The sequence below is a fragment of the Tripterygium wilfordii genome, chromosome 17, assembly GCF_013401445.1.
Source record: "Tripterygium wilfordii isolate XIE 37 chromosome 17, ASM1340144v1, whole genome shotgun sequence".
NCBI classification, from domain to species: Eukaryota; Viridiplantae; Streptophyta; class Magnoliopsida; order Celastrales; family Celastraceae; genus Tripterygium; species Tripterygium wilfordii.
In genome coordinates, this window is record NC_052248.1 from 9,739,717 (window position 1) to 9,811,805 (window position 72,089).

Below are 72,089 nucleotides of genomic sequence, written 5' to 3' on the forward strand. Positions count from 1 at the left end.
ATGCCATACATATTAAGAGCAGCTGCATTAAATGATGAAAATCTCTCTCCCTGGAAACTTAAAAGGGTATCGTCCTGCCCTCAGCAAAATAATGCGTAAGTTAAGTTCAAATTCTGTGTGTAATTGTAGTCCATGTTACATGAGTTAGTTAGGACATTAACATATTTTTTTATAACAGAGGAGATTGTGGCATGTTCACCATCAAGTTCATTGAAGTATTAACTGCAAGCATGCCAGTTAGTCTGATAACTCAAGAGGACATGGTATTCTACAGGAAAAAGTTCACTATGGAGGCATGGGGTGGAGAATTTTTAATGTAAATATGCTTTATATTCATGGTCGAGCAACTTTTTTTTGTCAGTCGAGCATGTATATTTTGCCAGTTTTTGTGAATAGTATATGAAAAAGTCTAATTTTAATGTAGTCGAGCTTATATTTACTTAGTTGAGCATGTATGTTCTGTAGTCGAGCATGTATTGTCTTAGTCGAGCATTTGTTGTCTTTAGTCGAGCATTTGTTTTCTTTAGTCAAGCATGTATTAAAGTAGTCGAGCTTATATTTACTTAGTCGAGCATGTATGTTCTATAGTCGAGCATGTATTGTCTTAGTCGAGCATTTGTTTTCTTTAGTCGATCATTTTTTAAAGTAGTCGAGCTTATATGTTCTGTAGTCAAGCATCTATGATCTTTAGTCGAGCATTTGTTTTCTTTAGTCGAGTATTTTTTAAAGTAGTCGAGCATTTGTTTTCTATAGTCGATCATCTGTTTTCTTTAGTCGAGTATTGATGTTCTGTAGTCGATCATCTGTTTTCTTTAGTCGAGCATTCATGTTCTTTAGTCGAGCATGTATTTTCTTAGTCAAACATCTGTTTTCTTTAGTCAAGCATTTGTTCACACCTGCCCAGTTAACATGCACAAACTTATTCAATAAAAAACATGCACAAACCTGTACAATTACATACTTATACTTATTGAGAAGTGAATAAAATGAAGTCATAAATATGGAGTTATTATTATCAAAGCAAGAAATATAAAATACATTATGTTACACAGAAATTATTAAATTCTTCATGTTGGATGCAACGATATTGGCTCCTTGCAAGTTTGACGATTATGTCCACGTTGCTTACATCGTCCACAAAGTCTAACTGCCACTGTTTCACCAGCTGATGGTATTCTTCGCTCTCTTGGTCTCCCTCCCGATCGTCTTGTATCTGGCGGTAATAAAACTCTATCTTGGCTTGCTATGTGTTGATTTTCAAGAGATACTGTGTATATCGGTTCTGCATAAGCCACCATAATAGCTTCATTGGTGTAATACCGTGAACACAAAGAATGTACAATGACAGTTCTAAATCGACAAGCAGTCAATGCATGAACGCACGGCAATTGTTGCATTTGAAACTTCCTGCACGTGCATGTTTTGTCAATGACAGTTCACCTCGCCATTTCCGAAGCCATCCCGTACATAGAACTCGATGTGACTTATTGGTTCAACCGACATACGTAAAGCCCTTTCATTTCGCTTTGTCATTTTTTTCTCAACCTTCTTGCACAATTGGGACGTTATGGATGCCGCTTTTGTACGACGCTCATGAAACCACCTTTGAATTAAGGATCTCAATTGCTCAACCAACGCTGTTATTGGAAGACCCCGCACATCACGTAGTGCAGCATTCATACTTTCTGCAATGTTGGTAGTGAGTATACTGTACCTATATCCGGGAAAATGTGCACGAGACCACTTATCGAATCCCGCATCCTCTACATATTTATATGCCTTGCCACCTTCAAAAGCACGGATCTATGTCATTAGATGTTCAAAATCTGAAATACAGTAAGTCATTGCTGCCTTAAAATATATGGGAAACACGACATCATCAATTTTTTTGGCCTTCATGTTCTGTTTGATACGGTGCATGCAGTGCCCATGATAAGATTCCGGAAATACAAGCGAAACACCTCTCTCAATACTTTTATGCCTATCCGATATCAATGATAGTTCTGAGAAATCTTCAAGTGCAAGTGCAAGTCGCACTTTCTCGAAAAACCATTCCCAAGATGCATTATTCTCCGAATCTCCAACCCCAAAAGCCACTGGATAAATTTTCTTGTTGCCATCTTAAGCAGCGGCAACAAAGAGCGTGCCCATGTACTTGCCCTTTAGGTGAGTACCATCAACGGCGATGACAGGTCACATAGCACTCCGAAATCCTCGTAACGAAGCACCGAGAGCCATGAAAAAATATTTAAACTTTTTCTCGTGATCGGACTCTATATAAGTTATCGAACCAGGATTATTCTTCTCTAACTCGGCACAATAGTGTGGCAAGTAAGAAAAGGAATCTTCAGGCGTCCCTCGCACTGATTTCAAGGCAGCTTCCCTAGCCCTCCAAGCTTTATCATAGCTAATATTAACACCAAATTCCTGCCGCACATCCTGTATTTTGTCTTTTGGTCGGTAAATACGACCACCACCATTATATTTTGACTTAATGCATTCTCCAATAACCTTTCCTGATGCTTGCATATGACTTCGATTAACGCGGAATTGGAAGTTCTTGCTCATAGCATACATAGCAATATATTTTTGTAACTCTTTTTTGTCTGAATAAATCTGCCCAATCGCAACTTTACCACCCCAATAGCTATTGCTACTATTACTCCCAACAAAGTTTGACGTGCCAAGCGAATTTGAGCTAATGTTATTATTGCTAGGAGGCCTATCCGCTAAGTTACCGCCCGCACATGGAGGCGGGTGTCGATGAAGTATCGAACTTTCAATCCCATTATTATCCATGTGAAAGTCATCAACCTCAATATTTTCTTGATAGTCATCAGCCCCATCATCAATATCTGCATTATCTTTATCGTATTGGCTAAAACCACATTCATTAAAACCCATGCATCCGGCTTGCGGACTAATCGGATCGTCGTCAAAATCAACATGTGAAGGTAATTCATTGCCACACTGTCGCGACTGCTGCGTATTAGGAACAAAGCCCACATCTTGTGAATGAAATTGTTCCCGCTGAGGAGGAACGAAACTTACATCTTGAGAAACAAACTCTCTCTGATGAATTGTTACACAAAGTGGAGTTCCAGGTCTTCGAGGATCATCATTTTGCCTAAGAAAGAATTGCAAGTCACGGTCGTTGCACAGCACCATCGGTTCCATATCAAAATGTGTATTATAAGCAAATTTCATCAACAATTCAACAACACTACGATCCACTTCAATCAACTCATATATCAAATCCACAAATTCTACAAAAGAAATTGTTTCGGACACTATTACACCTTGGCTCTTCCCACTTTTGTATTTGCAAATCCCTCGACAAATTTCCCATTGGCTACCATAGAGGATCACAAAATCAATAGATGTCATTCTTGAAAATAACAAAAAACAACAAAAAAAAAGTATAATAAGTTGCTCGACCATAAAAACTTAAATGCTCGCTCGACCATAAACAACTTTGCTCGACCATAAACAACTTTGCCTCGACCATAAACAACTTTGCTCAACCAAAAAACACAAATGCTCGACCATAAACAACTTTGCTCGACCATAAAAACGCAAATGCTCGACCATAATACAAATTTGCTCGACCATGAAAACATAAATGCTCGACCATAAAAACACAAATGCTCGACTACATATATATTTGTTCGACTACAAACTCAATATGCTTGACTACACAGATGTTATGAGTAGATAATGAGTTCGTTCAGAACTTCATATGCACTTGAGAAACATATGGAACAAAATTACTCGGAATATAGATGTACTCACCTGTCAAAAGTGATATGAAATGTTCACCAACGAACCTCTCTTCAGACTAGCGATAACGAAGATCACAAATAACTCAGAACCTGAACCCGATCTGGATCTGGCTTTTTCGAGCTCTATAGGACAAATAAGATGATGAGAAATAGACGATCAAGTGCAGATAAGATGATGAGAAATAGCCGTTAGGAGGGTTGTGTGTATTCTGGTATTGTGAGTGGAAGAAAAGATATTTCAACATTAGGGGTATTTGGGTAAAAAAAAATACAAGGTAGGTCATTTTTGCGGTTTATAAAAAAGTGGGTCATTTATCTGGTTTGACTTTTTGAGAAGGCCATTTTTACAAAATTCCTAGGAGGCAATCGCAATGGCAATGGCTTTCAAGACCTTTGCCACTGCCAACAATGTTCCCCCAAAGCCCTACAATCATAGTTTTTAAACCCGACCCGTGCATCGACCCGTGTCAGCCGAAGGTTCAAGGGTTTCGAGGTTCAACCGGTTTGATTAAGGTTGAACCGCGGATTTATAATATACTATAAATTAATATATTTTAGATATATAGTATATAAATAAATTTATATTTTTGTATAATTGATTAATACAAATTATTTTATATTTTATATAATCTGTCACTTTCTTCTTTTGTCTCAAGTCCCAATAAATATAATAATCACATATATATATATATATATATATGTATATAGTTAACTTATATATTTAAATATTTAGGTATAATTGATTAATCTTGACCGTTGACTTGTTGAATCAATGGCCAAGATTTAGCCATTTAGTGCAACAAACCTAAATGCCTAGCAAACAGATGTGCCGCCTCCCTCTCATAAGTTCTCTCATTCTCAACTCAAAAGTTCTCTCATCTCTGTCTCACACGGCCTCTTTCTACAATTGCAGTTTTTATCTCTCACCAATCTCACCATGCTACAGATCTTCATCTATCACACAATCTTTGTTATTTTAAATGAGTTCCTCAACTTTTTTCTTCGAATCGTTTCTCTCATTTTCTTTGATTCGTTTGCTGGTTCAAGACTTCAAATACAAATGTGGAAGCCAAGGGAGGTCTCACTATCTTCATCAAGGATATAAAAAGTCGACTTAGCACTTAGACTTCTGTCGGAGAAGGTAAGAAAGAAGAGGGGCAACTAAACCGGGCGGGTCACGGTTTGCACGGTTAACACGGTTCGCACGGTCCAACATACTATTTCTCCGGTTCATTGCGTATACAGTCTAAAAGAAGCAACAAACCGGCTAGGCTACCGGTTCAAGGGTTTGACGGTTCGACCGGCGGACCGATCCGGGTTTAAAAAGTATGCCTACAATAACAGAAATGGTCAAGGGAAAAGAACCTCAAATAATGCTTTTGGAAGGTCACAACAGGGAAACAGGGAAAACAACACTGGCAAAACATAGCAAGCAAGCAAGATAGCCTATTCTGTATTACTATAGAATGACTAATCATACCATTGACAAATGCTTCAAAATACTTGGCTTTCCACAACAACCTCCTAAAAGACTTAGATACAACAATGGTAATCCAACGTATCAGGCTAATCAAACCCCTGCAAAACCTGAAACAAACCCAACAGTGGAGTTTACGCCAGAACAGTGCCAATAATTTATGAGCTTCATTCAATCTAGGACTTCTCAATCAGACAATTCTCAAAGCATGCAAGCACAGGTAGGTTTTGTGGCTTCAGTTTTAGGTACTCTATCTCATAATTCTAAACAAAGTTTAAATAGATAGTTTATAGATAGTGGTGCATCAGACCATATAGTATGTCATGCATCATTATATGAAAACTATCATGAAATGCATCATTCTTTTGTTCACTTACCTAATGGACAGAAACACATAATTTCTCACATTGGCTCAATGAAAATTACCCCAGAAATAACCCTAATAGAAGTTCTATGTGTCCCTACTTTCAATTTTAACCTGATTTTAATAAGCAAATTGACTAAAATCAACAAATATGATGTGATTTTACCAAAGGAAAATGTGAATTGCAGGACATAGTCACTTTGGAGAGGATTGGCTTAGGAATGGTGCTTAAGGATCTCTACATCCTCAATCCCAACCAACTTGTCCATTTTTTATCACTCTTGTCTCTATAAATGCTATATTTAATCCTACTGTTTTGCACAGAAGACTTGGACATCCTTCTGTGAATGTACTTAAGTTGATCCATAATGTACCTAAGATTCTATGTTAGATTGTCAAGACTGTGTTATTAGTAAAATGAAAAGAACACCTTTTGGATTGAGTGATTCTATTACAGAGAATTGTTTTGATTTGATACATATAGACATTTGGAGACCTAACTCCATATCTTCTATAGAAGGTTATAAATATTTCCTAACCATAGTGGATGATCATTCTAGAATGACATGGATTTTTTTGATGAATACCAAATTAGAAACCAGACATTACTTAAAAGGATTTATAGAATTTGTTAGGACACAATTTAATAAAACAATCAGGGTCATTAGATTTGATAATGGCAAAGAATTTCATATGCCAACCTATTTTTTAGAATTAGGTATCCAACATCAAACAAATTGCCCTTATACTCCTCAACGAAATGGAGTAGTTGAGAGGAAACATCAGCACATCCTAAATGTAGCAAGAACTTTAAGATTACATAGTGGTTTATCAGAGAATTATTCGTCTTTTTGTACTCAAACAGCTGTTTTTAATCAACAGAATGCCTACTAGAATTCTAGACAAACAATCCCCATACAACATACTATACAATAAAATTTTTGACTATACAACCATAAAGGTTTTTGGTTGTTACTACTTAGCTAAGGATAACAAATATCCCACTTCCAAATTTCAATCTAAATTTAAGGTTTGTATTTTCTTAGGATATCCTTTAGGCACAAAATGATACAAACTCTAAGACATTGAAACCCAGGATATATTCATATCCAGAGATGTTCATTTTTATGAATAAGACTTTCCTTTTCTTCACAAGTCTCAATCTCCTATTATAGACACAAACCAACAAGTTGTTCCACATAATAACATCAGAGAAAATTTAACATCTGGTTCTTCATCCCTGCCAACTTCTGGCAAATCATAGAGACATACTAAAATGCCTCTTTATCTAAAAGATTACCACTATAACAATACTATGTTACATTCTCATGCATCTCACAAGCATTTCATTGCATCTATTGCTTTACATAAGGAACCTAAGCACTACACTAAAGCAATAAAAGACAACAAATGGTGTGAAGCCATGAATTTAGAGCTACAAACTCTGAGTTCAAATAACACATGGAATTAACAAAACTACCTCCAGAAGAAATGCCATAGGATGTAAATGGATTTATAAAATAAAGTATAATGCTAATGGAACATTAGAAAGGTACAAAGCTAGGTTAGTTGCACAAGATTTTAATTAAACTGAAGGTTTTGATTACAAAGAAAGCTTTGCTCCAGTTGTAAAAATCACAACTGTTAGAATATTCCTAGCTTTGGCTATCATGCACAAATGGAACATACATCACATAGATGTACACAATGCCTTTCTTAATGTAAAAATCACAACTGTTAGAATATTCCTAGCTTTGGCTATCATGCACAAATGGAACATACATCACATAGATGTACACAATGCCTTTCTTAATGGAGATCTAGAAGAGGAAGTCTGCATGAAGACTCCTCCAGGGTACAATAATTCAGATAAAACACTAGTATGTAAACTCAATAAATCAATTTATGGTCTTAAGCAAGCCTCTAGACAATGGAATAACAAGTGTAGTAAAGCCTTGATAGCTTTTGGTTTCACACAATGTAAAACAGATTATTCTCTATTCTTTCTTAATAGAGGCACTAGTACTTTACTTCTCCTTTTATATGTTGATGACATGGCTTTAGGTGGAAATGATATAACTCTTATTCACCAAGTTAAAACATACATAGCTAAGTGTTTTAAAATTAAGGATTTAGGACCTTTACAACACTTCCAAGGCGTTGAAATTTATAATACTAATTAAAGCAAGGCTTCATCTTTGTCAAAGGAAATACACACTTGACTTAATAAATGACACAAATCTTACCAGTGCTAAAACCACCCACACACCTTCTGACACCAATACAAAACTATCCCTAGAAACAGGAATCCCTTTAGAAGATCCTCTACAATATAGAAGGTTGATTGATAGACTAATGTATTTAACAATCACTAGACTTGATATTAGTTACTCTGTCAACAACCTAAGTCAATACATGAAAAATCCTACAGACATACATCTAGCAGTTGCTCACAGAATTGTTAGATATTTAAAAGGCACTACTGTCATAGGGATTTTCTATCCTTCCACTAACCAAATGCAAGTCAAAGCCTATTGTGATGCTGACTGGGCCTCTTGCATCGACAATAGAAGATCTGTTATAGGGTTATGCATCAAATTAGGATAATCTCTCATCTCTTGGAAGTCAAATAAGGGACCTACAATCTCTAAGTCTTCAGCTGAAACAGAATATAGGGCTATAAACTCTACTACAAGTGAGATAACCTGTATTTCTCATCTAATCAATGAAATCAAATTTCAATCCTACTATCCTATGAATCTGTTTTGTGATAATCAAGCAGCTATCTACACAGTCACAATCCAGTTTTTCACGAAAGAAATAAAGCACATAGAGATAGATTTGCACTTCATCAGAGAGAAGATCCAACCAGGAAGAATTAAACTTTCTTACCTAAAATCTGAAGAACAATCCGGAGATCCTCTCACCAAACCACTTTCAACTCCTCATTTGCAACATTTGATCTACAAGTTGACCTCAAACTTGTCCAACTTGAGGGGGGTGACAAAATCTCCGCTGCGATGCTTCCATTTCCTCTGCGATTCCTTTCTCTTTGGCGACGAGCTAATGTGTTTTCTTCATCAGGCTTTGTTTCTTTATTGTTTGGGCCTTCTACTTTTTGGCCAGTATTTGTCTTGTATATTGGGCTCTTTTATTTGTTCTTTATATTGGGCTAGTTCATCTTATTCTTAGGCCCACTTTCCTTTTATATCTCATATCTTTCTTTATGTCTTGTCCCAGTACTGTTGATGTCAGTACTGGTTTATAAGCTCAAATTGAGCCGTTGCTTTGTAAGTTTTTTGAATGAATCAGTTCTTTGAACTTGTCTTCACTAACGTCTCTTTCTTCTTCTCTTCTTATCTGATTTCTGGTTCTTGTTGATTTACATCACCTGCAAACAAACATAAGACTTTGTTATTACAAAGTATATCATTTAGTGACAAAAAGTTGTGTTAACCCGTACATTTGATAATTGTTGTTGATTAGTTCTCATCTATTCCATAATTTCCGCAAGAAAAAAAGCTAAATTTTGGATTGAAGTTTATACTTTATTTAATACAAAAAAAAGAAGAAGTAATAATAAAGTTTTAACCTTTTGATCTAAAAAGATTAAATGAAAATTTGAAAATGATCAGGTACATTAATGCTGTAAAAGTGAATGGACGGTAGAGTTTTATGATTGTTGTTTTTAGTTATATTATATCACTGCAAAATATGGAAAATAAAATAAATTTAAATACAAACATACATACATACATACATATTGTAGTACCCGATTTTCGTCCGGCTAAAATACAAAAAAATACAAAAATGAGAAAAAACACAAAAATGCAAAAAAACACATTTGTTGTACCTATAAGCCCATAAATATTCTCTTTCTTGGATTCTTAAGCCCACAAATACTCATATCTTAGCCCAATTCATACCAACCTATGTTCAACATTTGTTGGCCCATTTCATGAAGAGCTAATTTGCTTGTGTCCACTACCATCTTGACCAATGTCTTGATTATCATTTGAAAGCCCACCACATGATTTGTCAAACCCATTACTATTTCCACCTATACATATATACACATATATGTATATCTCTCTTGACATCATTCCATGCATCACCATCATTTTAGTGCAAATTGATGTGCAACTCCACTTAAATTCAATGGTGGTGACTCCATTTACATTCAATGGTGGTGAATCCATCATTTTAGTGCAAATTCAATGGTGGTGACTCCATTTACATTCAATGGTGGTGAATCCACTTACTTAGTGCAAATTGGTTATTCAATGGTGGTGACTCCACTTAGGTTGCCATGGTTGGTCATTCAATGGATGGGTAGCTCCTAATTTCCTATAAATAGAGAGCTAAAGGAGGAGAGCAAGATAGAGAGCTAGGGGAGAGAGCTAAGGGAGGAGAGCAAGATAGAGAGCTAGGGGAGAGAGCTAAGGGAAGAGAGCAAAATAAGAGAGCTAGGGGGGAAGAAAAAGAAAAAGAGAGAAAGAAAAGGGGAGAAACTTCTTGCTATCAAGTTCATCAATCATCAAGCTTTCCTGTTATTTTTTTTGCTACAACAATCTTCTCCAATGCGAGCCTCTACAATCAAGGACTTCAAATTGCAGGATTTTCAAGACCCTAATCTGTCCGAGATTAGCAGACTGCTTTAAACTTTGAATTTTGCTCTGAAATTTTGATATAGTGTTTATTGAGGTGTTGTGACATTGTATATAAAATTTCGTTGCATTTCGACCTCATTTGATAGGTGAAATCAGAGTTGAAAAATATGTGCGCAGTGTGTGGTTTGAAAATCTGTTTTGTGCAAATCTTGATTCTTTGATATGTTGTCATTTCAATTAAGGAAATCATAAGTTGATTTCATTTATCTGGATTATGGACCATATTTGATTTCATTTATGAATTTGCCATAAGTTGGCAATAATGGATTAAATTGGCAAATGACATTTTTTCCAAATAATCATTTACATCATAAGTTGGTATTTAAAATTAAACCTACCAAAAGTTGGTAGGGCATTTTATCATTTACATCATAAGTTGGTGTTCAAAATTAAACCTACCAAAAGTTGGTAGGGCATTTTATCATTTACATCATAAGTTGGTGTTCAAAATTAAACCTACCAAAAGTTGGTAGGGCATTTTATCATTTACATCATAAGTTGGTATTCAAAATTAAACCTACCAAAAGTTGGTAGGGTATTTTATCATTAACACCATAAGTTGGTGTTTAAAACTAAATCTATCAAAAGTTGGTAGTGTGTCTCCAAATAAAAACTATCATAAGTTTTTAGTAAAATTACAATTTTTTTTAATGCTATCATAAGTTGATAGTATTCTTACAAATCTTTTCCCAAAACTATCATAAGTTGATAGTGTTATTTCAAACCTATTTCCAAATAAAAACTATCATAAGTTGATAGTAATATTCCAAGCTTTTTTCAAACACTATCATAAGTTGATAAGTGTTATTTCAAACCCTTTTTCCAAAGCTATCATGAGTTGATAGTATTTTTCATACCAACCTTTTTCTCAAAATAATTATATCTTGCAAAGAGCAAGTTTCCATAAGATAGCCATTAGATTAATCCGGGTAACCGTTTTCAAACGGGAGTTGTGGGGTGCCTAACACCTTCCCCACACTCAATCGATCCCCGTACCCTTTTCTCTGGTTCGCAGGTTTTTACGGTGTCCAATTGCACCTTAAATCAATTGGTGGCGACTCTAAACATTTTTCATCCTTTCAAAGGTCGGACTGCGTCGTGACCCCGGTTGCGACAACTGGCGACTCTGCTGGGGACACCAGGTTTTTAAACCTAAGAGGGTCAAGCCCATATGATTAAACTGATTGGCTACGGTTACTTCTTTTTGTATGATTAATTGTTTGTTTCCTTTATATGGCAGATATGTTGATTTATTTTGTTGTGGTAAAGTATTTGTCATCTCATACATTTACACTCACTGTAGCCTACCAGCTGGGCTCTACCTTTAGTATTAGAGAGGGTTGACCACTATTCTCGTGAGATTCCGTCTCCGCATGGGTAGTGGAAGATATCCTCACCGGATCGACTTCCCTTAAAAGTTAAGGGAGGAGCTTTTGTCCCAATAGTTGGGATTTTAAAAGCAACATGATCTGGGGCCTCGCGGAATAGTTAGATAAACTTACCCAAGCACTTTATAAAACCCTAGATCCATGTCCGAAACCTCCAGAAATTTAGGTTACCCCATATAATGGCATTTTTATTTTTGTGTGATTTATTCATTTACCGTTGACGTTTTGTTTTACACATTTTTAATTGTAATTTCCATTACTGGTTTCTTCTCTCATGCATTCACGTAGGTATAGTCATTGCATTTTGTCAAACTAAATAAGTTCATAGTCATGCATGAAAAAAAAAAAAAAAAAAAAAGAGAAGAAAAAACACCAATTCACTCATGTCTTTGCCATCCTTATAGTACAATATTACAGTTGTGAATTGCTAAAACAATGAAAATGAACAACAAAAAAAAATACTGGGGCAGTTTTGAGAAAGTTGACTCTTAATTTTCTTGTTGATCGAGTTGGAATGGATCATTTTATATCTGATTATGAGGAGGTTCATGTTTTGGCTATCGATGACAACCTTGTTGATAGAATGGTCATTGAAAGGTTGCTCAAGATTACTTCCTGTAAAGTGATGGCGGTGGATAGTGGAATAAGAGTACTTCAGTTTCTGGGATTAGACGAGGAGAATAATTGTTCTGTTGGGTTTGATAGTTTGAAGGTGGATCTGATTATCACCAACTACTGTATACGAGTTGCTGAAGAAAATCAAGGGATCGTCTGCCTTGAGAGAGATTCCAGTGGTAATCATGTCATCTGAGAACGTAGTGACTCGATCAACAGATGCTTGAGAGAAGGAGCAAAGGATTTTATTGTAAAGCCAGTGAAGTTGTCAGATGTGAAGCGCTTGAAAGGTTACATGACCAGAGATGGAAACCAAGAGAGATGCATCAACAAATAAAAGAAAGCTTCCGGGGACTTGTGATCTATGTTCATCATCATCATCACCGTCACCGTCATCCTCCACTCTTAGCTCTCCGCCCCCATCGCTGTCAGTTTCTCCTTCATTACCACCATCACCATTAGAGTCATGTTCTCCACCTCCGTTGGAATCTCTTATTAGACAGCTTAGAAGGTCCTGCTGGGATTAAATCCTGATCGTCTGTTATGTACCCTGCCTCACTGTGCAAATATTCGTAATTTCTTGGAGAGTGTGAAAGTTTTTTTTTATTATTATTATTCTGTTTTATTTTTATTTAAGTTGAAAAAAAAGAGAAAAGAAAAAAGAGAAAGAAAAAAGTTTGTCCTCAAACGGGAAATGAACAGTTGAGTGTGACAGTTTTGTTTTTTATTATTATCTAGTTGAAAAAAAGAAGGAAGAAAAGAGTTGTCCTCAAGCGGGAAAATAACAGTGGAAGGTGACAGTCAAGTAAGTACTGATGTGACAGGCACCGCAAATGTCTTCGTATATGTAGAGCCATTTCCGTCTTCATCTCCATCTCAATTGCAAAAGTGTGTTTTCTCTCTGAGCTATCTCCATCTCCATCTCCATCTTCATCTCAATCATTCCTGACAAAAGTGTGTTCTCTCACAAAGATCAAGAGCTATGCCGAGACGCTCGCGCACCATCGCCTCAAGATTACAGTCCAGGCTTGCGTTGTTCAACAAAGCTGAAATTATTCCTGAATGTAGAATCGACGAAACGGTACAGCGAGAAGCACTCAACAAATGGGCGATGCGCTACTTGAGGGAGCATTCCTTGCTGTTTCTAGTAGACCCAGATCCAGAAAATGACTTACTGGTGTATCCTCAGATCGTTCGCTCCTTCTATCACACTCTCATCGAGCTACCACGAAGTGAGCAGACTAGGAATCAACTGGTTTATCAGGTCATTCTAGATGGTATAAAAGTTCAATTCACGACAGCAGATCTGTGTTGCTGCTTGGGATATCCACCAGTAGATGATAAGCCCACTGGATCTCGACAACCGATCTGTGCGTCAAAGCAGAAAATTGTTGATGATATGTGTGGAGGAAAAAAGAATAGGCACAGCAACGCTACACGCCGTGCTTACTTGCCTTCAAAGATGTGGTTGCTGGATGATGCTGTCAGGAAAAATCTGTGCCCTATTAGCCATGAGCAAGAACGACGAGGAAAATTCTTGTCAGTCTTATACTCTATGTATAAAGGGCAGTGGTTTGATATTGGGAAGATCTATCTGGCCATTATCTTCAAAGCCAAGGATTTTGTCGAGACGAAGCCAACAAAGGCGGGGAAGTTATTTTTCCCACGGCTTATCACAAGGTTGCTTTTGTTCAAAAGCATTCGACCTCCTCGGCCTCAAGCATCTTTGGGATATCAGGTCACCATGCTAGAAAGAAGGACATGGCGTCAGAGCATCAACCATTTGAAAACAACTTCTGCTGGAAAGAAGCAGACCCAAGAAGGTCCCTCAGCATCACCACCTGGTGATTCCTCATCAGTAATTGCAGCATCTCCACAATCAGATCGCATGCATGCAGCGATAGCCCGACTAGAGATGGGGCTACAAACACTAGAAGATGGACAACACAGGCTGGAGCACATGTTGGTAGCAGTCATGGATATGATACGGAAGTGAAAACATAGCAATCCAACAGTCAGAAATTTTGGGGAGTTATGTGAGCAGTTTGAGGAATTCCATGTTGCTATTATGGGGAATGATCAAAACTTTGCTGTTAAGCCTTGCCATGTCCTTCAGGTTTTAAGCTCAACAACTGGACCAGTTTTGAATTGCCAGTCTCTATCAACAGCCTTCAAGAGTAATATCCATGTGCACTATGATATGTGACCCAGCTCATGGCCACTGATTGGGTTTTTGTAATGAGCATGTCTTTACTTTATCTTTTGATGAATTCGCATAGTAAGGCCTTTGCATGTTCTCATGTTTCTGATGATTCTGATATGCTTATCATACACAAAAATCGTTGCTCATAATTCTCACATCTATTCATTTCATTTCATCCATCACCTCCAAAATTCCAAATCTCACATATTCCATTTTAACAGGATTGAAATTGAGGATAATGAAAAAGATGAATCGACTGAACCAGATTTTGGGGCACCCATTAACAATGTTGAATCTGACCCTGACATTAAGGACGAATTTGAGACATCGCCAGAAATGTTGAGACAAGTTAACCAAGAAGAGAGGATAATTCAGCCACACAAAGAAATAATTGAGGTTGTTAACTTGGAACTGAAGATCAGAAAAAGGAGGTTAGGATTGGTGCAGCTTTTGAAGGAGAAGATAGAAAAAATTGATAGGTCTCCTACATGAATACCAAGACTTCCTTTGCTCTATATGGATATCGGACTTCTGTGCTTACATTCACTAGTGAATGAGTGGGTTCGAACTCGTTATGAACATCTAAATTTTATTGAGGAGAGAAGATTAGGGGCACTTTGTAGAGGACAACTGTATCAAAGACGAATGATAAGAGCACATCACAAGAGGGTGCGACCTCGTTGTTTCAGAGAAGGGGATTTAGTACTAAAGATGATTCACCCACCTCAAAAAGATCATCGTGGAAAATGGACTCTTACCTACGAGGGACCATATGTGGAGAAGAAAGCATTCTCTGGTGGAGCAGTAATTTTGACAAGGATGGATGGAGATGATTTGCCTCACCCAGTAAATATCGATGTTCTTAGGCAGTATTATGCTTAAAAAAAAAAAAAAAAAAATCCGCTAGAGTGAAAACCCGCAAGGGCGCTCTAGGCAAAAATTAGGGACAAAATAAGAAAAATCTCGCTAGAGTGAAAACCTGAAAGGGCGCTCTAGGCAAAAATAGGAAAAAAAAAAAAAAAAGAAGAATTCTGCTAAAGTGAAAAAAAACCCTTATGGGCATTTTAGTTTAGGCTGCAAGATGGTTGGATCACGAATCTGTTGAATTGATGAGTATTGCCTGAGTTGGCTGTTAACTTGTCTCACATTGACATAGGTGGGAGTGCAAAATTAATTTCGTAACTGAAGGGTTGGAGATCAGTTAATTGGACATGCACCCAAAACTGTGGTAGATTTTGGGGTGCTCTTGATACCATCAGATATTTTACCTTGCTAAGGTGTTAGTCTGTTACATAGAAGAAGAAGTTTGTTGGCAGAAATGGAAGGTTCAGAGATAGCCTCATACAAGTCAGTTTTGATTATTGTTAATTGGGTGCACACCAAAATTGGGGCAATTTTGGTACAATCTTTGAATTATCACATATTTCATCTTGAATAAATTCGGTTTGTCCTTCTTGCCTTTGACCTCCCTAATTTCTTGTACATATTTCATTCTAAAATATTTTATTACCACCCATCCTTTTCAATAAAAATTGTGAGGAAATTCATTTCTTCAATTTTGTGGTTTGTAGTCTCCTTTTACATATCTCAATTCAATTCTCATTTGATACTCCAAGAAACAAATTGTGAGGAAATTCATTTCTTCAATTTTGTTGCTTGTTGTCTCCTTTTCCACATCCCAATTCAATTCTCATTTCATACTCCAAAAATTTATCATTTGCTTTCAATAATTGACAAGCATGGCTGTACTTTTGAATTTATCACTGACAAAGTTTTGACAGGAAATATAATGAGTGCATCAGGACAATACTTTTGATAGGAAGTTGATGGATTTTGGCATCCTAAGCTGGAAAGGATCTGAGCGAAAAGCCTGAAGCTGAAGCAGGTGTTAGCAGGAAAGAGAAGCTCACATTCCTAAGCCGTGCAAAAAAAAAAAATATTAAAATTGAATAAAGAAATTCAGATAAATGGGTAGCTTTGAACTCAGATGCGTACGAACATGTAAATTTCAGGGAAAATCAATTGATTATGGGAATGCACATTGGAGAAGGAAAAGAGATAGCCCAAGAGCTAGAATCCAGAATGGAAAAAGGCCTTCACTAATCAGATTAGAGAAGATACATTGAAAGCTCAGTGAGTCAGAAGGTCAACCCTAACAGAGAAACAAATTTGGTTTAGCAATTCGTAATTGTGCGCTTGTTGGAGGATGGCAAAGCCTTGAGAAAACATGCATTCATTCATTCATGAGACATTCATAATTGAGCAAAATAGGTCAGTGCATGCATCATCGCTGCATAAATAAAAATTTTCCAGGCAAGCCGGGAATGACTATAATGATCCCAAGCATCTTTTTCTCAAAAAAAAAAAAAATCAAAAAATCTTTTCCAGCCAATTCGGGAATGGCTACAATGATCCCGAGCACCTTTTTCTCAAAAAATCAAAAAAATCTTTTCCAGCCAAGTCGGGAATGGCTACAATGATCCCGAGCACCTTTTTCACAATAAAAAAAAATCAAAAATAAAAAATTTTCAGCCAAGCCGGGAATGGCTACAGTGATCCCGAGCACCTTTTCACCAAAAAAAAAAAGTCAAAGATTAAAAAAAAAACATTGGCCAAGCCGGGAATGGCCTTGTGATCCCGTGCCCCTTTATTCTCTTGCACAAATATTTGGCCAAGCCGGGAATGGCCTTGTGATCCCGTGCCCCTTTATTTTCCTGCACCAATATTTGGCCAAGCCGGGAATGGCCTTGTGATCCCGTGCCCCTTTATTTTCCTGCACAAATATTTGGCCAAGCCGGGAATGGCCTTGTGATCCCGTGCCCTTTTATTTTCTTGCACAAATATTTGGCCAAGCCGGGAATGGCCTTGTGATCCCGTGCCCCTTTATTTTCCTGCACCAATATTTGGCCAAGCCGGGAATGGCCTTGTGATCCCGTGCCCCTTTATTTTCTTGCACAAATATTTGGCCAAGCCGGGAATGGCCATAGTGATCCCATGCATTTCAATTCTCGTACGAAACTCGGTTGACTATACCTTTGTATGTCTTTTATTTCATAAAAGACATACAAAGGGGGGCAGCTGTAGTACCCGATTTTCGTCCGGCTAAAATACAAAAAAATACAAAAATGAGAAAAAACACAAAAATGCAAAAAAACACATTTGTTGTACCTATAAGCCCATAAATATTCTCTTTCTTGGATTCTTAAGCCCACAAATACTCATATCTTAGCCCAATTCATACCAACCTATGTTCAACATTTGTTGGCCCATTTCATGAAGAGCTAATTTGCTTGTGTCCACTACCATCTTGACCAATGTCTTGATTATCATTTGAAAGCCCACCACATGATTTGTCAAACCCATTACTATTTCCACCTATACATATATACACATATATGTATATCTCTCTTGACATCATTCCATGCATCACCATCATTTTAGTGCAAATTGATGTGCAACTCCACTTAAATTCAATGGTGGTGACTCCATTTACATTCAATGGTGGTGAATCCATCATTTTAGTGCAAATTCAATGGTGGTGACTCCATTTACATTCAATGGTGGTGAATCCACTTACTTAGTGCAAATTGGTTATTCAATGGTGGTGACTCCACTTAGGTTGCCATGGTTGGTCATTCAATGGATGGGTAGCTCCTAATTTCCTATAAATAGAGAGCTAAAGGAGGAGAGCAAGATAGAGAGCTAGGGGAGAGAGCTAAGGGAGGAGAGCAAGATAGAGAGCTAGGGGAGAGAGCTAAGGGAAGAGAGCAAAATAAGAGAGCTAGGGGGGAAGAAAAAGAAAAAGAGAGAAAGAAAAGGGGAGAAACTTCTTGCTATCAAGTTCATCAATCATCAAGCTTTCCTGTTATTTTTTTTGCTACAACAATCTTCTCCAATGCGAGCCTCTACAATCAAGGACTTCAAATTGCAGGATTTTCAAGACCCTAATCTGTCCGAGATTAGCAGACTGCTTTAAACTTTGAATTTTGCTCTGAAATTTTGATATAGTGTTTATTGAGGTGTTGTGACATTGTATATAAAATTTCGTTGCATTTCGACCTCATTTGATAGGTGAAATCAGAGTTGAAAAATATGTGCGCAGTGTGTGGTTTGAAAATCTGTTTTGTGCAAATCTTGATTCTTTGATATGTTGTCATTTCAATTAAGGAAATCATAAGTTGATTTCATTTATCTGGATTATGGACCATATTTGATTTCATTTATGAATTTGCCATAAGTTGGCAATAATGGATTAAATTGGCAAATGACATTTTTTCCAAATAATCATTTACATCATAAGTTGGTATTTAAAATTAAACCTACCAAAAGTTGGTAGGGCATTTTATCATTTACATCATAAGTTGGTGTTCAAAATTAAACCTACCAAAAGTTGGTAGGGCATTTTATCATTTACATCATAAGTTGGTATTCAAAATTAAACCTACCAAAAGTTGGTAGGGTATTTTATCATTAACACCATAAGTTGGTGTTTAAAACTAAATCTATCAAAAGTTGGTAGTGTGTCTCCAAATAAAAACTATCATAAGTTTTTAGTAAAATTACAATTTTTTTTAATGCTATCATAAGTTGATAGTATTCTTACAAATCTTTTCCCAAAACTATCATAAGTTGATAGTGTTATTTCAAACCTATTTCCAAATAAAAACTATCATAAGTTGATAGTAATATTCCAAGCTTTTTTCAAACACTATCATAAGTTGATAAGTGTTATTTCAAACCCTTTTTCCAAAGCTATCATGAGTTGATAGTATTTTTCATACCAACCTTTTTCTCAAAATAATTATATCTTGCAAAGAGCAAGTTTCCATAAGATAGCCATTAGATTAATCCGGGTAACCGTTTTCAAACGGGAGTTGTGGGGTGCCTAACACCTTCCCCACACTCAATCGATCCCCGTACCCTTTTCTCTGGTTCGCAGGTTTTTACGGTGTCCAATTGCACCTTAAATCAATTGGTGGCGACTCTAAACATTTTTCATCCTTTCAAAGGTCGGACTGCGTCGTGACCCCGGTTGCGACACATATATATATATATATATATATATATATATATATATATATAAAGAGAAAGTGGGAATCCGACATGATATCTAATCCAACTCCATATCCATCCCAACCATTTTAAAGTTGCTCTTGTTCTCTTGTCAGGGCCAAGCCTAATCATTTTAGTGCTCAAAGCGACGCGGGAGTGGTGCCCTATTGGAAAAAAATAAAACATTCGTAAGTAAGACCATACTCACACAATTTTTATATCAAAAGTGACTAATAAGTTTATGTTGATGTTCTTGGTATATTTAAAAGAAATTTTATGTGTTATATGTATAGGGTTTGAAGGGTAGAAAAATGGTAAAGGTTTTGGACTACCTTAGCAACCCAAGTTCAAGTCCCACTACTAATATATATAATATATAAGCCAAAGATGGGTCTTGGGTTTTGGGGCTCTTGGGGTCTTTGATATGATCTCCTAACTTGTGTTTCTTTTTACAATAATTATTTTTTTTTCTTTAGTTTGATTTTGTCAATAACTGAAACACGTTGTTTTCCTTGATTCTCTCATTTATGGTGAACGTTTCCCTGATTTACTGGTTCCAACGTTATTATTTTTTTTTATAAATATCAAATTGAAAGCTCTGGTTTGATATATCGTTGAGAAAGAAAGACAGAAAAAAAACACAACAAAATTTGAACAGTGTTCTGAGTGTGCAAAGATCACTGATATAGAGAGAATTCTGAGCTTGTTTTATCCTGGGGATGACGTAACCGATTTACTGCTTGCACACAAGAGGCAGAGCCGCGAATCGTTTTAAAGAGAGCGACCTAGTTCTTGACTCAAGCCACCGGCTTCAATTCTTGTTCAATCTCTTTATTTTGCAAACTTTGAGGTAATATCTTTAACAGTTTATAGCAAAATCTAAATACAAAACATTAATAGAAAATTTGGTCTTGGCAATTTATAGGTAACAAAATATTTTTTTTGCTCTTTTAGCATGTCCAAAATCTTGTTTACGCATCTTCAAATTCAAATATCTAGAAAAAATTGAAAATAAAAAAGAAATTTTAATTAATCAATCAATGAGCAAACATCACATTGAGTGTTGTTAAGATTTTTTTGGGGTTTATTTTCACGTTATGATGATTTTGGATTCCTGAACTAATATAGGGTGTACAAATTATTTTAGAAAAAATGGTGTTCTTATGGCCCTGGGGCCCCATGCGGCAGCTTTGATTGCTTTGCCCTAAGGCCGCCACTGTCTCTTGTAAATCAATTTTGATAATGAAAGCAAAGAAGATCTTTCTTCTCTGTGTTCTCTTTTTTCCTTCTCTGTAAATCTTCTTCGCATCATTGTTAGGGTTAGATTTGAAACCAACTTATAAAAAAAAAATTTATTTGTTTCCTGGTATAGTGATTTGTATGTTGTTGGGCTGGCCAATAAATTTACCCAAAAAAAGACAACGAATTAAAGTTTTTGTTTCCACACAAAAATTGACAATAGAGTTGAGTTTTTAATTTGTAAAGTACAATAATTAAGTGATAGCACGGCAAGAGCTTCTAATTTTCCTTGAGTACATTGTTTGATATTTTTAGTTTGTTAATTGTTATTATTTTTTATCAAAAAGCTATTATTTTTATGGTTAATTAGCGATAGCTCACTCGAAACAAAATTTTATTCCAATAAGTCCACTCTAATTTTTTTCAACCTATAAAGTCATAATATTTATTTCATTAAGGAAAATTTATTTAAAATATCTTTTTTTATCAAAGCACTATCAATCCTTATTTTACTTCTAAATTTCAACAATCAAATAATTTTTCTGACGTCAATGTAATCGGACAGTCATAACTCACTTGTTTGAACTCCGATTGAGACGATTTTTATGGCGTTTGAAAAAAGACTTGAAGACCCAAGTAATTATTTCTAATAATTGTTTGAAGATTCAAACATTTTAAAGATTAATTTGAGGCTCAAAGTTTACGTATCTGAGCTGTGTTTCAGACAGGGGCGGAACCAGGAATTGATCATGGGATGGGCTGACGCATTTTGGTTTGTTCAGAAAATTTCTGCTGGGGTTCGGGGGGAGCGCCCCCGAAAATTTTTTTAGGGTATTTTATAACAATACAACTTATTAAAATGATATTATGGATAAAAATTCATCTCAATATTTGGTACCATAAAGTAACCCAATAGTTTAACATAAATACATATTGAAATTGATGAAAATTAATTAAAGACCATGTAAGATACAACTAGAACACGTAAGTATTGTTATGTATTATTGTTTAATATAAATAATAATAGAATGAAAGTTACTATTGTTATGTATCATTCATTACTATTAGGTAATAAAACATCATATTCTAAAGATACAAACATATATATATATATATATATATATAGTATTGGGGTGTGGGGGTTGGGGGGGACTACAGCCTAGTGTAGTCCCCCCCTCCCACCGCCCCTGGTTTCAGACAATTCTGTGTTCGATGTTAGTGTGTTTGAACAATCATAATTCACTCGTTTGACCTTTGATTGAGATGATATTTATAGCTTTCAAAAGATGACTCTAAGAGCAACATATTTGTATGTAATACAGATTTAGAGATTCGAACATTTTAAAGGCCAAATCGAGCCTCAAAGTTTGCGCATAAGAAATATGTTTTTGACATTAGTTTGTTAGGACAATCATAACTCACTCGTGTGAGCTCCGATTGAAATAACTTTTAAGGCGTTTGAAAGAAGATTCTAAGACCCACATAACTGTGTATAATATATTTTTGGAGATTTGAATGTTTTAGATTGCAAATCAAGGCTCAAAGTTCACACATCGGAGTTGTAAATCATGTAGACAAAATTCTACGCTTAATTTATCTACATTAATTTATCTGTTGTGATTTTGTTATGGTTATTATATATTAAAATTTATCTACACTATATTTATCTGCATTATATGTTGTGATTTTGTTATGGTTAGTATATACTGAAATTTAACCTACTAAATTTATATGTATTAGTTTATCTGCATTATCTATTGTGGTTTTATTATGATTATTATATATTGAAATTTATCTGCACTGAAGATAAATTTATTTGCATTGCATAAAAATTATATGCACTGTAGATAAATTATATGCACTACATATAAATTTATCTACATTAAATATATATGCGAGATTTTTTTCATCTCAAAATATATTTACAATGGATCTTGTTTCAAAGAGTTTTTCATACTGATTTAGAATGCATAATTTTTTTCAAATTCCATTGTGTATTTTGAAAGATATCACATAAATTACACCTTGGATCTACGTCAAGGATCTTGGCTTCTCCTTCAGCAAGAGAGGCCAATCTCCATCAGATATGAGAATCTCATCACTAGAACCAAGTATATGTCGCTGGAGCGCACCAGAAATGTCAATGATCGAAGATCCGTGACAAATGGATGAGATCTAGAGTCTAAGAAGACAAACCCTACAAAATCCTTATTCAATACGCAAACATAAAAGAAAAACATATCTAGGTAAAGAATGGGCAGATCTATACCATGGGAGGAGGAGTAGGATTTACCATCGATCTAGACTAAAATACAAAACCATTATCGGTCCGACTTTATGGGTCGGGTAATGGTTGTCAATCGACATTGTCGATTGGTTGAAGGGTCAAGTGATGGTTATACCCGACTTTTTTTTAATACATTACACTGTAAGCAATATCGATATTGATACGCTTGTTGCTGTAACTCAATAATGTAAGACAAATACTTGACTCAACAAAGAAAAAAAAACTCAAAAAGAAATTTTTTTTTAGAAAGAACATAGTGATTTGATTTCAATCTAGGACACATGCTGTACAGAGAGTGAGAGGTGTTTCGTGTTCGAGCTTGGGATTGAGTGTTGGCTTGAATCTTGCTTGAGCCTTGATTTCATGATTTTGGATTGGGCTAGTTTGGGTCCTTTGAGTTGGGTATGTTTCATATCATTGGACGTAGCCTAATTTGGGACTATATTTGTTAAGAAATTCTTTAATATTTAAGTTTGGCCCATAACCATATTATGAAAGTCGATTAGCCGATAATTATCTGTCAATCAATTTTTGAGTATTTTGAAAACCATCAACCGACCCATCTCTACATGGGTCGGATAAAATTATCGGCCCGATTGTATAGGTCTGTTGATTATCGATTGGCCGATAATGTGTTGGTTGCCCAATAATGATCGATAAAATCGACCCATGATAAACCCTAAGGAGGAGGAAGAGGTGGGGAGGAGGAGAGTCAGATCTCTCCTCCTCCATGACTCTCCTCCTCCCCTATTATTGTTGAAGATGAGAGGTGAGAGGTTTTGGTTTTTAGAGAGAGATTTTTTTAGAGAGGATATACCATATTGTAAGAAAAAACAGGTTTTGGTATGCCATAATGGGTGAAGACAACTCTTAAGAGAGAAGCAAAGAAAGCAAAGCAACATGGAGGGAAAGAAAATAAAACACTTACTTACTGACTTGTTGGAGAAAAAATTGAAAGGCAATGATTGCTATGTAATTTAATTAAATGGAAAAGGACATATAGATAATTTAATGAGATGTGTCCATATTAATAAATTTTTTTGTTATCTTTATTGGAACATGTCTTTTTATTTGTGTCCTCATTGGTAATTGCCCCTTATTTATAGGTTATTATGGGGCATTTGGTCCATTGAATGAGTGTTAGATGAGTGTGAAAATATGAAATAAAGAGCATGTATGAATAGGGATTGTAATTTGTCCCCGCCCAGATCCGACCTGCCCCGTCCCACCTGAGGTTTGTGTGAGGCGGGGCAAAAAATCTCAACCCGCTGCGGGGCGGGGCAAGTATGCCTCCCAACCCAACCCGCGCCGCTATAGATGTTCATATATATATAACATAATATAGAAAAATATTTATTTGTTTAAACATATTTTAATTTGATATTATAATTAAAATCAAAGTAACACCTAAACTCTATGTCCCTAAACATAATATTATCATACTCTTAATTAGATTGAATAAATATTGATAAAAACTTACCATAAACCCTAAGTTAAATATGACTCTTTAATCTCTATTCCTAAGTCAATTGAATTGATCTTGATAAAAACATAGGACCCTAAACCTTAAGTTAAATATGACCCTATACTCCTAAATCTTAATCTCCAAAACCCTAAAGGCTCTAAACCCTAAAGGCCTTAAACCCTAAACCCTAAACCTAAGCACTAAACCCTAAAGCCATAATATGACCCTATGCTCATAAATATTGATAAAATCTTAAGACCCTAGGATTTTATAAAATAAAGTATAAAATTAAACAATTTAAAACTATCGAAGTGTGTAATATAAAATTTAAAATCAATACCCATTAAGTAAAATTAAAATTATGTAATTGTGTTAAACATACAATAGGTTGGCAAGTGTAACATAAAAGTAGTTTTGGTCTGTTGGTTAGTCCAAATAAAGTATAAAATTAAACAATTTAAAACTATAGAAGTGTATAATATAAAATTTAAAATCAATACCCATTAAGTAAAGCTAAAATTATTTAGTTGTGTTAAAAATATAATAGGTGGTATGTAAAGATAATAATTTAATTAGTTGGCAAGTGTAACAAAAAAGTATTTGATTTGTTGGTTAGTCAATTACTCTACCACCTAGAAGTCTTAAGTTTTGTAATTTTCAAAGATGTTGAATAGGGGCAGGGTGGGGCAGGAACGGGGCTTAAAAGTCGTCCCGATAGGCGGGGCATCACCTGGAGGTGTGGGGTGGGGGCAGGGCGACCATGATCATCTTTTTAATATTACAATTTTCATATAATCTTTTTTTCTTTTTAAAAAATAAATTTGAGAATTTGAAAAAAATGATAAAAGTCTTCTTTGTTGGATCAAGACTAGTGTCTAGGTCAGTATTGTGTTTTTGATAATTGTGTATGATTATATGCAAATGTGTGTTATTATTGTTGACTTGAACATATTAGGAAACATGTTTTAATGGTTGTTTGCCAAACTTACATGTTGATTGTTTAATCTTAATTATGCATACATGCTTTGATTCATGATCATATATCATGTGTTAAATTCTTGTGCTTAAATGTTTTACATGTGCCAAGTTATTGACCTTATTGCTTAGAATTGCACTATTAGGGTTTGTGACTTTAGATGACCATATCTTAACCGACTCAAGTCCAAATGACTTGAAACTTGAACCATACACTCATATATGTCTAATGTTGAACCAAAATAATAATTGAATGAAATTAAGTGTATTAGAATCAGATTTATTCATGTGTTTGAAATCTGTCCAGAAATCAGTTTGCGCACACCTTATTTCAAATGACATATCTTACTCATATGAGTGACCATATGTGTGAATCTTGATCAAAAAATTTACATGGATATTATAAATGACTTAACTTTATTTATCATGTATAAATTAGAATTTTCTGGCTGGTATTGATTATGACTAACCTAAGTGTATATAATTAAGCTATTTTGAGCTTAGATGCAATTTGGGGAGTTCCATCACTTATTTCTTTGTAGGTTAAACCATTATGGCTAGGGTGTGCAAGAGTTCACAAAATTATCCACTAAGGGAGATTAACTTGTGTTGCTTGGAACCAGCTTTAGGGCTACTATTTATGACATGTTGAAGCTACATTTTTTCTGTGACATTGCATGGTTTTATTTGTGGTAGAGAGAAGGATTCAGCTGTGCCAACAATGGTTCACTTTGGACCATCCGAGTGTGACATTGTGCAATAGTGTGGGCTGCTTGAATGGGAGCTGAGTTGGCAGAATATGTGCAATTGTTTGAGCTCTAAAATGTCTTGAAGACACTCTAGAAGATGTCTCAAATATTGGAGAAAGTCTCAAAGGTGTTTTGAATTCAAGAGAAAAAGTTGAAGCCTAAAATACTTGGAGCAATGTTTGCTCCTTTTTATCAGAATTGGCATAAGGAATGTTTGGCATCTAGAGAGCAATGTCATGAGTTGGTTGTGAAGAATCTCTTGTGGAGACCAAACAAGACATACAACTATCAACATTTGGAGAAACCATACTGTATGGTCCTCATCTAAACGGCTAGCAAATCAATGGTCTTATTTTTATTGAGCTTGTGGATCTGATGGTTGAAGTTTGCTTTTTGATTTACAATGCAACGACATTTTGTTGAGATTCAAGGTCCAAACGGCTAAATTTTCTAAGGGTCTTGATTTGTTTGTAGTTTGATCTAATGTCTCAATTAGGAGATGCAATGAGCAATCAAGATCAGATTTTAGAAGCCATCCAATGGTGGAGATTAGAAGAGCATTGTGAATCAAAAGAGGGGTTCTCCCTCATTCAACATTTAAAGAAGCCATTGGCAACATTGAAAGATCCTTTGCTCTCAAGAATCCAAACCACATCAAGCTATTATTTTTTACGTTGTTTCTATCCGAAATCTCTACTAGGTTGCACCACCAATTTGCTTTTTCAAAGGGTGGAGTGCTACTTCAAAGACTTCACCCCTTGCTCTAAACTTTCTATTCCCCTTGTTCTAAACTTTCTATTGTAACCGTGAGGCATTTGTGTGATTTGAGTGTTCCTCACTCCCTTAAATTAGTAACTTACTGCTAACATTGAGTGAACCTTTCATATATATTGTGTTTATCACATTAGATTGTTTGGTGGTTAAACTTTTCATACAAGTCATTGGAAATGTTGCATTTTGTTAAGTGGCAAATTGTACGAACTAGCATTACACTACTTTAGTATCACATTTTTTCATTGCTTAAATTTGACTAGGTAACCACTTAGAGACCAAGTCTTATTACTTGTATTTTGGTATTTGGTGCATTAATTGAAAAGGGGTTCTTATTTGAAATTTGGAGACATAATTCACCCCTCTCGTGTGAACCTAGATCTCTCATTTTGTACATTAAAACTAATTCGTCATTGTAGAGAAGCAATTCTCAATATTTTGGTGGGGTTGATTTTTCTCCACAGGGGAGATGAGAATATAGAGTGAAATGAATTTGAGATTCTACCCTATCAAAATCAACCAAACATGGTAATTCTCACCCTCATCCCACCATCATTCCACCCTCTAAATACCAATTGTAACCAAATGTCATGTACTTCTTTATCAATATAACCGTGTGTGTTTATAATATCCCATACTCTACAGAGAATTTGTATTGTCCAACTTTACCATATAAATTGAGAAACTGCTTCTCAACTTTACCAGCCTATCTTAATCTCACCTGACATAATAAATTAAGAGAGAAAGAACCATTGCTCATCTACCTAAACAAACTTTTCACACTCCAAGATCCCATAGTTGTTCTCAATTTATATCCATATAATATTTGAACCTGTTACCTCTAGATTGCACCACTGCAATTCTAGCACAGGATCAAACGTTCTCTCGTGAATAATTAATCATATAAGATACTTTTTCTGAATTTTTTTTTCCAAATGCCAACTTAAAAAGTTAAAAGGATTTTTTTTTTTCTTTTGGTTTAAGGTTAAATAAATATACATATGGAAGATATAATATACAGTATCCAGAGACTGATACATAATATAATTCCGTTCAGCTGTTGTTTTGCTTTTACCTCAATAACTGCACCAAATATTGGTCGAAGGTTTGAGCAGAAATCAACTGAGCATCTGGTGCGTGTTGCAATCTGTTAAGATGTTAACATAAATTAACACTAATATAGAAATTATCATAGAGTTTCAGCATACACGAGTACCAAGTAAAGTGAAAAATAACTTACGTGTTCTCAAAGTGTCTTATCGTCAGGCAATTGTTCCCGAGATTCCAATGGTAGCAGATACAAGATACGCTTCCTACAGAACAGCACCCAAGAAATTGCGTGAAATGAGCTTTCTCCGAGAAGAAAAGAGTGAGCGAGGGTGACAACAAAAACCCAGGAAACTGTGTCCTTAAACTTTTAACTTCCAATTAACTAGAGTGCGTTAACATGGAAAATGAATTTGATTCATAATACTATAATAATATGAGCACATTCAGTTTATTTAACATTTGCAAGGAGATATCAAATTAACTTGATTCACTTACGACAAAGTATCTGCCGCATAAAATATAGGAAGTCTTCCCAATCTTGCACCTCCCGGTCCCCTTCTCTTAGAAGAAATAAAATTTTCAGCACCTGAGCTAGTTGCAGTCAGAACAAACTGCAAGGCACGTCTGTTACCATCATGAAACGAGTAAATGCAGAAAGATGCACCAAGTTCGGGAATTAGGAGAAATATAAGTAAATTACACATTATAAGTTGCAGTGGGCTGAGGCTCAGGACATACCAGTGGGAAAAGGATACCCATCATCCCAGAACTAACAAGAGGTGAAAAAAATAATGTTGGCATAGCATAGGGGCTCCCTGAAAAAACAATAACGATAAATATTAGTAGGCATTTCGGCAACAAACTTCAAATAAAAACTCAACCCCGAGAATTATGAAATCATTTGAAAGGCCAAGTCTTCACATGTTATTATACCTCTAAACATTGAGATACCAGTGACATCATTTTTCTATGGAATGACTTTTGCAGCAACATAAAAACTCTCTAGAAACAATATTACGCTTCAAATAACTCTATCTAGAGCTCTAGAAGACCATTTGGAAATGCAGCAAGATAATAGGTACTAGAATTGAGCAATGTTTTTTTATTCTAGATATCCTCTCAGGATGGTAGTACGTACTTCATTCTCGAATTATTTCATATTGACTTCAATTGGGGTAACAACAACAGAAGTCTCTTGTATTAAACAGATTAATACCTTTCTACAGCAGGGAGAAGTTTGGAATATTAAAAAGTTACGAGATATGCATAAGCATTTAAATTTTCAGATAATGCAATGATACTAGCTACAATCATTGCTTAGTTTGACAAATCTAATTCGTATATTGCTATCCCATTGCAGAAATTCAACTCAATGTAGCCTACCCATGATTATTCAATGAATTTGGTTTTTTTGTTAATCCGTAATTATTATTCTATGTTAGAGTATGTTAGAGTATCTATTTGTGTGTTTAATGCTTTCAAATACTTAATCAATATTTGAATGATTTGATGTTCTGAACTGAGACCGGAAGGAGATGTTTAGATTTATGCTTCCGACAATAGATGTCATAGGTTGCATGAACCATAAGAATATAGAGGTATGACCTATATGGTTGCTACAGGATTGTCCATAGAACATAATGGAGTTTTGCTAGTTGAGTTCAAATGTTAGTGTTAAATATTGTAAGGGTAATTTAGTCTTTGTCTGGGTATGTGTTGACTTATCAAGGGTTGGTGTAACAGAAGAAAAGTAGATAAGAAAATACGAAAAGCTCTCTCTCTTCTCTGTGTTCATCTTCTTCTCCCTTTTTTATCAATTTCATCCTTTTGATTCATTAAGTTGGTATCGGAGCTGGTTAATTACCCAGCTACCAAGACAGTTTCAGCTTTCTCTACACATCCCTCACTCTAGCTACTGTTTCCTGTACTGGTGACCCATGCGAGACCCCTGAAATTGCCGACGAGTGTTCTGCAACGATGAATGGAGTCTGAAACACGCATGGGTGCACCAAATCTTCGTCTTATCACCTGGCAGATCTCGATTTTTCTTAATCTGGGTTTGCAGATTGTGATGAACTCCAGCTCTTGAACTTTTCTGGGTTTTGCTTGCTGATTGTGATGAACTCCAGCTCTTGAACTCTTCTGGGTTTTTGGCTTGCTGTTTTTTTCCCTTAATCTGGGTTTTGCTTGCTGTTTTGTATCTTTGTAACCTGCGGTTAAAGATTCCTGCAGCATGTCTACTGCCGATTCTGATAGTAAATCTCTGGCGAAGGTGAGTGTCTCCCGGGATGATGATCTTCCTCGTTCTATTACTTCCAAGAAGCTCAATGGGTACAACTATATGTCATGGGCTCATGCTGTCAAGATTCACCTTCGAGGTAAAAAAAAATTGAAGTATATTACTGATGAACCTCCTGAAAAAGGAGATCTTAGTCTTGCTGATTGGGAAAGTGAAGATTCCCTCATTATGGGATGGTTGTGGCATAGTATGGAATCTCATATTATTTCCACTGTGGAATTTGCTAACACTTCAAAACAGATTTGGGATACTCTTGCTAGTGCTCATTCTCAACACTCAAATGTTTCTCGGGTGTATGAATTGTATGAACAAATTTTCTTTACTAAGCAAAATGGTATACCTCTCCCTGAACATTATAGTAAACTAAAGAGCTTGTGGGATCAGCTGTTGCAACATCGTCCTTTTACCCCTGATATTTCTGAACAAAAAGCTACTGGGAGGAATTTATGCTTGCTTCCCTTCTTGCAAGCTTAGATTCTGATTTCAAGGGGTTTAAAGATCAGATTTTGGCTAGTGAGAGTTTACCTACTGCTGCAAATGCATACTCTCGGTTGCTGCGTTCATCTTTGGGGCAAACTTCCTCTACCCAGCCTTCTACCCACTCTACTTCCGATGCTTCAATTTTACTCTCTACTCAAAACACCCGTGGTGGTGCCTTTCGTGGTCGTGGTAATCGTGGTCGTGGTAGTGGTAAAGGTCGCGGGGGTGGTCGTTCTCAGGGCCGTGGTGACAAACAATGTACACATTGTGGAGGGACAAATCACACCGAGCCTTATTGTTGGGTTAAATATGGCAAACCAGATCATGTGAATCATGTAATAGCACCATCTTCCTCTGTTCCTTCACTTGGACCTGATGTGTCTACACCTCAAATGTCCAGCACTCCTGATATTGCTGCTCAACTTGGTCAACTCAGTCAAATTATTCAGACATTGCGTGCTTCCAGCCCAACCACCTCCACTGTCACGCTTGCCAAAACAGGTAACATTGCATGTTCTGTTCAAACCCCATCTTGGATTATTGATTCTGGTGCAAGCACACATATGTCTGGTAATTCCTCACTCTTTACTCACCTAAATTCTATCGATCATCATGTCATTCTGGCGGATGGTTCTTCACGACCTGTTTCTGGTAAAGGAATTCTGAATCCATATTCCTTAGGTTCTCTTCCACATAGTCTTTATCTTAAAAACTTTCCTTTTAATCTTTTGTCAGTTAGTCAATTAACTCGTGCTCTGAATTGCTCCATTAATTTTACTCCAAATTCGTGTCTTTCAGGATCTTCAGAGCAAGAAGACGATTGGTTTGGGGCATGAGCGTGATGGTTTGTACTATTTGAATCCTCCACATTCTACTCCTGCTCATTCCTTTCCAGCATTGGCTGCATCTCTCACTCCTCTCCAGTGGCATTTTCGTTTGGGACATCCATCACTGTCAAAGTTGAAGCTTGTGGTTCCTTCTCTTAGTTCCATTTCAACTCTTGATTGTGAAGCTTGTCAACTAGGAAAACACCATCGTAGTTCATTTCCTAGTCGTAATGCTCCTCGTGAGTCTGAATCTTTTGCTTTAGTTCATACTGATATCTGGGGACCTGCTCGTGTTTCTAGTATTTCTGGTCATTTATATTTTGTGGTTTTTGTTGATGATCATTCTCGTATGACTTGGTTATTTTTAATGAAACATCGATCTGAATTACCATTTGTTCTTTTTCGTTTTTATAATGAAGTGTTTACTCAGTTTGAGAAGCGTATCAAAGTCATTCGTTCTGATAATGCACTTGAGTATATCCAAACTTCTGTCTCTAAATTTTGTATTGACAAAGGTATACTTCATCAAACTACCTGTGCTCACACTTCCCAACAAAATGGGGTTGCCGAACGCAAGCATCGACATTTGTTAGATGTAGCACGTACTATAATGTTTCATATGCATGTTCCAAAACATTTTTGGGGCGATGCGGTTCTCACTGCTTGCTATCTTGTTAATCGTATGCCTGCTGTATTATTAGGGAATAAAACTCCTTTCTCTATTTTATATCCTTCTCGACCTCCTTTTTCTGTCTCACCTCGAGTTTTTGGTTGTGTTGCCTTTGTTCATATTTTAGATGCAGGATTGGACAAATTCTCTCCTCGAGCACGGAAATGTATTTTCCTTGGCTACCCTCGTACTCAAAAGGGATATCGGTGTTATTGTCCTTCCTCTCGTCGTTACTTTGTCTGTGCTGATGTTACATTCTTCGAAACAGTTCCTTTTTATTCTAATGCAGGTTCTACCCTAGTTTTGGATGCCTTACATGCTCCTCCTGAGTCCACTTCTTCTGCCCCTGTTCTTCCTCTCTCGGATGGTCCACTTAGTGAGGGGGAATCTTCTGATTCTCCTTCTCCTCTAAGTGCAGGGGATTCCATATCTGCTTCTTCTCCTTCCAAAGAATCTTCGTCTGAACCTCCATTACAAGTGTATTCTCGGACTCCAAATAGGAAAATCATTTCGTATGGCCCAACCGAGTCATCTCTTGCTCCTGAAGTCCTACCCAGTGCTACTCAAGTTCCCATTTCTACAGATGACTTGCCTATTGCTCTCCGTCGCGGTAAGCGTGCTTGTACTAGACATCCTATTTCTAACTTTGTCTCATATCATCGTGTATCTCCTTGTTTCCACTCCTTTGTTCGTGCCTTGTCTACTATTTCTATTCCAGGAACCTATAAGGAAGCTGTCTCTTCTCCGGGATGGAAGAAAGCAATGGATGAAGAAATGAGTGCCCTTTATAAAAACCAGACCTGGGAGTTGACCACTCTTCCTTCGGGGAAGCACACGGTAGGATGTCGATGGGTGTATACTGTGAAATATTTACCGGATGGTTCTGTTGAACGCCTCAATGCTAGATTGGTTGCAAAGGGGTATACTCAAACATATGGAATTGATTATATGGAAACATTTTCGCCAGTAGCCCGTTTGAATTCAGTCCGTATCCTCTTTGCGGTTGCTGTTACTCGATCTTGGCCTTTATATCAACTTGACATTAAAAATGCTTTTCTTCATGGTGATCTCCAAGAAGAAGTGTACATGGACCAACCTCCAGGTTATGTTGTTCCTGGGAGTGGAAGTCTTGTTTGTCGCCTGCGAAAATCCTTGTATGGTTTGAAACAATCTCCTCGTGCCTGGTTTGATCGATTTAGCAAGGCTCTAGTGGATTATGGCTATAAGAGGTCGGTGTTTGATCATTCTGTTTTTGTTCGGCATAAACCATCTGGTAGTGTTATTCTTATTGTTTATGTTGATGATATTATTATATCTGGTGGTGATATGAAAGGCATTAGTGAGTTAAAAAGCTATTTGAGTAGCCAGTTTTGTACTAAAGACCTGGGAAACATTCGTTACTTTCTTGGCATAGAGGTGGCTCGATCCTCTAGTGGTCTTTTCTTGTCGCAGCGGAAGTATGTTATGGATCTTCTTACTGAGACAGGATTATTGGGTTCTCGTCCAGCAGACACACCTATAGATGCTACAACCAGGCTTGATCCCGATACTGGTGCTGTTTTCCGAGATGTAGGTCGATATCGTCGCCTGGTTGGTAAGTTAATGTATCTTACAGTTACTCGTCCTGATATTGCCTATGCAGTCAGTGTTGTTAGCAGATTTATGCAGGCCCCTCGGTCCCCACATTTTGCAGCAGTTTGGCGTATCATCCGCTACTTGAAAGGCATTGTCGGGCGTGGTTTATTTTATCGTATATCCTCTCTTTATGTGTCTGGGTATAGTGATGCAGATTGGGCTGGCTCTCGTTCTGATCGTCGTTCTACTTCTGGATATTGTACTTTTATTGGTGATAATCTGGTTACTTGGCGTTCTAAGAAGCAACAAGTTGTTGCTCGTTCTAGTGCAGAGGCAGAGTATCGTGCCATGGCCCACACCGCTTCTGAAATGTTATGGGTGTTTTTCATCCTCTCTGACTTTGGTGTAAGGTGTCTCGCCCAATGCCCATGTATTGTGATAATCAAGCAGCCATTTATATTGCTAATAATCCCGTTTTTCATGAACGTACCAAACATATTGAAGTGGATTGTCACTTCATCCGAGATCTGTTGTTGAGAGGAGATATATGTACACCTTATGTCTCCTCCACTTCTCAGTTAGGAGATTTCTTCACAAAACCTTTGTTTCCTTCTATGTTTCATAAGTTCTGTACCAAGCTGAGCATGTTCAATATGTATGCTCCAGCTTGAGGGGGGATGTTAAATATTGTAAGGGTAATTTAGTCTTTGTCTGGGTATGTGTTGACTTATCAAGGGTTGGTGTAACAGAAGAAAAGTAGATAAGAAAATACGAAAAGCTCTCTCTCTTCTCTGTGTTCATCTTCTTCTCCCTTTTTTATCAATTTCATCCTTTTGATTCATTAAGTGTTAGGAATAACAAGAATTCCTAGTAAAAGTACTTTCGATATAACGAGGAATGGAGTATTGAAAAGGTTTGGGAAATGCATATAATTGGGATTAACATGGCAAAGGAATTGGGTAGGATTGGTGATGGTGAAATTAGATGCCCTAGGGTTCTTTAGTTTAGTTTTTTACTTATTATTTTCTTGTTATTTTGTTTATTTGAATCTCAGTTATTTGATTGTTTCAAATAGTATTTAGGATTAGTCAAAATCGGTACTTAGCAATTTTAATCAATCCTCGTGGGTTCGACACTCACTCATCATTCCATTCCTTAAGCAATTCATACACTTGTGAATTTGCACAACAAAGATTATGAACATGAAAAAGGTTATGAACTGTGTGAAAAAGTACATTACCGAAACCAGCAAAAAAGGCCCAATTAGATTCAAAGAAGTCCAGCCTTTTGTCCAATGCCACTTCAGATAAATTCCATTTGTACCTAGGATGTTAAAATGCAAATTAGCAATTATCTAGCTGAAGGTGAATGCGACAAGAAAAGGAATAGAAATCAACCACCTACTCAAAACAATAGTAGGCATACATCCAGGAAAGAAGTAAGAAACGGAGTGATTTTCCAATATAGGGCATAAACCCAATAGCATAGACCTGCATATGGTTAACAAATGCTATCAAGGGCGCCCACAAAAATATAATAATGTCTAACAAACCAGAGACATATATTGTAAAATACTCAAATGAACAGCAATAATGGCCAAAGAATGCGTTCCAAGATAAATAGTATATAAAGTTTAGATAGTAAAAGGCAAACTTTATAGATAATATAAAGTTCCATAATTCACCTCCAGGAAGAAGGTCGTCAGAAGAAGTATGGAATACACCTGTTCTCCAAATCCAATCATGACACTGCAAAAAGATCATTCTCACACACATTTTATGCACCTATCTGATACATGAGCATTTATTGAAAGTAAAATAATTCTTGCAATCAGAAAATTCAAAATACTGATTAAGCTCTGGTTATACCTTCCAAGGTTAAATAGCCTTTCCTTCTTAGCCGTATGTGGTGAGGCAAACATATTGTCTTGGCTTGACGGTTTCGCTGCAGCAAGGCCAGATCCATCCATTGCGGCAAAACCATATTTAGCAATGTCATTATACCTGGATCAAGATATATTTTCTTTTAGAACTGCAGACACCAGTGGAGGAACTGAATTGAAGGCCAAACATCAAATGAAACTCAAATAAAAATCAGGGAAACTGGAAAAAAAATCAGTTACCTCACATTCTGTATTATTATTTTATTGATTATGCAACTAATTAAGGAATTGAACCATGATGCCAAAATAATTTTAGAGTGCATAGTTTATATTCACCAACAAGGTACCACATCAATATGCATTTGAAACTCAGGATACAAAGGTTCAACTTATAGTAGCTCACATAAGTAAGCCAAAGAGGAGAAATTAAAGAAACTAAACAACAATAATAGGAAATAGAATGAGAGAACAATACCACATAGTGCTCAGAATGAAGCTTAGCACATACAAGGGGTAGAACCAACATACCTGCGAGTAACATTGGACAACATGATGAGACTTCAAATAATTACAGAAAATACATTTTGTTATCTACCCTGATTTTGGTGGCGGTAGTTTCGGGGGGAGGGGGACTAAGTTATGAAGAAAACCATTTCAGCCTCCCAGGTTACAGTTTCAAAAACACAAATCATATGCATTGATCCCATCTTCATAAGATAACAATGGTAACAGATCTTCAATGCTATTCCCCTCCCCCAAGAGTGAGGAATCCAGAAAGAGATTCAAGAACCTCACCATCTGTCAACTAAAAACAAAAAATCACGAGTGGCAAACCCCCAATAGCCGGAGGATGTCGAGTGCTTTCTGTTTTCAATTTTGTATCAATAAGAAGATAGAGAGAAAACAATTATCTAGAATCTACCTAACTTACCACAGTCTACACTAAAAGCTTAAATTATAACCTCAGAGCTTTGCTCCAATCATACCTAACCATCCATAGACAACCCAAGCACACATGCTAATAATAAACTCCTCTTACATACTTGTTAGCTACAAATACTTTTTATCATTTGCGACTTATAACAGCATTAATAACTCAATAACCCCACATCCAAAATCCAGGAGTCATCTCATACAATGGTGTGAGATACTTCCATAACCAGTAAGACAGTATCATTAAGGGAAAGGGATGACAATTAGATAGAAGCTTCAAGGTTAATTAATTAACTACTACTGGAATCACATAATTTTGGTATAAAATTTCAAGCCAAATCAATGTTGCATGCAACAAGTTTTTGGAAAAGGTGATAAGGGTTATCATGTTGTCCGAAGACATTAGAACAAACCTCAAAGGAGCATGGAACACCATCTTATGCAAAATATATACCTATGCAAACTACAACAATTGCTCCAAACTGAAACTATGTTAATGAAGTAAAAACAGCACAGGAAACACAAGAACACATCATACTTACGTAAAAGAGTTGTACAAGTCCAAGTCGCAAGAAGTAATAAACTTTTAATATGTTTCCAAATAAGCATATTTGTTGGTCGTCATTTACTGGGCACTTTTCCGGTAATATCCACCATAATGTTGGGAGGACAATGGACTTCATGACAAAGATACTGCACAATAAAAAAGAGTGAAATGAGAATCATGAGAATGTAAGAAAGTACAAACGCAATTATCCTTATCCTTTTCTCCATTCACAACAATCACTTATTCCACATTAGAAGAAAATCAACAAAATACTAAATCATTATTCTGCAAAGACGAATTTCAATAGGCAACAAAGCCATCAGAAAGCAATGCAGTAAATACATTCTTGATGAAATGACAGGACTGATCAGTTGAGAACTAATATAGAAAAATGCAACTTGTCCTAGAAAAAAATAAAGTACTTATAACTTCTAATTTCATTCATAATCCCTCCTCTAGCCCAATCCTAATCATCGAAGTTTTAATGCCAAGAATTTTTTGTCATACATCCTTAGTCAAAAACTAATTGGAGCCTACCACGTGGATTTCAGCTGCTTCTTTTTCCAACTCATCCATTCTAAAGCTACACTCCGTATTGATTGTTTTGTATGTCTCCTTCTCATTCTCCCATTATGGAAAACATTCACCATCTTCAAATCAAAGCAAAGTGGATTTACTGACTAACACAACCCAACTCTATAGACAAGATGCAATCTAACAGAACCACAACCAAACTAACTGCATGATAATTGAAGGGCTACTGAAGTTTTCCTCCACAAAAATCCTTCAATCATTGGAAAACAAGTTACCATGCATTCTAGCACCACCAATTTGGGATTACAGCGCTGTATTAAAAAAAGCGAGAGAGAATTACCTTCCTAAGAAGATGAAGCCGTTCAACAGAAAACACTGTCCTGTTCGGATTGACAGATTTCTTGACCTGCCAGAGAGAAGGGAAAACAGAAACCCCAGACATAATTTCAGAAAGAAAAAAACTTGGCTTGTCCGAAACCAAAAGGAAAACAGAATTTCAAACTACAGGCTTAATTCAAACACGGAAGGACAAGATATAACTAAATAATGGAACAAAAACCAAATTCTTGCATTCCCAAGCGTTTTCCAGTCAACCAAACAGAAAGTGACCGAAGGAAGTTATCGATCAATTTGATTTTGCAGAGAGACGGCTAACCTACGGCAGAGAATGAAAACTCTGTGAAGGCAACACGCTTCTCTAAAACCCTCGAGCCACAATAGCGACGCTTGCATCGATTTTGTTCGTAGAATATCGGTTACAGGCATTGCAGAAGTCGTAGCTTCCATGGGGGAGAGAGGGAGGGTTGTTGCTTATTGAGCAGTCTTTGATAAAAAGAGCCGCATCGAAGCAGGCATAAAGCTAATAAGGGACAAGAGCGAGCGGTGATGCGACGTAGGCTAGTATACTCGACTACAAGTTACTGTCATAATAGAAGTTGGATTACCTGGATATAGGACTCCACGTGGCAAAGAAACTCATTAGCATATAAATTTTTGAAAAATGTTTCACACCCATGCGAAAGTGATTCCAAAAGATCCCAATTAATATGGAGTATTGAATATTGAGTGAATCTTACATATGTGTTTTAAATTAATCATTATTTTAATGTCACGTAGATTTGGGGGTCACATTTTGGGATATTGCATGGCCTTGATTTTTATAAGGATGAATTATTCTTCTTTATATTTTAAAAAAAGAATATATTTTTTGTTAATCACCCTTAGCCCTTTGGATCGAGGGGTATCCCGAATTTGACATTCGATGAAATTTTCGAATTTGACATTCCATGACATTTCTTAGCCTAAAATGTGTCTTTTTGAATAGGATTAATTAACAATAGACTCTCCAAAATAAATTTTTATTCCAATAGGTCCACTCTAATTTATTTTAACCTAGACAAATAATTTAAAATATCCTTAAGGTCTCACCCTTTGTTTCACAATTTTAAGTTAATTAGACGATTATATTCTTATTTTTGTGAGAGGCGCTCACCTTCCCAAGATTCTATGGCAATCCAACAATGATGCATGACATTTGGCCAAAGACGATGAGGTGGATGACGCAAATCATGGTACATGTGGTCATATTTATGTCTTTAATTAACAAGACTACCGCTATCACACCACCACAAGAGAGAAAGAGAGGGAGAGACTATAACTGTACGAAAAATGGAGCTCTATGTTATGATTGTAGACCCGAAGATCTCCAATCAAGATATAACGAATGAGGCCTTCGACAACCTTGTAAAGATCACATTGAGAGCAGTTCGTGAAGCTTACATCGGTATGGTGATGGTTGGGGAAGCTCCAACCATCAATTTAGTTGATGATGATGGAATTTGTAGTGAGAAAAGTAGGAGAATTTAGAGAAAGATAACATAATACCTCCAAACAATTTGATCCTTTAATGTGGCCGGGACCTTAGGTATTTATAGGCTCATCGATCGCATAATGGCACGTGATCAATGAGCTGGCAAACAATGGTGGTGCAGTCCCCGTGAGAACTGGACTGCTGCACGCACTAGAAAGGAACAGACGCAAGAAATACCAACAACTAGCTCCACTTGATCAAGTGAAGGATTAAAACCACTGAGGAATTCTTTACTAAATAAACTTCAATACAACCCACCAAGAACGAAGAACTACAATAGTAAACAGAGCTTTGTCTTTTCCAAAATAATCTGCCTCTCCAGAACCAACAAGAGAACCTAAATACAAGAGAGATGAAGCCAACGGCTATAAACCTAAAGGCAGAAAAGACTAGACTACAGAGCGTACAAAAGGACAAAAGTCTTCAGCTAGAAAACCAGGCTTTAAACATGTTAGTTTGGTTGAGTATTGTCCACGGCACTACTTGGTTGAGTATGAGCCACGTCACTTGTAGCTGCATCAGCTACCTCTCCCGGCAAAGAACTCGACTCTGTCGAGTACGACTGAAGAAATTGTTGAAGTAACTCAGGATAAAAATGGCGCAGGTGCTGGTCTGTGAGCCACACACCATCGGAAATAGGGCGGTTATGAAGTAACACCAAGTAACGCCAATACCCGCCACGATGAGTACTAACAAATTCACGCTTCAAGATGGAATAAGGTGTTGCATCAGAGCTAGCTGGAGAATCGGGTAGAGGGAGAATAGCAGTAGGTAATCGGTTGCGGCCACTGCCAAGAGAAAGAGGCAAGTTTGCGGGGGGGTCCTCATGGCAAGCAGTAAGGTCCGCGACATTGAAATGGGGCTAAAGCGGAACTCCGAAGGCAAGTCAATAAGATAGGCATTTGGACCCAATCGTTTGAGCACCAAAAAAGGACCAGCTCTGCGAGAATGCAGCTTGTGGATCGCACTAGGAGGAAATCGAGCTGGATGGATGTGCACAAAAACCAAGTCTCCTGGTTGAAACTCCACCAGTCGACGATGAGCGTTGGCAGCATTACTATAGGCCTTATTACTGATGGAGAGACGACGCTTGACTTCAGCATGGATTTGATGGATATGAGCAGCAAACTCAAGGGCCTCACCACTAGGTGGTTGGAAGGTAGGTAAGGCCAGCAAATCCACAGGGGTGCGGGGCTTAAGACCTGCAACAATTTCAAATGGAGAGCTCCCAGTAGAGCGGTTAACTGAGTTATTAAACACAAATTCAGCTTGTGCAAGAATTAAATCCCAAGAGGAAACATGGTCTACGACCAAGCAACGTAGTAGGTTACCAACACTACGATTCGTGACCTCCGTTTGGCCATCCGTTTGAGGATGGAAAGCACTAGAGTATTGGAGTTTGGTGCCCAATTTCAGCCAAACGGTCTTCCAAAAATAAGACATGAACTTCACATCCCGATCAGTAGTAATGGATTTAGGCAATCCGTGAAGCGGACCACTTCTTTGAAAAAGAGGGCGGCAACATGCGAAGCATCATACGTCTTTGCACATGGCAAGAAATGTGCCATTTTGGAGAAACGATCAACGACCACCAATATAGAGTCATGGCGCCGCACCTTTCGAGGGAGTCCTAGAATAAAATCCATGAAGATATCATCCCATGGCTGTTGCGGAATAGGTAAGGGAGTGTATAATCCACTGTTGGCCTTAGTCCCCTTTTGCAAGTGACAGACTCGGCATCTTTGTATGAGACGAGAGACGTCACGACGAAGTTGAGACCAAAAGAATCTGTCCTTGACCAGCACAAGTGTTTTGTCACGACCCAAGTGACCAGCTAGTCCACCAGCGTGTAGTTCGGTAATTGCAAACTCACGCAATGAGCCCTGTGGCAAACAGAGACGGTTGTGCAGAAACAAATAGCCATCCTGCAAAAGAAAAACAGAAGACACGGTATCCTGGGATGCCCATTAGAAAGAGATGACCAGATAGAAGAAAAATCCGGATCAGACGCATATTGGTCACGAATTGTCTCAAACCCAATGGAAGCAATAGCAAAAGTAGCTAATAGATGGACACGCCTACTCAAGGCGTCTGCAACTTTATTTTCGAGACCTGATTTATGCTTCAAAACAAATGAAAATTGTTGAAGGAAATCCACCCATCATGCTTGCTTTGGACTCAAGGTTTTTTTAGTAGTAACATATTTCAACGAGTCATGGTCAGTGAATAAGATAAATTCCTTGTGCAGTAAGTAGGGTCTCCAATGCCTAAGAGTTTGGACAAGTGTATAAAACTCAAGTTCATAAGTAAAATACCGTTTGCGAGTGTCGGATAATTTTTCACTATAGAAGGCAACGGGATGTCCTTCTTGACTTAGAACGCCACCGATACCCATGATGGAAGCATCACACGCAACTTCAAATACTTTGGCGAAGTCAGGTAAGCGAAGGACCGGGGCACTAGTCAACCGATTCTTGATAAAGGCAAAAGCCTTTGCTGTCGCTGGAGTCCAGTGGAAAACCTTGCCTTTGAGGCAGTCAGTAATGGGGGCAGTGATAGCACTAAAGTCTCGGATGAAACGCCGGTAGAAAGATGCAAGCCCATGGAAGCTTCGTGCCTCTGTGAAGGGAGTAGGGGAAGGCCAAGAGGAGATAGCCTGAGTTTTTGCTGGGTCCACTTCCAGGCCTGCCTGCGAAATAATGAAGCCAAGAAACTCAATTTTAGACTGTAAAAATGAACATTTTTTTTTGTGAACAAAAAAAGAGTGAGTGCGCAGAGTTGAGAAAACCAATCGAAGATGGTGAATATGCTCGTCTTTGTTGCGGCTATAGATCAATAAGTCATCAAAATACACCACTAGGAATTTGCCTAAGAAGGGTTGGAAGGTTTGCGTCATGACACGCATGAACGTGCTAGGAGCGTTGGTTAAGCCAAACGACATAACCAACCATTCAAATAACCCATCCTTCGTGCGAAAGGCTGTTTTCCACTCATCGTCGGGATTGATCCGAATTTGATGATAACCGCTATGAAGGTCCATTTTAGAGAAAACTGAGGCACCAGATAGTTGATCAAGTAGATCATCCAAGTGAGGAATAGGAAATCAATATTTGACGGTAATCCGATTGATGGCCCTGCTATCAACACACAATCGCCATGACTCATCTTTCTTTGGAATAAGTAGAGTCGGTACAGCACAGGGTGAGAGACTTTCCCGGATAAATCCTTTGGATAGGAGTTGAGAGACTTGAGAACGCATCTCAGAATGCTCCCCTGGTGTTAAACGATAAGCGGGAAGCTTAGGCAGTGATGAACCCGGTAGTAAATCAATGGTATGCTGCATCTCACGCAAGGGCGGCAATTGATCTGGTAAATCGTCGTGCATCAAATCTGGAAACTCAGACAGGAGATCAGTGATTGATTCTGCAGGAAGTACATGTGTTGATGCAACCGGTCTAAGTAACAGCATGAACAACATTGGTGTATCAGGAGAAACTTCAGCCAAGCAAGAAAGAGTAAGGACTTCCGAAGATGTTGCCGGTGGGATAGTAAGACATGGTGTGGGTCTAAAAGGATTGAGGGTGAAACGTCTGCCTTTGTAGATGAAAGAGTAAGAATTACGGAACCCATCATACAAAGCTTTGCGATCATAAAGCCATGGCCGACCCAATAATAGTTGGCACACGGACATGGGAACAATATCACACCAAGCTTCATCAATAAAGTGTGTTCCTAAGGAAAAACGAACCCGACACCGAGCTTCTATCGGTTTAGAGGTAGCATCAACCTAGCTGATTCGGTAAGGCCGAGGATGAGGTTCTTTGACAAGGCCCAACTTATCCACGACAGTGCTTGCTATGGCATTCATGCCACTACCATTGTCAATCACGGTATCTACGGCCTTGCTCCCAACTTCAAAACGAGTATGGAAGATGGATGTGCGCAGCCAAGAATCTGCATCCGTAGTAGAAGATTCGCCCATAAGAATGGGTTGGATGATACAGCTAGGCAATTGGGAAGCCTCTAAGGTTTCCTCTTCAGGAATGGATTGTTCCAACTCAGTAGAACTTTCTAGGGAGTAATCGATCGGTGTTGTTGTGTCCCCTTCCCAGAGAAGGCCTGGCTTGGTACTTTTATTGGGATAGACGACAGCATAATGGCCCTTGCCTCCACAGTTAAAACAGTTCACAGCAGTGTTCTCGCCTCCACGGCGGCAATTGTCCATAGGGAAGGACGTAACTGAGGACCTGGATGGTGTTGAGGAACCTGTAAAAGACACAGTGGAGTTAGTGTGAAAATTGGAATGGACATTATTACCTTTGGGATGTGGAATAGAGGCTGATGACGCTGCCAACCACGGGCGCTTTTGATGAGCAAGATGGGCTTCCATACGAAGGGCAGCCTGATATGCCGCATCAATAGAGGCCAATGTCAGTGATAGCAATTCATACTGAATATCCTCTCGTAACCCAGCGATGTAGCGAGCAATGGCCTGGCCTTCGGGCTTAATGATTTGACTGCAAATGGTGAGTTCCTGCCAACGGCCAGTGTATAGAGTTACCGAAAGTGTTCCTTGCTTAAAACCCCATAATTCCCGAAGTAAAGCATCCACATAATCAGTAGGCATATATTTTCCTTTAAGGTGAAATTTCATCTCCACCCAATCAGAAAGGGGAGATCTACCCAGATTTTGAGCTTGCTCCTCAATACTGAGCCACCAAATACGAGCACTACCCTTCAATTTCATAATTGCATAATCCACATTGCACTCATGCGGCATTTTGTACCAACGAAAGTAATCCTCCACAGAGATTAACCAATCGTGGAAAGTCGTGGGGTTAAGGTCACCCCAAAATTCAGGCATATCAGTCCGAACTAAGCGTTTGACATCATCAACAGGGTCGGTCCACCGTTGAGGAAGGGCTGGTTCAGGTTGGCCTGTGGTACGAGCTCCACTTCTATATGACGGAGGAGTGCGGATCTCAGGAGGCCCAACACGGCTACTGCCAACGCCGAAAGTAGGATCTGGTTCTGTGGGTCCGGTGTCACTACTGGCCGGTAAGACCTGTTGGTAAACCAGATCTAGACGTTGAGAAACAGTGTGCACATGATCTCCCAATGCCTTGAGTTGTTGTGTAAGTGCGAGGATATCATCGTCCCTCGCGGTGGTGGACATTGTAGAGTAGTTAAGACCACTCCGAGTGTACATAAAGGAGACACCAGTGAAGGTGCCATTCTGGCTTCGATACGACTTGGTGCAGTCCCCGTGAGAACTGGACTGCTGCACGTACCAGAAAGGAACAGACGCAAGAAATACCAACAACTAGCTCCACTTGATCAAGGGAAGGATTAAAACCACTGAGGAATTCTTTACTAAATAAACTTCAATTCAACCCACTAAGAACGAAGAACTACAATAGTAAACAGAGCTTTGTATTTTCCAAAATAATCTGCCTCTCTAGAACCAACAAGAGAACCTAAATACAAGGGAGATGAAGCCAACGACTATAAACCTAAAGGCAGAAAAGACTAGACTACAGAGAATACAAAAGGACAAAAGTCTTCAGCTAGAAAACCAGGCTTTAAACATGTCAGTTTGGTTGAGTATTATCCACGGCACTACTTGGTTGAGTATGGGTCACGTCACTTGTAGCTGCATCAATGGCCTATCGTATAGGGGCTGATGAAAGAGCTTTCAAACTTGATTGGGTAGTAGAGGTCGTGAGCCTTTGTTGGGTTAGCCAGGACCTTGGTCGTGGGATTGTGAGTCGTAAGCCGATTATGAGGCTTGCATGGGCCTGTTGAGAAGGTAGCCTAGGTAGTGGGTCTGTTGGGCTCGATTGAGACTTGCTTGGGCCTTTGTTGAGTAGATAGCCCAGGCCGTGGGTCTATTGGGCCCGATTGTGGCTCGCGTGGGTCTTTGTTGAGTAGATCTAACATGAGGATAGATTTTGACCCATACAATTTGTCCCCCACTCTTGAAGTCAAGTATCTTGTTTTTTAGAGGAGTGTTACTATGGCATCGTATGACTAAGATCTTGTCGAAGGAAAATAAAAAGTGTTAGTGTCATTGTCAAAATGTTTTAAGGGGATAATATAGCATTGAGGAGCGGTTATTTAAAGTCGATTGTCCAATTGGTGTGATCTATATTTTTTCATTGATCAAGGCAACATGCTTGTTGGATTGAGTTGCATTGAATTTTCATTTGACATTAATGTCGTGGACCATGTGACAAGGTATCTTGTGGAGTGGCGTGCGTTTGTTTGGTCTATCAAGGTATGCTTCTCCAAATTTCTATGCATTTATTGCGAGCCACACATCGATGATAATGGTACTGTTTAGGAGTGCTGTGAACTGCTGTGAAGTGTTGTGCTGTACTGTGAGGCATAAAATTGTGGTGTTGTGAGGTGAGTTTAAACGAAGAAGCTGTTTGGTGCATCACTTTCAAAACTGTGGTGAGGTACTGTCAAACGCAGTTTAGTGTTTGGCGTATATAAATAAAGGTTATATTAGATGAATAATAATATTAATATAAATTAATGATATGTTTACATTGTACATTAATATAAAATAAAGGACTTAACATAATTTGATTACGTGTGACAATTCACGAAAAGCAAGTAATCTAGTACGACGCAAACACTTCCGCCGTAATCATATCGCGTCTAACTGCCATCTCTAGGTCCTCACCAATGAATGGTTGGTCATATGAAGTGCTCGCTCCAACTCCACTTGTACTGGTTTCCATGCCTGAAACATGAAGAGTGTTGTCATCATCACCATATGCAATGCACTTCAGGTCATCCATTGTGTGTAGTCGTACAAAATTATGTAGAACATCGCATGCCACTGTGATCTTCACTTGAGTGGGAAATGAGTAAGAGGGCATTGTTGATAATATCTGCCACTTATTTTTTAACACACCAAATGTCCGCTCAATGACCGATCGGAGAGACGAGTGAGCATGATTGAAGACTTCCCGTGGTGTCGAGATGTGCTTATCTAGATTTGAGGAGTTGAGATGTGCTTATCCAGATATGCGTATCAGTCGAAGCAGGAACCAGGGTGAAGTGCGTAGCTAGTGTTGTGCCTGTGCTTCTTGTGGAGAGCGTGAAGTGGGAGGAGCAGTGTACATACGATCTAGGGTTTTGATGTAGGAGGGTAGTTTAGGCATTTTACATTTATGTAAGGGCAATCGCGTAATTTTATACCATTCTCGTGGGTTGAAACGTGGTTCAACAGGCCATAGGCTGAAACACATGGAACTCGGCTTCACCAAACATGCTAGCCCGTTGCTGGAAAACACAAAGTAGAACGAGGGCTTTTAAACGTGCGGCCAAACTATATCAATGATTATTTTGGGTCCCTTTTGTTTTTATAAAAAGAAGGTTTAATCACATTCTATTCCCTTTCCACTTTCTTCTTCAAGTTTATGTATCTCTTGAAAGGATTCCTCTTTCTCCTTTTGTTTCTAGGTGATTGCCTTTGAGTTTCTTTCCTTTATCTTCAAGATTTTTTTTGTCTATTGTTACGGTTATCGTTCTTGGTCTTTTTCTTTGTTTCTTGAAACTTGGCTTTCTTTTGTGTGTTTTATGGGTATTTTTGATAGTTTTCTAATAGTTCTTGGTTTTCTTGGGGGTCTTGATAGAGTTTTTCGTTATCTTCTCGTGGTGACAATGTCTTCATTGTCTTCTGAATAGGATTTGAATGTGGTTCCTTCTTGGTGTTTATATGAGTCGTTGTTCAGGGAAGGCATCTCCTATCAAGTCTAATTTTTTTCTATTTTTGATGTTGCCATGTTTGGTTGGTATGATTGGAGGTGATCTTTAGGTGATCTATAGTCATTTTTTTTCCCTGAGTTTGTATTATTATCTCATGGTTAATAAAATTTACGGTGCATTTGTTTTTTTTAAAAAAAACAAACAAACTTATAGTGAACATTTATTAGTATGTTGTTCAATGAAATCAATAAATAATATTGATCGTATGTTGTTTTAATGAAATCAATAAATAATATTGATGTAGGCTTAAGGGTATTTTAATTTTTTATGATTTGAACAAAAGATTATAACTTTTTTTTAAAAAAAATTAACCCATTTCTACCCGACTCAACCCTCGACCGAATTAATCTAACCCAACCCTCACTCATTTAACGAGATGGTTAGGTTGGGTTAAAAAAAATTCACCATCATAGTAAAATGAAATTATCAAAATATCCTTGTACTCTACATCATAATGAAATATACAAAACAAAAATTAAAATCACTTTGTTGAATAATGAAATCATTTTAAGAATTTTTTTTTTTTTTTGAAAAAAGGTCAAAGACCAAATGTATTAGAAAGACCAATACAAACCCTCCTCAGGAGGACACTTTCTCTACCCGCAGGTAGACGAAACACTAGGATTACAAAACAACAAAGCAAAAACAAAGTTGTACACAAGCAGCACAAAGAACTAGTTACCCAGAAGAAGGACCTTCCCCCTGAAACCTATCTTTCATCACTATACTCTCTAGAAAAGGGGAACAGAATCAAACCAAGATTAGAAAGAGCTCGACTCAACCCCTCTCTTAGCCAATAAATGGGCTGCTTCATTTGACTTTCTCCTAACATGAGAAACACACCACCCTCCCCAACACCATTACTACTTCCTTAGTTAGAACTTGAAATAAGAGCAAACGATGATTAATCACTCCACTCCATGTAAAACATAAATTTGCTATTTGTAAAATATAAAAGCTTAATTTAGATAAAGAGACTTAAGAGTCATGTTTTGAAAACCGGACCGGTCTTTGAACCGGAAAACTCTCCGGTTCACGAGTTAAAAAGTAAACCGGTGCCAAAACCGGGTTCGACCGGTCAGTTCAGTCAAATTTATCGAATCGGATAAGTACCGGTCACTGGTTAAACCGGTTAAACCGGCCGGTCCGGTCTGGTTTTCAAAACCCTGCTTAAGAGAGGTGTAGTTCTGAAGAAGAAGAGGCAGATAGAAGAATTGTGAAGGATAGGGTTTGTCATATGTGAGAAATAAATCGAACGGCCGATATGAAAAGAATCCAAGGGTCGAACCAAAGGACTCTTAAAGATACGTGGCAGACCCAGAAGGTTCGGTCTCCATATATATCAGAAACACAAAGGTTCGGTTGGGGTGCTATTTGCCCATTTCTCTACTCCTTTCTTTTCCCTTAACGGCTTAACCTGCGAGAGGGCATGGCACAACAGAGCAAGGAACCGTGCAAGAAAGAAGCCTGTGACATTCAAGCGTGTCTCACCAAGAACAACTTCCTCTCTCACAAGTAAGTTCACTTTGCGTTTTGATTCCGCGATGATAATCGGGTGCGATGGTAATTGGGTGAAGGAAAAATAAAGAGAGAAAATTATTTGGGTTGTCAGTTTTCTGTCTCATATATGGTTTAGGGTTTGTCCGTATAAGTTCGATGGCCCGGAAAATTTAAGTTGTGGAAAAGAGGAAAATGACTTATCATTTACTGGTTGATTCCCCAGAAAACGAAAAAGTGAGTAAATTTCAAATTGAGGATTAGCTTACGTCAAATTGCGATTGAGAATTTCTTGTACATAATTTCTGGGTGACTGAGTGGAGATGTTTGAGTAAACTATTTTCAGGTTGTAAAGATCGACGTGGTCTCCGATTTTATTTATAGCTGCTGGTTTTTCTTTCCGTTGCTTATGATACTTTAGTGCATTTTTGTTAGATTTTACTTCATTTTGGTTAATAGGACTAATGATTTAAATTGAACCAGATTGAGGATTTCTAGGCACTGAGCCGTTGACGACTAAAGCTACATGACTACGCCCATTTTAGGATTTTCTGCCCTCCCAACTAATGAATTATGACTATAACCTCTGACTGCTTTGATCTTGCTCAATTTATTGTCACTAGATGAATTTATAGTTGAAATTGGAACACCTTATTCTTTATAGTAAAAGATATGCCAATCATGGATATATTGCATATGGAAGCTATTTAGACTCCGTAATTAGAGTACTGTTTTAAATCGCTTCTATTTAGACTCAGTAACTAGAGCACTGTTTTAAATCACTTGGATGTAGATGAATTTATTAGTCTAATTGCTCAAAGGTCAGAGCAGTCTAATGTATCATGAATCTCAAATTTCTGTTATATCTGTTTTAGACCAGTCTTCTTAGCTTTTGCTGGTGGCTTTATAAGTGATGTTGGTACTCCTGGTCTATATTTACCCTTCATAAGATCTTCACCTCTTTAATTTCTGAAAAATTCGTCCATGGAGAGAGTTGAGCAATTCCGAACCACCAAAGGGAACCATTGTATTCTTTTTATTGTTCTTAGATTCTAACTTGCTAGTTTAGACTCCATAGAACGTTTCGTACGAAAATGATGTTAAAAGATCAAGTTTTTTGTTCCAAAATTAGATAAAAACATGAAAAGTTCGTCCAATGAGAGAATTGAGCAATTCCAAAGCAAGACCACTTGAGTGACGTTTTCGTATATAAGAGACACCAATGATAGATGTAAGACTAACCCTATCTGGAAAGTGGAGTAGGATCAATCAACCATATGGCCTTTAGGCATACATTGAATCTAGCGTACAATCCTTTGCTCTTGAGCTTTTATGGTACCGTATTTCACATGTTCTTCCCTTGACATCGAGATGATCAATGTTGGTCCTCTGATCCTGTTCAGTAAGAGCAGACAGCTTGGTGAATTTACATAAACCTCCTCATGATTTATAATTTCTAGTTTTGACATGATGGGTTGAGTTTCTTCTGTCAGAATAGCTTTATTGTTCAATGTGAACAGCCTTAGATATTAATAATTGAATACATATTTATATTTACACTTGCGTGCAAACAATAATCAGTTTGGACCTCTCTTTCGCTCATTTTGTTGCTAATTAGTGTGTTGATGTGGTATAGGTGCCTTCAAGTCATTGAGAAGCTGCAATCTTGCTGCGAGAAGTGCAATTACAACTCAACACATTGTGCTTCTGTTTCTGCCCTTCTGAAGCAAAAGCCGAAATAAGATTCCCAAACTCCGATGGTAGTTTTTTTTTTAAAGTCCGGGTAATTATCAAGAAGCTGACAGTACTTACACAATGGAGAGAAATAAAAGTTTCAGACGAATTAAATTTTCTGAAAAAAGCCTGAAAGAGTTGTGTCGATGGACACACTGTGTGTTGCAGGCAAATTATAACGGACATCCACACATCATGATCTTGATATGATATAGAAGATTTTATGTGATACTGCAGGTTACTTGATAGATTATACTGACTAGTTACAGATTGCTTGACAATATCCAGAAAAAGCTGTTCATGTATTTGTTTGCTTTGTACCAGTTATCCCTGGTGAAGGCAAGTCGGATTTTATCTTTGCTCCTGAAACTTTTTGTTCAATGAGATCAAGTTTGTTTTTTCTTTGTGTTCAGTTTGATAACTCTCTGAAAAGGTGGAGAATCATTTGATTTATGCACCTTGGACCATAAGCTTCATTAATAAACTAGATTCCTCACTGCTGGTAATATAGCAAATTTGATAAAAGGCTTATGATTTTTTTTTTTGATAAGCAGACTCTTATGATGGAAAGTGCTTGAAAATTAATAAACTACAGGGAAAGGAAAGGAAAAGACGAACCATTCAGCACGGATACTTGTTTTTTTTTTTTTTTTTTTTGGAAGAAATGTAGACTTCATTAAACCAAACTGGGGTTATATTCTGAATCAAGAACAATTCTAAGGAACTCTGGACACTCTCCAGACCAAGATCTAGAGTCAGAGCAAGAAATAGCCTTCTTGGCTAGAACATCAACAATACAATTAGCAGTCCTTTTAACATGGGTGCAACTAATAACATTGAAATGACTAAATAACTCCTTAGCACTACTAACACATAACCCGCCTTCTGATAGAGCATGTTCATCACTCCTCAAAGCTGAGATCACCGAAGACGAGTCACCTTCTAAGACTATGGATCTACACTGGCTTGAAATGGCAAACTTCAGCGCCTCTTTAACAGCAAGACACTCAGCAAAAAAAGGGTCCGAAGGGGCAACGATGCAATGGAAGCGAGAGGCTATGTCTCCCCTTATCATCCCTAGCAATCACACCAATTCCAACATGAGGAGATTTGATAGCAGCATCAAAGTTGATCTTAATAACATTTATTGGAGGGGGATCCCAACGTGTTCTTGTCATAACTGCCAAAGAACTACCTTGTCTGTCATTTCCAATGGTCTGGGCCACCTTGTAGTCATTCTGCATACGCTCAGCTAAAATCCCCTCCTCTTCGGGTTTGCCAACATAGGAATTGTGAAGGACTATGTTCCTCACGAGCCACACTTGCCATAAAGCTAATAATTACTCGATTAAAATCTTCTTTAGTTACATCCAGGGACACACCACAGAGCCAAGCAAAAGTAGAATCACTCCTCGCAGGCTTTGATATATGAGATAATCCAGCGGCATTCAAGGCTTTTCAGACCCACTTACACTCTGCGAACAAATGCCTTGACGATTCATAATCCATTCCACACAATAAGCATCCAGAATGGACCTCTATAGATCTCGACTGCAATTTTGAAAAGGTGGGAATAAAGTCTGTGCATAACCTCCAAATAAAAGACTTCACTTTGGGGGGCACTTCGGCCGACCAAATAGCCTTCCAGAATTTAGACTCCGAAGAATAACTGGACGAAGGGGCACCCATTTCATTATGAATCCAATCCTCATAGACATGATAACCACTCTTGACAGAGTAATGGCCATTACTATTAAAGCTCCATCGGCGAACATCCTTGGCCCCCACATCTCCCAAAGGAATTTGCAAAATAGCATCCACATCTATGGGGTGGAATATTTCCTTTAAGAAATTTACATTCCAACCCCCAATTTGATCATCAATAAGACTATGGACCCTCAAGTGCCCCAACTGAGCATGAATAGGAGTGATTAAGTTGAAGTTCCATGGTCGGGGGATCCATTTATCATACCAGACTGATATATCATGCCCGTTCCCCACTCTCCAAATCAAACCTTTCTCCAGCACCTCCCTACCTTCACAAAGACTTCTCCAAGACCATGAGGGATTATGCCCCACACCAGCTCTCATGAAATCACAATCCGGAAAATATTTTGCTTTGAGCACCTTAAAGCACAAGGACTTCTCATTTGACAAAAGTCTCCAGCCTTGCTTTGCAAGCAAAGCTAAGTTGAAGGACTCCAGATTCCGAAACCCCAGTCCCCCAAGGATTTTTGGTTGAAGGTGTCCCCCTCACCCCAAACAACCCAATATAGATAAAAAAAAAAAAAAAAAAGAGTACATATATATACATACCTTGTTGCCTTACAAAGTCGAGTATTTTTGCATCATTTTCCGGTGAGCTACTTGCATGAAATATTCAGCAAGCATGGCCGGCCTTAAAATGTCAGAGTAGGCACTGCTGCTGGAATCAATGTGGCACAACCTGAGGTTAAGCCCATCCATGATATGGGCAAGCTGTTGAATATCTATCATGTAGCACCAAGACCGATCTTGAGCTGCAACAACATATAGAAACAGTTTTAAGACTATGAATATCATGTAGCACTTGATACATGCACAAACAGATATTTCTGAAGGAAGAACATAAATAATTAGGAAAAAAAAAGGAAAAATAGTTACATGTCTGCTTGAATGCATTGTATACTTCCAGAAAAGTTAAATGATCTCCATGAATGTGCCCAAATCTTTCTCTCACTAGCCGAGCATCTCTTGGTTTCTCCATATGCAGAAAAATGCAATCGCTTACTACTGGAAAAAAATTTGGTTATCACAGAATAGGCCTGATGGATGGCAACGTACACATACATGCACATTATCATGAAAAACGAATTTCCATGACCAAGATCATAGTATTTGGTCTAAAGTATACTATAAAAGTATACCTTGTTGATTCCACGAGTTGAATGTGATTCTTGAGAGTGAGAGAGCAAAATCCAAAAAAGGAGAGATGAATTTCGTTCTTATTAGAACTTTTGAGACCACGAATGGTCTCTTGGGGTTTGGTCTCTTGGGGTTTGTTACTCCCATTGGAGAGTTACAACTCCCCTTGGGTTCAAAATACCAATTGCCCATGGCAGTTGGGAACCCCTCCTTGGCTCAGCACACGTGTAAGCAAAGTGACCTTTTTGTCACAGTAAAAACATTTCACCTTCTTAATATCTCTTTTCTCATATTTGTTGTTTAAGGTTTCAAGAGCCTCTTGCTCTTCTGACACATATTGGATTTTCATACTACAAATATCATAATTCTAGTTTTTCACCCTTGTTCAATTCAACGACATGTTCTTTGAAGCTGATCTCATTATTGTTGAACACAAAGTTCTATAGAGATGCATGAAAAATTAATCACTTACATGCTTCTATTTTGCTAATAATAAATTATATTAATTAATAAATTCACATGAGTCTTAAAATCGAAAGATCACTATGTTTTCAGTCATCTCCTTAAACCCTATGCAAATAATATCAATAATATAATAATTTATGCAAAAACATTATCATTCATAAAATAAGCTATATAAACTTCAATTAAACCCACATATATAAACACTCAATTTATATATTATACTATAATGAAATAACATTTCATATATTTCATAATATTCCAAGTACACCTTGGAAAACATAAATAAATACAATTTATGCATGATAAAGCCTCTTGCTCATAACAAGAATAGATCCACTAAATTTTCTAGGCAATACTAGTTTACATTTAGGAACTCATATTGGATTCATGGATCGGACGGATGTCCTCTTTCCACCTCTCTTTAAATATTCTCTTATGAATTCTCTCAGAAATCATTTATACGTTTCACAACGCTTTACAGTTTCATTTGAATTCCAAATGCTAACAGTAAAAGCATTTCACCTTCTCGATGTCTCTTTTCCTATATTTGTTGTTTAAAGTTTCAAGAGCCTCTTGCTCTTTCAGCACATATTGGATTTTCATGCTACAAATTTCATAATTCTAGTTTTTCACCCTTAATTTAGCGACTTGTTCTTTGAAGTTAATGCCATTATTGTTGAACACGAAGTTCTACAGAGACACGCACGAAAAATTAATCACTTACATGCTTCTATCTTATTAATAAATAATTATATTAATTAACAAATTCACATGAGTCTTAGATTCGAAAGATCACTATGTTTTCAGTCATCTCCTTAGACCCTATGCGAATAATATCAATAATATAATTATTTATGCAAAAACATTATCATTCATAAAATAAGCTATATAAACTTCAATTAAACCCACATATATAAATACTCAATTTATATATTATATTTCATAAGATTCTAAGCACACAATGGAAAACATAAATAAATACAATTTATGTACGATAAAGCCTCTTACTCATAACAGGAATAGATTCACTAAATTTTCTAGGCAATACTAGTCTACATTTAGGAACCTATATTGGATTCAAAAGACCCCAAATTAATCTGAGGATCGAGTTGGATGATAAGTAGGCTCTACATGTGTGTTTTTAATCAATGACTATTTTATTACCACATAGATTTGGGGGTCACATTTTGATGGTATGTAGCATTATCCAAGCTGAAATTGTTGTTAATATTTGTTTATTATTAGTCAATAATTCATCAAATTCGTAATTCATTTTTCTAATATGTTATTAGTCAATAATAATTTATTAGGTAAATTTGAATGATGAATTATTGACTAATTATCTGAACATATACTTTGCCAGTTGCTTTTCAACAAACATATACTTGTGGTATTTTTAACATTTTTTTAAAAAAATATGTATGTACGGATACTAAAATGTGCATAAATAACATACATGGGCTATTTTGACTGATTTTTCTTGGGAGTCGATATTTGCATACAGATTTGGACTCAATGCACACATATTTTTTTAAAAAAATTTAAATTTACTAAATTATCCTTATATGACATTACCTAAAAACATATTTGCTTTTTACACCAATATCTTTTTCTCAATACAATTAAATTGAATAAAACTTTATAACCCTAATCATTTTAATTAAATTTATCATATAAATAACCATCATCCCCTAGATCTCCTCTCTTGACCTCCCATCTTCTCTTAGTTTTCCATCTTCTCTCAATATCAAGTGTACATATTTGGTCATACTAATAAGTAGCAGATTTGAGAATTATATAGTATGAGGGAATTATTGGAAAGCCCATGAGATTAATTACAAAATCTAGATCAATAACAATGAATATTTGTTTTGGTCATTCTCTCTTGGGGTTGATGCCAACCCGACCATCTGAAGTTGATGATTCTAAAGTCATATTGACACCACTCCCAATCTCGGCCCAACTTTTGTTCTTCATCTCTTTAGCTGTGATGCACGAACGAACGGCCTTGTCATTTCTAATATATGAAAAACTGATAGGACGAGCTTAGTTAATATGTTATGTGGGTGGAAAAGAGTGTCTTAGCCGAGATGGGTTGCTGAGATGGTGGAGAAGAGGGGTAAATGGAGAACTTTAATGTGTGTATTTACAAATATTTAGGGTGTATTAAGTGAGTGTGTGTAATGAGTTGCAGTCTATGTGCAAATAACTCCTCCCATCTTTCTTTCAATAATGGCTTAGCCTGGTTTCAAAATATTTTCTAATATCTAACCACCCCAGTCATATGTGAACACAAAATTCAATGATTGTAATAAAACACAATAAAAGTGGAGGCCACACATTTATTGTGACACCCACCACATTTATGGTTGAAAAACAAGTTAATAAAATTGGTTTACACTTTTGGTTTACATGTGAGAATTGTTATATATATTTATATATATAATCGGGTTGATTGATATTCCCGGTATAGTAGGTCCTTTTGAAGCCAATTGTTTTTCACCGTCTTAAACCCAATCCCTTCGTTTGAGCAAGTCACCACTGCATACCTGAACACAAAATCGAAATTTTTATATTTTTAGGAGTTGAGACACACCAGAACTAATTCAAAGAAATAAAAAAGAAGAGAAAATTATTTAATTATTAATTAGCACACACTTTGTTGCTACTGCCATTGACGATGATGTCGAGAAGTTGTTCACTCTCAGGTTCTTAAATTAACAAATTTTTTAGCATTTTTAGATTTCTATGATAAGTCAATATTTTAACAATAATGCTGTTTTTCTTTGTTTAACAAGGTTTGCTATTGGGGGGTTGTGGTGGTACTTCAAAAATTAGTCTGGTGAGTTCCCCGCCAAATGTTAATGCCTTGATATAAATATTCTTTACATGCATGTTACTGATACTTTTTGAAGATATTCTAGCGTATTTAAAGAATGTTGATGATATTTGTTTTGCAATTTTCTTGGGTATTTCTGGACAATATTAGTTTTTTTTTATTTATTTTCTATTTTCTGTTTCTTTTCTTCTTATTTTTTGAGATTTCAATATGCATGATATATTATCTACAATATTTCAGTTTTATAACATTATAGTTATTATTTTTAGTTGAGAATAGCAGCTAATGAATTTAGATGGGGAGTTCAGAATAAAACTGATTTCTGTTGGACTAAATTTGATTTCCTTAGGCATCGTACTGTTTGAACAATTTTATGCATACCATTATTATTGTAGGAGAGGAAGTAAAGCCGTGGCTTTACAAGTGGTGTTGAATCATCCTATGCTGTGAAGCTCACTGACCTAAGAAGACTGACGATTTCATTTCAGTATGCCTATAACGAATGGCCACAGTTCGGCAAAGCCTAAGGAGCAAGAGAAGGAACACTTGGTGAGTTTGTTCTGTCTCTCTTTCCTGACTCTCTTTCATGCTCTTTCTCTATCTGCCACATAAAATATAGGAAGTGTTCCCAATTAGGAATTGCGAAAATCTATTGTCTCTACCTGATGGATTGATGGTGCAAGATGACAACACAAGCCAGTCTGAGTCTGAGTCTAAGTCTTATCTCGAGAAATTAGAGATTGTGGGATGTCAGGGGCTTACCTCCTCTCTAGCCGGCAAATTTCCTGCTACTCTTAAATCCCTTGGAATTGGGGGTTGTATTTGTATGCAATTGGAATCAGCAATTTCAGAGAAGAACACGACACTTGAGAGTATTAGAATTGAGAATAGCGATAACATAAAAGCGTTGCCCTCCATTGATTGTTTGTCAAGTCTCTGGTGTCTGTCCATATCTGGTTGTCCTGCTTTAGAGTCCTTACCTACAATGGGCTTCCTCAGCACCAGACTTCAATACCTCGCAATAGAAGAATGCCAAAATCTGTCGTTGCTGCCCATTCGAATGCAAAGCCACTTCCCTTCGCTTCGAGGGCTGATCATACGGCGTTGTCCTAATGTGGGGTACCGTGGTTTGCCTCGAAACCTTACTTACCTTGGAATGTGGCTCTGTGAGAATATTAGGAACCCAATACCAATAGCAAAGTGGGGATTGGGCATGTTATCCTCTCTTAAATCTTTTGATGAGATTTAGTTTCCTGGGAACAGCTTTAATGCTTTGGTTTCAGGTTCTTTTGGTTTTGGGTTGCCGAACTCATTACTGATATGTCATATGCTTCATTTAATCATCATGCCTTCTAATTTGAGTTATTTCTCTAGATTGATGACCTTGATCACACAGGTAACTTCCTCAATTGTATTAGGTTCAACTCTTTCAGTAATAATTTAAGTAGCTAAGATTACTTCTTCAGCTATTACTATCATAACAGCTTGGCCTCCTAGCTGGTGGTCACATCAAAACCGCCCCATCAATTCTATCGCTATTAACAGGAGCGAATGATAGAGAAAGAGCGTGAAAGAGAGTCAGGAAAGAGAGACAGAAAAAACACACCAAGTGTTCCTTCTCTTGCTCCTTAGGCTTTGCCGAACTGTGGCCATTTGTTCCGCACGACTTTGTTTCTCCTTAGACCCAAACAAGTGGGTTAGGCTCAACTCACCCAAGCCTAGGAAAATGCATTGTTAATTGTTAAGGGTGAGCTTGGTTCTTATAAATAAGGAATTGTTCTCATATCTTACCGATGTTGGACTTAACAAATAGGACTAATGATTTAAATACCAGATTGAGGATTTCTAGGCGTTGAGCCGTTGACGATTAAAGCTACATGACTATGCCCATTTCAGGATTTTTTGCTCTTCCAACTTACGAATTATGACTATAACCTCTGGCTGCTATGATCTTACCCAATTTATTGTCACTAGATGAATTTATAGTGGAAATTGAAACACCTTATTCTTTATAGTAAAAGATATGCCAATGATGGATATATTGCATATCGAAGCTATTTAGACTCAGTAATTAGAGCTCTGTTTTAGATCGCTTGGATGTAGTTGCACCTCAAAAGAAGCACACAGTGGCAGCAGTATGATTATATGCGGGCCTTTTGGTTTTGGCTTTTTTCCTACACCTTTACCCATTTTCTTGAAGCCATGATGCTTAAGTTCTTGAATTCCCTAGGTATAACATAACATACGTGTTAGTTGTACTGCTACGCAAGAGCAGTTTGATCAATTGATTGGTCTATTCATTCATAATTTCAGTTTCCTTGTCCTGCACCACATTTTGGTTTTAGCCATTCTCTTTTCAGACTTTTTTCCTGTTTGCCAAAAAAAATTTATTCTAATTTCTCCATCAACGCAAAGATATGTAGTTGGTTTCAACCCTAAGTCTTTTCCTATACTATAATTTAGATTCTGATCGAGGCTTTGATGACGACGATAATGTCAATTGTGAAGGGTGTCAAGGGCTTTTGAGCCAATGCATGCTCCTCGATCTCCCTTTAAAGCATACTAACATATTTAGTGCCTGGAAGCCTTGACAGGGAGTTTTTTCTCTTTATTGCGCTGTCAATTTGCTCCAATCCTTGTAGTTCTCTTGTTTATTGTTGCTTCAAGTAATATTGCTCAAAGGTCAGAGCAGTCTAATGTATCATGAATCTCAAATTTCTATTATATCTGTTTTAGACCAGTCTTCTTAGCTTCTGTTGGTGGCTTTATATGTGATGTTGGAATGCCAGGTCTATATTTACCCTTCATAAGATCTTCACCTCTTTAATTTCTGAAAAATCCCTGCATGGAGAGAATTGAGCAATTCCGAACCACCAAAGAAACCATTGTATTCTTTTTATTGTTCTTAGATTCTAACTTGCTAGTTTAGGCTTCATAGAACGTTTCGTACAAAATTGATGTCACAAGACTAAGTTTTGTTCCAAAATTGGATGAAAACATGAAAAGTTTGTTCAATGAGAGAATTGAGCAATTCCAAACCAAGACCACTTGATGTAGTTTTTGAAACATCGAGGTAGAATTTGTTTAGGATTGAGCAACCAAAATCCTAACCCCTAAATTAAGAACCCTAGGGCAAAAACTCACAATTCCCAGGTCTAATTCCTTTGAATGTGGAACCAAAATTTTTGAATTTATTTGAATCAAACAAAAATGACCCCGAATCTCTCAGGTAGAGTTGGATAAACTCACCTTCCTCTCTCAGCCTCTCTCCGAGCGTGTCTTAGGAATCTCTCCCATAATAAATTTGTATAAGAACTCTCATATTTATTTATTCTTGAGTTGCATCCATATATATAGTGTCCTAGTAATCCTAATTACATTAGAAACTTCCTTCAAATAAAACTAGAATTCCTAAAAGTAAATTAATGACTCCAATTATAACTAGGACTTGACTAGAGAAATAACCTAATAAAAGACACATAAAACAAATAACCAATACTAAATTTGAAATTCCAACATACCTGAAAATTTCGACAATACCCTTACTATGAAAACTAAAAGAAACTTAGTTAAAATAAATCTAATAGTAGACTAACTTATAAAAGCCTATATTAATGATTCCTATTATCTGGAGTAACCTACACTGTTCATTGTTAAGGTTGTGGTGGGAAGTCTATTATGAAACAATTAAAAAAATATAGTGGACTTTTCAGTGGTGGGAACTCTAATATGAAACAAGAAAAAAAATATAGTGGACTTTTTAGTGGTGGGAACTCTAATATGAAACAAGAAAAAAAAATTCATATGCTACAGGAAATCTCACCGCAATCACGGTCGTTTCCTCCATGACTCATTGCACGTGCTAGAGACTGATATGCAGTTAACCAAAAAAAAGTAATTTAGGTGTTATAAATTGTAAAAGTATCTAGAGTAGCCTACATCGTTTGTTAAGGTTGCGGTGGGAAGTCTCTTATGAAACAATAAAAAAATATAGTGGAATTTCCAGTGGCGGGAATTCTAATATGAAGCAAGAAAAAAAATTCATATGTTACGGGAAATCTCACCGCAATCATGGTCGTTTCCTCCAAGACACATTGCATGTGCCGGAGATTATAAAAGTATATGAAACGGAATAATAAATTTAACTTACCTCCATTGTCTCCGATCATATTGTTGAACCTACATTCCCAAGCAATTACAAAAGGTACAAGTTCATAAATCGTTGTCCAACTTATTTCAGGAATTAATTGTCCTTTCCTTGGATAGATATGGAGTAAGCCCCCAACCGGTTGAGCCTCTTCAATCCCAAAATGTTTGGGAGCTAACTCAAGTCGGTTATTGACACCTTGATTGAAGTAGACCGCCCCGGTAACACATTGACCAAGTCGTTGCTGCCCTTTTAAAAAATGGGCAGCGTGGCCTCCAACCTCTCGTAAGGCTGTCAAATAATCTAGAAAGCAAAATAAAATTTTGAGAAATGGGGTACCTGAGAAAACCATTTCAGCACCCATTTAAGACTTTCCTGTTGGAAACCAAATTCAATGGCTTTACGAAATCAAAACAGACAGAGAAAACAATTTGCTTGGGCATTGCAATTCACAAACCAAATAAATAAAATCTCCTTAATAAAAATAATAATAATATAAAAATCTAATAGTTACATCTTCAGCAAGAAGATTTTGAGCTCGAATGCTGTATGACACTATTTTTGCAGCTTTTTTCTTATTCTTGGAAAGTTTGCCTCTGTACAAACTTATCCATCCACTTATTAGAGGAAATGCCATTGAAATTTTCACGTCACTACGAAAAGTCACATTCCTCAAGTATGGAATACGCTCAAAAATGAAAAACTGCTGGGAAGAACAACAATAATAAAAAGTCATTCACATTTCACAAGAAAAGGGAAGAAAAAAAGAACATTAAAAAAAAATGTTAATCCTCACAATCAAAAGGTATGGTGCCCCAGTGAGGTTAGCAGCAGGTCTCGTCTTTACTTTCCTCAAATCATTATGGAGGTTTGCTAATACAACAGCCCCCATGCATAGTCATTTACCTCATTTAAGTTTTTCAGGAGGGGAGGTTCAAATGATTCAGAAATGAAGTACAAAACCAACTTGGCAAAAATATTAAAGTACTTCGATCAGATCGAGGTGGCGAATACTTGAGCAAAGAGTTTCGTGACTATCTAAAAGAGTGTGGGATTGTCTCACAACTCACTCCACCAGCTACACCACAGTTGAATGGTGTATTTGAAAGGAGGAATCGGACCTTGTTAGACATGGTTCGATTCATGATGAGTCATACAGATCTTCCTATCTCTTTTTGGGGATATGCTCTGGACACAACTGCTTTTATACTGAACCGAGTTCCATATAAAGCGATTCAAAAGACGCCATACAACTTATGGACTGGGAAACGTCCCAGTATGTCTTTCATCAGAATTTGGGGTTGTGAGGCTTATGTAAAACGTCAAGCCTCCGACAAGCTTGCACCCAAATCTGATAAATGTTTTTTTGTAGGATATCCTAAGGAAACCAAAGGATATTATTTCTACAATCCTTCTGAGGGCAAAGTGTTTGTCGCTAGAACTGGAGCCTTTCTAGAGAAACAATTTGTATCTCATGGTAACAGTGGGAGGAGAGTGGAACTTGAAACAGTTCAAGAACCACAAGAAAACAATGAACCGTTGATGGAACCTGAGTTAGCTTCACAAATAGTTGTGGAACCTGAGCCCGCTCCAAGAGTAGTTGTGGAACAGGAAATGACTCAAGCTACACAAGGCTTGCGTAGGTCGAGTAGGTCACGTAGGTTGCCTATGAGATATAATTTTCTCATTACACAACCTGGAGACATGTTACTCATGGAACAAGATGAGCCTACAACTTACGGACAAGCAATAACAGGCCCGGAGTCTGAGAAATAGCTTGAAGCCATGAAATCCGAAATGGAGTCCATGTACACCAATCAAGTTTGGTTCTTGGTTGACCCACCTGAAGGAGTAAAACCTATTGGGTGTAAGTGGGTTTTCAAAAAGAAAACCGACATGGATGGAAATGTGCAAACCTACAAAGGGCGATTGGTGGCTAAGGGTTTCAAACAAATTCATGGTATAGACTATGACGAAACTTTTTCACCAGTCGCGATGCTTAAATCCATTCGGATTTTGCTTGCTATTGCAGCACACCAAGATTATGAAATTTGACAGATGGATGTCAAAACAACTTTTCTTAATGGAAAGCTCCTTGAGGATGTGTACATGACACAACCTGAGGGTTTTGTAGCTCCAGATGCTACTGAAAAGGTGTGCAAATTGCAACGATCCACTTATGGATTGAAACAAGCTTCTCGGAGCTGGAATCTTCGTTTTGATGATGCAATCAAAGAGTTTGGTTTCATCAAGAACGAAGATGAACCTTGTGTATATAAAAAGTTCAGTGGAAGTGCCATTATATTCCTGGTGTTGTATGTAGATGATATACTGCTCATCGAGAATGATATTCCAGCCTTACAATCTGTTAAGGTTTGGTTAGGGAATTGTTTTTCGATGAAGGACTTAGCCGAGGCTACCTATATTTTAGGTATCAAGATCTATAGAGATAGATCAAGGAGATTGTTGGGCCTCAGTCAAAGTACATACATTGACAAAGTGTTAAATCGGTTTAACATGCAAGAATCCAAGAGAGGACTTCTCCCCATGTCACATGACATTACTCTCTCATATGGCATGTGTCCTAAGACACAAGATGAGAGAGAACGCATGAGTAAGATACCCTATGCGCCAGCTATAGGGTCTATCATGTATGCCATGGTATGTACACGTCCTGATGTCTCGTATGCACTTAGTGTAACGAGTAGGTACCAAGGAAATCCTGATGAATGTCACTGGATGACCGTTAAGACAATTCTTAAGTACTTGAGAAGGACTAAGGATATGTTTTTGGTTTATGGAGGTGAGGAAGAGCTCAGGGTAAAGGGTTACACTGATGCCAGCTTCCAGTCCGACAAGGACAACTTCCGATCACAGTCAAGATATGTGTTTTGCCTAAATGGTGGTGCTGTGAGCTGGAAGAGTTCAAAACAAGAGACAGTAGCTGACTCTACAACAAAGTCTGAGTATATAGCAGCTTTCGATGCAGCAAAGGAGGCTGTTTGGATCAAAAAGTTCATAGCTGAACTAGAGGTTGTTCCTAGCATTGCGGATCCGATTGAGCTATATTGTGATAATAATGGAGCAATAGCACAGGCTAAGGAACCCCGATCTCACCAACGATCCAAACATATACTTCGGCGCTTCCATCTTATTCGAGAGATCATTAATCGAGGAGATGTGAAGATATGCAGAGTTTCCACAAACGAAAATATTGCCGACCCACTGACCAAGCCTCTGACACAGCAGAAGCATGATCAACACAACAATTCACTAGGTATTAGATACATGAGTGATTGACATTAGTGCAAGTGGGAGTTTGTTGGAGAGTGTGCATTAAAGTCAATCATATGATAATTCTTTAGCACATTATATTATCATGGATATTTTATTAATAAAGTTATTTTTAGTTATTGCAATTATTTATATTTGTGTAGTATGAATTATTGTAATAATGTCCCTAGAATATAATGTATATTCTTAAATGTCCTTAGCCAAATATTATTGTTAACAGGGACGACAATAATATGTAGAGGCTAATATGTGCTTGATTAATATATGATATTAAGTCAACACGTAGGTACATAAATTGGAGAATTTATGTACTGGATCGACCCGCCATGAAATCATTACATGGATCGTGTTATGGATGTCATAAATAATTTCATAGTGATGATGGTGTTATGTAGTCCTTCGACCTGAGATCACCATTGTTCCCGACATAAGAAATTGGTCATTTTGACACTGTCAAACGTTGCCCTTATAAAGGTATTCAGACTTGTGCCTCATTAGGTACACGTACCCATATCTACTGAAATCATCAGTAAATGTAATGAAATACAAATAACCTCCTCTAGCTTGTGTACTCATCTGTCCACATACATCACTATGTACTAAGCCTAATAAGTTAGTGGCCCGTTCACTGTGTCCAGTGAATGAGACTTTAGTCATTTTTCCCAATAAACAAGATTCGCATGTCTCATATGATTCAAAATCAAATGAGTCCAAAAATCCATCTTTTTGAAGCTTGGAAATACGTTTCTCATTTATATGACCCAAACGACAGTGCCAAAGGTAGGTTGGGTTTGAATCTTTTGATTTAACCTTCTTTGTATTTATGTTATAAATGGGCATGTCAAGGTCTATAACATATAAACCATTCGACATTTGAGCATTACCATAAAACATTTCATTGAAATAAATAGAACAACTTTTGTTCTTTATTATAAATGAAAAACCATCCTTGTCCAAACAAGAAATAGAAATAATGTTTCTAGTAATTGAAGGAACATAATAACAATTATTAAGTTCTAAAACAAGCCCAGTGGGTAAAGACAAGAAATAAGTTCCTACAGCTAGGGCAGCAACTTTTGCTCCATTCCCAACTCGTAGGTCCACCTCGCCCTTGCCCAAAATCCTACTGCTTCTCAGTTCCTGCACATTTTGACAAATGTGAGAACCACATGTAGTATCTAATACCCATGTAGGAGCAGAAAGATTTATCTCAATAACATAAATACCTATAGCAGAAGTCTCACTTCTTTTCTTCTTAAGATCTTCCAAGTACTTCTTGCAGTTCCTCTTCCAATGCCCGGTCTCACCGCAATGGAAGCATTTTGCATCCTTAGCAACCCCTCCTTTGGGTTTCAGTGCAGCAGATTTGGATTTGGACCTTTTATCTTTCTTTTTGCCCTTATCCATTTTCTTGCCCTTGCCTTTGCCCTTTTGGACCATCATGATGGACCCGGGCTTCTACTTCTTCATGCTAGGCTCAGCTGTCTTCAGCATATTTAGAAGCTCTGGCAAAGTTTTTTCAAAACTATTCATGTTATAGTTTAGAACAAACTGACTATAATTGTCCGGCAACGATTACAGCACTAAGTCAGTGGCTAAATCTTTATTTAGCTTGAAGCCCAATCTCTCAAGATCCTCAATGTACCCAATCATCTTGAGCACATGAGAATTGACAGAGCTGCCTTCTGCCATTCTGCACTGAAACAATGCCTTGAAAATGTCATACCTCTCCTGTCGAGCCTGCTCTTGAAACAATTTCTTGAGGTGCTCGATCATCTCAAAAGCTTCCATGTTCTCATGTTGCTTTTGAAGCTCAGAGTTCTTGGTAGCCAACATGAGGCATCCAACATCCAAGGAATCATCTTGATGCTTCTTATGAACATCTTTTCTACCCTAGGGGCAGTAGCTGGAGGTTCCTCAGGAACAACACGCTCTAGGACATACAACTTCTTTTCATGTTTGAGAACAATTCTCAAATTTCTGTACCAATCGATGAAGTTTGTCCCATTCAGCTTGTCCTTCTCAAGGACAAATGGCAGAGATAAATTATTTGGATTTTGTGATGCCATAGTGATCTACAACAGAAAATATGCAAAATAAAAAATCATGCTTTAAGATAATCTAATAGGACTTTAATTAAATGATGCTCCCACTATTTAATTCGTATTAATAACCCTCACATTAATTCGAAAAGTTCTAAACTTTCTAGTGGGCCAAGATCCATATTTCACTTACTCTTGAGACAGCTTTGGCTGAAAAACCCAAGACTAAACTATTTAGGTAAGCAACTTTTGCTAATTGCATCTCCATGCAATTCTTGGATCAGTTGGGTAAACAATTCTTGTTTAATCTCATCTCATGGATTAAAACCCAACTCTTTGCCTCTAGGCTTCCAATCCTATTGGACTTGTCCTAGTAAAGTTGAACCCAATGATTAACAAGCGAAACAAGGCATTCTGCTTTGGCAGACTCTACCTTTTCCTTCATGCCTTCTACAAGATAGAATAAAGCACCCCGCTTTGGCGGAAACTACTTATGTTCGATCGAGAGCTTGACAAGTGTTGATCATTGGAAGGCATCAACTTAATAATTCTATTGAGGGATTTCATCTCACCATATCATGAATTAATCTCATTAATTCTATTTAATTTGGTCTCAACAAATTAAGTCAATATTACCTAATTGGCCTTTAAACTAGGTAGATTAGCATGCACTATCATTATCTATTATCACATAATAATAATAAAAGAATAAAATTTAAACGTGACATGATTATAGCCCAGCTACATCAGTCCTCCCAAGCCAATGAGAGAACCGACAAGTCAACCTAGGTAAAACTTCGCAAGACCTTTCTTTCGGTCATCTTTTCTTCATATGGTTAAGAAAACGCTCCATCCTCCAACGGAATTCTCCATTGCTTTAATCCTATTTTAATCTAATTCTCATTACATCATATGTAATAGAAAACCTAGAGTTACATTCGAGGGAAGAAGAGATGAGAAAAGGAATTACAACGAGAAATAGGAGGTAAGGCACGACATGCAAGCCGTATTTTCCATAAAAATATATTGAATAAAATAAATCATTCACAAGGGTCTTCAGGGCTATAATCATGCACCATGCTTCACCAAGCACACAAAAATGCATAAACTAATCAATTTATTTTAACCTTTAAAATAATCTTTTATGGCCAATTAGATTTTACCAGATCCTTACATATGCAGCTTTTGCACTATCAGATTAAATATATAATCCAATTCAAGTAATCAAATCTTATATATCTAATATATATTTGAATCAATCAAAGCACACATGAAATCCTCCAAACATAATCGAATATGTTTTAAACAAGGCTCCGATACCACTGAAAGGAATCGAACAATGATCAAGCAGCGGAAGAATAAAAATTTTTGATTCCTAATCCGAGGATCTGTTTAAAAACAACATTCGATTATGGGTTTAGAATAGTTACCCTTGTAGCGCGCCTTTCGTACTGTCGAGGCATCCAACGAACACGAACTTTCTGATCGTGCCTCTACGGTATCCACACGAACGATGCAATCTTCGTGTACGTCTCACGTCCACGAACGAAACTCACGAGCTCTTCGGTTGCTAGACCGAAACGAACCCTCCGTCGTCAAATCCGATTCAACACCTTGAATCAGTACAGTGAACAAAATAGGAGAACACCTTTGAAAGACTCTCAGCCTTTTTCTTGAAAAGCTCACGTTCAAAAGTTGTATATATCTTCTTTTTTTTTTTTTAAAAACTTGTCTCTCTCATATATATATATATATATATATATATATATATAGAGAGAGAGAGAGAGAGATATAGATAAATAAACCCTAAACAAAAATTGAACCAATTACATACAAAATGTATGCCCTAGCAGTATACATTTGCATCTCATCGGATGCATCCTCTCTCAAGTTGGAGAACTTTTCTTTCAATAAACTATTTGTTATACAATATTCTTTAAGACCATCTATCAGCCCTAAATATCTAACACTGTCCTTATGACCTATATGCACACCTGTAACTTGTTTGCCATCAACAGGCAAACCAGTGAGGAATAGTATATCCTCAAGGGTTATAACCAGCACCTGGTTATCTATTCTAAAACTACCATCATCAGCATCATATGAATTTAACAAAAACCTAAGTAATTGCTCATCATCTGCAAAGTTCTTGAATTCATCCGGATTATAATTTGCAAAAAATGGAAAAACAAGTATTTGAAAGCAAACTCTTGATCTTGTTCGGAGACCTCCAATCAGAAAGGTTGGTGACACTATCCCAAATCTTACCTACCTACATGAATTGATGGAGTTCTAGTTTAAATAATATACAACAAATATAAATACACAACTATTACACGGATAAGATAAAGTATGCATACAACTTCTGTCAAATGAATCTACAACAGATATGTGCTATCATCTTCTTCCGTAAAGTAGCTACATAAGCATTTATAAAATTCTGTCAGAGAATTGATTGCATAAAGATAAGAGAAAACTTAAAACTCAGAAACATCATCTCCCTAAATGGAATCAAGTCATTATTTATCAATAGATGGCTAGGGGGAATTGTTCGGAGTTTGTAGTTTAAACAATAAGAAACTTAGATGGAGTTCACTGGATAACAATAATATGTCATTATTGTATTTGTTGTCCTCACATTCGATTGGAACACCTTTTTCTAGCATAAACTAAAGTCCAACATTGTCACATTGCTTAACCCAAAAAAAAGGTTAAGCAAACATCATTAACCTCAAAATGATAAAAGAGATAATGAAACACCTAATTGGATGACTTGTTGGCATTAGTGCCAATAAAGAAACGACCCCAAAACCCCAACATAGTGAACTTCTGATGGGGATGAGAGAGAATCAGTTAAGAAGAAAGAATATTCAAAGGGATTAATAACTATTGCTAGAGACGACTACTATCTATAAATCGTACCTGAAACAGAGACGATGAAGAGATAACAAGATGGATCGGAAGTGAGCGAATGAGCAAAACAAAAAGTCACTAACCTGTTGAGAGGAGTTTGCGTTTGAAGCCATGGAAGCATCGGATGACGCTTTGGAGTGAATGAGAGATCGAAGTGGAAAAGCAGACTTGTTGAACGTCCTGGAGACGAACTGACGAAAGGTTTGCTAGCTGTGTTTTGTTCTTACTTACCAATGACAGATGCCTTTTTGAATTTTCTATTCCTTTATTTGGAAAATGAAAATTATTAGACGAGATTAAGCACCCAGCTTCAGATTCAACTTGAAATACCAGGAACTCACTAAATCAAAGGAAAGGTGGCCCTCACTGGACTAATCCCGTCTCTGTAAAAGTCTGGTCCGGTCTCCATTAAAGTCTAGTTGTCTTCGATGCCGGACAAGATCATAGAGAATAAACCTCAGCTACCTTGAAGACAATGGCGTCACCCATGTACAATAGATGAGAGAGATAGACTTAGAAAGAGAAAATGAAATAAGCGGGCTAACCCTAAAGCAAAAGCGGGATCAGATTTCTTTTTTTAATTCCCTAAATTTTTTTGTCTTCTTTATCTATATCGTGATGATGTGGAATGAAACATCATTATGTATATTTATGTATAAAAATTTTATGGACGTTAACCATTTTCGTTTGTTTATTGGCACTAATGTCAACAAGTCATCCAGTTAGGTGTTCTATTATCCCTTTTATCATTTTAGGGTTAATTGTTTGCTTAACGCCTTTTTTGGGTTAAGCGATGTGACAATGTTGGACTTTAGTTCGTGCTAAAAAAAGGTGGTTCAATCGAATATGAGAACAATAAATTCAGTCCAATGATATATAGTTGCTATCCAGTGAGCTCCATCATATCTAAGTTCCTTATTGTTTAAAACTACAAACTCGAACAATTGCCCATAGCCATTTGTTGATAAATAATGATTTGATTCCATTTAGGGAAGATTATGTTGTTGAGTTTTAAGTTTTCTCTTATCTCAATGCAATCAATTCTTTGATAGAATTTTATAAATGCATATGTAGCTACTTTATGGAAGAAAATGACAGCACATATCTGTTGTAGATTCATTTGACAGAAGTTGTATGCATAGTTTATCTTATCCGTGTATTAGTTGTGTGTTTATATTTGTTGTAGATTATTTAAACTAAAACTCATTCATTTCATGTAGGTGGGTAAGATTTGGGCTAGTGTCACCAACCTTTCTGATTGGAGGCCTTCGAACAAGATCAAGAGTTTCCTTTCAAATACTTGTTTTTCCATTTTTACAAATTGTAATCCGGATGAATTCAAGAATCTTGCTCATGATGGGCAATTACTTAGGTTTTTGTTAAATTCATGTAATGTCGATGATGGTAGTTTTAGAATAGGTAATCAGGTGTTGGTTATAACCTTTGAGGATATACTATTCCTCACTGGTTTGCCTGTTGATGGCAAACCAGTTACAAATGTGCATATAGGTCATAGGACCATGCTAGATATTTAGGGTCGATAGATGGGCTTAAAGAATCTTGTATAACAAATAGTTTATTGAAAGAAAAGTTTTTCAAGTTGGGAGAGAATGCAACCGATGAGATGCAGATGTATGTTGTTAGAGCATACATTTTGTATGTAATTGGTTCAATTTTTGTAACTAATACGAGCCTTTCAGTAACCTTTGATTTCCTCCCCCTTCTGAAAAACTTGGATGAGGTAAATGACTATGCATGGGGGGCTGCTGTATTAGCAAATCTACATAATGGTTTGAGGAAAGTAAATGTGAGACTTGCTGTTGACCTCACTGGGGCACCGTACCTTTTGATGGAGAGGATCAATGTCTTGTCTTTTTAATTTTTTTTCTTTTATTTTCTTGGAAATGTGAATGATTTTTTATTATTGTTTTTCTTCCCTGCAGTTTTTCTTTTTTTTGAGCGTATATTCCATGCTTGAGGAATATGAATTTTCGTAGTGACTTAAAAATTTCAATGACACTTTTTCTAATGAGTGGGTGGATAAATTTGTACATAGGCAAACTTTTCAAGAACAAGAAGAAAGCTGCAAAAACTGTGTCATTCAACATTCGAGCTCAAAGTCTTCTTGCTGAAGATGTAACTGTTAGATTTTTATTATATTATTATTTTTATTAGGGAAATTTTATTTATTTGGTTTGTGCATTGCAATGCCCAAGCAAATTGTCTTCCCTGTCTGTTTTGATTTTGTAGAGCCATTGAATTTGGCTTCTAGCTGAAAAGTCTTAAATGGGTGTTGAAATGGTTTTTTCAGGGTATCCCATTTCCCAAAATTTTTGTTTTGTTTTGTAGATTATTTGGCGGCCTTACGAGGTTGGAGGCCACGTTGCCCCATTTTTTAAAAGGGCAGCAATGACTTGGTCGATGTCTTACCGGGATAGTCTGCTTCAGTCAAGGTGCCAGTCATCGACATGGGTTGGCTCCCAAACAATTTGGGATTGAAGAGGCTCAGCTGGTTGGGGGCTTACTGCAGATCCATTCAAGGAAAGGACGCTTAAATCCAGAAAGAAGTTGGGCAGCGGTTTATGAACTTGTACCTTTTGTAACTCCTTGGGAATATAGGTTTAACAATATGATCGAAGACATTGGAGGTAAGTTCAATTTATTATTCCGTGTCATATACTTTTACAATTTGTAACACCTTAATTACTTTTTTTTTGGTTAAATGCACGTGCAATGAGTCCTGGAGGAAACGACCATGATTGCGGTGA

The 72,089-nt window shown here is 37.1% G+C and overlaps 5 protein-coding genes across 10 annotated transcripts in view; 3 read left to right on the forward strand and 2 right to left on the reverse strand.

The window, feature by feature from the left end:
- Nucleotides 1-946: 946 nt before the first annotated feature.
- Nucleotides 947-8,711, reverse strand: LOC119982870. 4 transcript variants are annotated; one of them, XM_038826457.1, is made up of 4 exons: nt 8,516-8,711; nt 5,263-5,369; nt 3,793-3,905; nt 947-3,127 (listed from the first exon to the last, which is right to left on the reverse strand). In XM_038826457.1, the coding sequence occupies exon 4, from the start codon at nt 2,902-2,904 to the stop codon at nt 2,194-2,196; it is 711 nt and encodes a 236-aa protein (XP_038682385.1). In that variant the 5' UTR covers nt 2,905-3,127; nt 3,793-3,905; nt 5,263-5,369; nt 8,516-8,711; the 3' UTR covers nt 947-2,193. The 4 variants fall into 4 exon arrangements, with proteins under 4 accessions (XP_038682385.1, XP_038682383.1, XP_038682386.1 ...); XM_038826455.1 differs by having other exon boundaries at nt 947-3,352; XM_038826458.1 differs by lacking the exon at nt 5,263-5,369.
- A 19,268-nt stretch (nt 8,712-27,979) lies between these two features.
- LOC119982298 (protein EI24 homolog) lies at nt 27,980-38,726 on the reverse strand. 3 transcript variants are annotated; one of them, XM_038825600.1, is made up of 12 exons: nt 38,490-38,726; nt 38,175-38,240; nt 37,296-37,446; nt 36,296-36,348; nt 35,807-35,941; nt 35,623-35,686; nt 35,364-35,428; nt 35,179-35,261; nt 28,826-28,902; nt 28,583-28,698; nt 28,278-28,350; nt 27,980-28,184 (listed from the first exon to the last, which is right to left on the reverse strand). In XM_038825600.1, the coding sequence occupies exons 1-11, from the start codon at nt 38,618-38,620 to the stop codon at nt 28,284-28,286; spliced, it is 1,008 nt and encodes a 335-aa protein (XP_038681528.1). In that variant the 5' UTR covers nt 38,621-38,726; the 3' UTR covers nt 27,980-28,184; nt 28,278-28,283. The 3 variants fall into 3 exon arrangements, 2 of the variants coding, with proteins under 2 accessions (XP_038681528.1, XP_038681527.1); XM_038825599.1 differs by having other exon boundaries at nt 35,343-35,428; nt 38,490-38,725; XR_005464338.1 differs by lacking the exon at nt 27,980-28,184 and having other exon boundaries at nt 28,583-28,711; nt 35,343-35,428.
- Nucleotides 38,727-48,845: 10,119 nt separating this feature from the next.
- On the forward strand, nt 48,846-51,129 carry LOC119982236 (cx9C motif-containing protein 4). Its single transcript, XM_038825506.1, has 2 exons — nt 48,846-49,001; nt 50,620-51,129. Exons 1-2 carry the CDS (start codon nt 48,916-48,918, stop codon nt 50,723-50,725), a joined length of 192 nt encoding a protein of 63 aa, XP_038681434.1. The 5' UTR covers nt 48,846-48,915; the 3' UTR covers nt 50,726-51,129.
- Nucleotides 51,130-63,682: 12,553 nt separating this feature from the next.
- LOC119981888 (secreted RxLR effector protein 161-like) lies at nt 63,683-64,372 on the forward strand. Its single transcript, XM_038825028.1, has one exon. The coding sequence runs from the start codon at nt 63,683-63,685 to the stop codon at nt 64,370-64,372; it is 690 nt and encodes a 229-aa protein (XP_038680956.1).
- Nucleotides 64,373-70,945: 6,573 nt separating this feature from the next.
- Nucleotides 70,946-72,089, forward strand: part of LOC119981890 (protein MAINTENANCE OF MERISTEMS-like) — a 2,074-nt gene continuing 930 nt past the window's right edge. Inside the window, exons 1-4 of the mRNA XM_038825029.1 lie at nt 70,946-71,160; nt 71,319-71,457; nt 71,633-71,691; nt 71,770-71,969. Coding sequence (XP_038680957.1) covers nt 70,946-71,160; nt 71,319-71,457; nt 71,633-71,691; nt 71,770-71,969 — 613 coding nt within the window. The remainder of the gene's footprint in view (nt 71,161-71,318; nt 71,458-71,632; nt 71,692-71,769; nt 71,970-72,089) is intronic.

Bases quoted from the DNA above. Each gene is read 5' to 3' on its own strand.
- LOC119982236 (XM_038825506.1), top strand. From the start codon at position 48,916: ATGGCACAACAGAGCAAGGAACCGTGCAAGAAAGAAGCCTGTGACATT. The intron at 49,002-50,619 runs GTAAGTTCACTT...GATGTGGTATAG, and splicing joins AACAACTTCCTCTCTCACAA to GTGCCTTCAAGTCATTGAGA.
- LOC119982870 (XM_038826456.1), bottom strand. From the start codon at position 3,207: ATGAAATTTGCTTATAATACACATTTTGATATGGAACCGATGGTGCTG.
- LOC119981888 (XM_038825028.1), top strand. From the start codon at position 63,683: ATGAGTAAGATACCCTATGCGCCAGCTATAGGGTCTATCATGTATGCC.
- LOC119982298 (XM_038825599.1), bottom strand. From the start codon at position 38,620: ATGGAAGCTACGACTTCTGCAATGCCTGTAACCGATATTCTACGAACA. The intron at 35,262-35,342 runs GTAGGTGGTTGA...TTAACATCCTAG, and splicing joins TATGCCTACTATTGTTTTGA to GTACAAATGGAATTTATCTG. The intron at 28,699-28,825 runs GTATGTCCTGAG...CGTGCCTTGCAG, and splicing joins TGGGTATCCTTTTCCCACTG to TTTGTTCTGACTGCAACTAG.